The 72,089-nt window shown below is 37.1% G+C and overlaps 2 protein-coding genes across 2 annotated transcripts; one reads left to right on the top strand and one right to left on the bottom strand.

Annotated features, from left to right (window-relative positions):
- The first annotated feature begins 9,664 nt into the window (after positions 1-9,664).
- On the top strand, positions 9,665-46,105 carry LOC131152657 (probable aldo-keto reductase 1). The gene is made up of 7 exons (XM_058104440.1): positions 9,665-10,030; positions 18,938-19,105; positions 19,548-19,751; positions 19,929-20,101; positions 20,625-20,721; positions 20,878-21,031; positions 45,733-46,105. Exons 1-7 carry the CDS (start codon positions 9,971-9,973, stop codon positions 45,924-45,926), a joined length of 1,050 nt encoding a protein of 349 aa, XP_057960423.1. The 5' UTR covers positions 9,665-9,970; the 3' UTR covers positions 45,927-46,105.
- A 4,736-nt stretch (positions 46,106-50,841) lies between these two features.
- LOC131152658 (protein ECERIFERUM 2-like) lies at positions 50,842-57,113 on the bottom strand. The gene is made up of 2 exons (XM_058104441.1): positions 56,583-57,113; positions 50,842-52,256 (listed from the first exon to the last, which is right to left on the bottom strand). Exons 1-2 carry the CDS (start codon positions 57,006-57,008, stop codon positions 51,333-51,335), a joined length of 1,350 nt encoding a protein of 449 aa, XP_057960424.1. The 5' UTR covers positions 57,009-57,113; the 3' UTR covers positions 50,842-51,332.
- Between the last annotated feature and the right edge of the window lie 14,976 nt (positions 57,114-72,089).

Raw genomic sequence — 72,089 nt, forward strand, 5'->3', positions numbered from 1 at the left:
AGAGAAAGGATACAGAGAAACAAGAGAGAACGAGAAAACAGAGAAGAAAGAGTAAAGAGAAAGTTGAGAAGGGAGTTTCAGAAACCTCAGAAACCCTAGGGTTTCCGAGCTTGAGTTCACGGAGAAGAGAGAGATGAGAAAGACAAAAGAACAGAGAAGGTAGAAAAGGGGAATGAAAAAAAGAAGAAGAGAAAATAGAAATATTCGAGTTTAAGTATTTGTAGCTTTGAAACCGCAGGATCCCAGCACGTGGCATGCTTAGGACTGTCCGATTAAACGGTTATGTGGCTCCCTTATCACCGCACGATATGTGTTTTCTCCGAATGCATTAGATAACACCACATCATGGATCCAAGTGCGTGAGATCTTCCACCTTTCCATCAAGGCATCTCCACATAGCCAAGATCTATCCACATCAGCAATCCGTGTAAAAGTGCCCCTACCATTGGATCATTAATCACGATTGACAACTAAGATCCCCTATGCCAGAGCCCTTCATAAATGTCCACACGCTCTTCTACACGCCGAGCAAACACATGGTGAGTCTGTCCCCCCTACCATCAATGTTTGACCGTTGCCTCTCCACTGTCCAATCAACATCTCCCCACAACGATCGGGATGTTGCCACGTCAACAATTTGATCCGGTCCCAAGCCGCCCCTCACCGTGTGACACGTGTTGGTCTTGACTAAGACCTTAAACTAGTTGACCCATATTGGATCGGTTCTCCTCCTAATCGGTTTAGGTCCACTGAACCAATACAAAATCGATTCGGTCTTTATTCTATTTTTATATTTAAATATTTAAATAAATACCCAAAAATCCATGAAAATCACAAAAATTCATAAAAAAACACATAAAAACTCAAAAAAATTCTCAAAAAAAATTCAAAAATATCTTAAAGCTTTAAAAGTGATTTGCACTTGAAAATTTTTAAGAAAAATATAATTAAGTCCAAAAAATCTCCAAAGAGTTTTTGAAGTTAAAAAATGCTTTTGCATTCAAAAATTTCATAAAAATTTTAGAAAAATTTCCAAAAATATGTTTTGATTTTCAAATTATTTTTGCAATAAAAGTTCAACAAAAATCCTTAAAAAATTGAAAAAAAATCCTAGAAAAATTCACAAAATATTTTTGCACTTAGAAAAATCACAAAAATCATAAATAAAAAAAAAACCATAAAATATTTTTGAGGTCCCGAGAAATTGCTTTCATCCCGAATGAGTCTAAAAACCTCCCAAGGTTACAAAAAATATATTTTTCCTTACTCAGAAAAATCCTACAAATTTCTAAAAACCCGAGAGCGTATTTTTGTAAAGTATTTTCTCGATTTTCTATCTCGATGATTTAAAAGGGAGGCATGAGTTCTTCGGAGCACGATATGCCCCGGTTATGAAGGAATATTTATATTGTATTTATTTTGTGCATTTTTTATTTTTAAAAAGGAGTGATTTTCTAAGGTTTATTAAATTTATTTTCAGATAATTTTTTATTAATTAGGTACCGTTCGTAAGAACGGGCGTATACAGGGTGCTAATATCTTTCCCTCACGTAACCGAACTCCCAAACTCAACTCTGGTAATGCAAACCGATTCTACCCTTAATTGGGTAGTAATCAAGTGTTCTAACCATACTTCAAAAGGTTAGTGACGACTCCGTATACATTGTTTTCCATGAAAATCTTATTTTCAAAATCCACACACTTCATTTTTATTTTTAAGTCGTCCTAAGTTTGCGTTCGGGAACGTCGCGACAGGATACTATGATATAATCATGGTTATTATTATGCATAACCTTAAAATGAAATAAAATATTAATTAATATCATTAATAAAAATATGTAATAATAAATCTTAATGATGTTATAATTGTAGAAACCCGAAAAAAATAAAAATAAAAAATAAAAATTAATGAATTAATTAATAATGAATATTGAGTAAATAATATAATATAATAAAATGATATATTAATATAATATAATTTAATATAAGGATATAAAATTATGATCTTATGATATATATATATATATACACATATACAAATATTTTCTTATGAAATACATATATATACAAATATTTTCTTATGAAATAAAGCTCTCTCTCTCTCTCTCTCTCTCTCTCTCCCCCCCCCCCAACCCTTTTTCTCTCCTCAATTTATTCGACAAATCCTACGCCGATTGAAGAACGGAAAATACCCTTGGATTTCAAATTCAACCACCAACATTTTAACTAGAGTGAATTCGTCATTTGGACGTTGTAGACACCACTCCTAGAATAAGGTAAAAGGAATATATTATGTCAGTTTTTTATTAAATTTGAACCGAATAAACGAAAGTATAAGATTGTAAGGTAAAATAAGGGATTTTCTAAACGATTTGAACGGTTGAAATTATTAGTTTGAGTTATTAAACATGTTCTGTAAAGGATTAAAGTGAGCAGGGTTGATCATCTCCGTTCTCTTTTAAATATGAATTCTTAAGTTATTATAAACTGTGGAGATGATCATATCCTTATTTTCAGGAATAATGTATTCAAGCATATTATGGTACATTTTCTACAAGCAAAATATTAGAGTATGGTTAACGCTAAAATCGTGTGGTATGAGATTAATTCTTCATAATAAACCGGTTGTGATTACTATGGTGGATAAACTTATATGTTTTGTTAGAGATGGAGCCAGAAACATAGCTGGAGACGCGGCATTGCTGTCAGAAAACGCGTGGTGAATTTAATTTCACATGGTGGAATTTATGGTGCAATTTATCTCTTTGTTGTAACTCTCATTCTTGATTAAATTTTATCTTAATTGTAATTTAATCCGAGCCCTATAAAAGGAGGGTTGTGGAAGATGTTTTATATAGCACAATAGCTCATAACAGCACAGCACAGTGCAGAGAGAGCACAGAGAGTGCAGAGAGAGTTGTGAGGAAGAACGGAGGAAGAGAGAGAGAGAGAGAGAGAGAGAGAATTGTAACATTTTCGGCAAGTTATTGAATAGTTGGTGTGTGCTCCGTGGACGTAGGTCGTTCTTGACCGAACCACATAAATTTCTTGGTGTCACTTTCTTCTGGATGCTCACAGGGTCCTACAAGTGGTATTAGAGCCCGGTTGGAGTACAAAATCCAGATTGGAAGTGATCCTGAAATTTAGAGCTCTGTCCAGTAGATCGAAAGTGTGTTTTGAGGCCACCATCGTATTCAACTCGCCGAGACGAAGAGAAGGGTGTCTGCCGGAGCTCGAACGGAGTTCAGACAAGCCTACAGGCGCCCCCACGCGTCTCACAGCAGCAAAACGCCTCTCCACGTGCCGGCGATGCACCGCACGCGTCTTCCTCACCCGAGTGCCTTGACCTGACCCAGTTATCTACCCAACCCGACCCAAAAAACTCTCAGTCCCGGGTGAACCCGAGATCCGATCCACAAACCGAATCCGACCCGTGCCTCAGAACCGGCCACGTCAACTGACACGCCAGCGAGAGCCATGTCAGCCGAAGCCGCCACGTCAGCAGGCCACTGCCACATCATCAAGTGGGTCTTACAGCCACGTCAGTAGGTGGACCCCACTCCCACGTCAGTAGCACGTCGCAGTGCCACGTCAGCGGTTTGGCCAGGTTTGACTGAAAACTTTGACTGAGCTTTTCGGGATCATTTTGGATCCGTTTTTCGAGCCACTTGAACCATTTCTAGGGTTTTCGATCGTTTCAGATCCAACCGTACTATCCATTTGAGCTAATTCCATCTCTAGATTATTGAATCGAGATATCAAATGAAAAGAGCTCTAAAATCGAAATGTTCAACGGGAACAATTTCAGTTTCTGGAAGATGCAGATAGAAGACTATTTGTTTGGGAATGAATTGCACTTACCATTGAAGGATAAGCCAACATCCATGAACGAGAACGAGTGGGAGTTGCTTGATCAAAAGCCCTCGGAGCAATCAGAATGACGTTGTCGAAATCTGTGGTGTTCAATATCAAGCATATAACATCCACCAAGTCTCTCATGGATGTGCTATCAAATATGTATAAGCAGCCTTCAGCCGCAAACAAGGTACATCTCATGAAAAGATTATTTACGATGAACATGTCTGCAGGTGAGAGTTTCAGCAGGCATCTGAATAACTTCAATGAGTTGTCTGATAAACTCGCCTCAGTAGGGATAACGTTTGATAATGAGATTTGGGCTCTACTGATTCTTAGTCAGTTGCCTGAAAATTGGAATGGTGTCGTCACTGCCATCAGTAGCTCCGCAGAAAAATCAAAGCTTGTATACGATAAGGTTGTCAGCATGATTTTGACGGAGGAAATAAGAATGCAGCCGAACCATAGCTCCAATTCGAGTTCAGCCTTGAACATGGAGAATCGAGGCAGAGGAAACAGGCATGGACGATCAAACAACCGCTGCAGATCTAGGCCGAGAAATCCCAAATGTACTCAGGACACAGGTTCTCAGAGCACTAAAGCTATTGAGTGCTGGAACTGTGGAAAGACTGGTTATTACAGGAACCAGTGTAGGAGTCAGAAGAAAGAATTCGAGATGAGGGCAAAGACAAAAGCAAATATTGCTTCTGAGAATGATGAGATGTTGATCTGTTCTTCGAAAAGCAAGCAGGAGTCTTGGGTCATAGACTCCGAAGCCTTATTTCATCTCACATACTGTAGAGATTGCCTAGAGGAGTACACACCAGGTAATTTTGGTAAGGTGTACCTTGGCAACGATCAACCTTGCGACATAATCGGCAAGGGAGTTGTGAAGATCAATATAAACGGGTCAGTATGGAAGCTGAAGGATGTCAGGTATATTCCAGACCTAAGAAAGAATTTGATCTCAGTAGGTCAGTTGACAGATGAGGGATACACGACGAAATTCATTGGCGATGAATAAAAAGTCTCAAAGGGTGTACTAACGATTGTGCGAGGTAAGAAAAGCGGAACACTTTTTCTAACCTCCAATGCCTCCATGTCTATTTCAGTTGCTGCAGGAAATGACGACAGCAACATCTGGCACCAACGACTTGGTCACATGAGCGAGAAGGGACTCAGGGTGATGCACTCAAAGGAAAAATTGAGTGGTCTACAGTCAGTGCAGGTTGACATGTGTGAGGATTATATAGTCAGGAAACAGAAGAGGGTTAGTTTCCAGATAAACACCCATGAATGTGTTGGGACACATCAGCAGAATACCGAGAATCCTCAGGTGGAGGAACCAGTGGAGCAGATCGTCGCACCACCATCTCCTACTCCAGGTCCGGAGCTTAGGAGATCTACTCGATCCCATATGCCAAAAAGAAGGTATATTGATAACTTACTTCCTACAGATGGAAGAGTACCTGAATGCTACGATGAAGCATGTCAGGTGACAGATACGAGCAAGTGGGAGCTTGCGATGAAGGATGAGAGGAAGTCCCTCACCTCCAACAGAATGTGGAAGTTGCCCAAAGGCCTTTATAACAAGTGGGTGTACAGAATTGAAGAGGAGCATAACGGCTCCAGAAGGTACAAGCCTCAGTTGGTAGTCAAAGACTTTGAGCATAAGGAAGGGATTGACTAAACCGGCATTTTTATACCAGTTGTGAAGATGACAGCCATCAGATTAGTCCGCAGAAATCGAGCATACAAGAAGGTGGCGACTACAGAGAAGCTGAAGTTGTGTTCAACTTCAGTTGGTCTTCATGCTTGAAGACACATGTTATGAGCACATCATTTATTCATGATACTGGTTGAGGAGGTGTCTCTGTCTCCAAGTGAGAGATTGTTAGAAATGGAGCCAGAAACACAGCTGGAGACGCGGCATTGCTGAGTCAAAAAACGCGTGGTGAATTTAATTTCACGCGGTGGAATTTATGGTACAATTTATCTCTTTGTTGTAACTCTCATTCTTGATTAAATTTTATCTTAATTGTAATTTAATCCTAGCCCTATAAAAGGAGGGTTGTGGAAGATGTTTTATATAGCACAATAGCTCATAACAGCACAGCACAGTGCAGAGAGAGCTATGAGGAAGAAGGGAGGAAGAGAGAGAGAGAGAGAATTGTAACATTTTCGGCGAGTTATTGAATAGTTGGTGTGTGCTTCGTGGACGTAGGTCGTTCTTGACCGAACCACGTAAATTTCTTAGTGTCACTTTCTTCTGGATGCTCACAGGGTCCTAACATGTTTGGGTGATGTGTGGTTATTCGTGTATTTCACAATATAACGTTGACAAGTCTGAAGAGTTCGTTATATTGTCCTTGATATAAATCACAATAAAATGTTGGTAGGATATGAGGAGTTTGTTGTATTATCATTTATATAAATGGAGTAAAACGTTGGCAAGTTTAAGGAGTTCGTTTTACTGATTTACTATGAATAGATCATTGTGAAAGTGTAATAGTAGATGTCTGTTGTGAAATACGTGCTGAGAACAATGAGAAGAGATGCTCAGTACGTAGAAGGAACGATGGGGAGTGATGCCCTGAGAATCAGGGGAAGTGAAATATTTGTGCATTATCCTTTATGGGTGTGAGTACATGTATGTGAATTAAATATATTGTGATTGTGGATATGTTATGGTATTACATATAATACGTGTATGCAGATTTCTGTGGTATAATTGATGATGTATGTGTGAGTACAGTTTATGAGTGTCCTTACAGTTGTAGTTGATTAACAAACGGTTATGTTTTGTATACACTAAATCTCATGTTAGCCACACATTGGTAATAATATATTTCGTCTTACTGAGAAGTGTCTCACCACATTATACAACTTATTTTTTTCAAGACCTACTAGTGATCGAGCTTAGCCAGCTTCAGGGCAACGCTGGATAGTTTAGAATAGTGTGAGTGGTTGTAAGAACTTAAAGTATTTAAGTTTATGTTTTAAATTCCTGGTTATGTAATACGGTTAAATAGATACACCTTTTTGGATGCATAATATAGTACTGTGATATATTTTTTGAGAATGTTTAATTATTTTCCGTTACTTGAATGATATTTATGGTATTAGAGCTCTGTGAATGGAACACATAACACTCCAGGCCCCACTCTCGGGGTGTTACAATAATACATAAAAAAGAATAAAATACTATTGTGTAATAAAATATAATGATATGGTGGTTGTTTTATTATATTATTATTTTATATTAAATAATAAATAATATTATAGTGTTATAATACATGGGATTTTTATTTACATTTAATGAATTACATATTAAAAATTTATACTTATAAAATATAAGATAAAATATACTATTAATAATATATAATATGCAAATTATAATGAAGTACATAAGCTCTAGGGAGCTTGCTGAGTCTGCGGCTACAAGGTGGTGGAGCAGGGAGCAAAAGGGGGCCGCCTGTGGGGATCCTTTAGGGGCCACGCTAGACTAGATTTGGGCTACAAAATTTTTAAATCCACCAGAGTCACAGTGGACCTCAAACATAAAGTAAGCTCAAGTTGGGTTTTAAATCAAACATAGGCCCACAGTGAGCCTCCAACTCAAAATAAGCCCAAATTGGGCTTTAAATCAAACACAGGCCCATTGTGAGCCTTAAATGAAAAATAAGCTCAAGTTGGGCTTTAAATCCAGTACAGGCCCACAGTGGACCCCAAACTTAAAAGCCAAGCCCAAAATTTGGACTTCTTTGTTGGGCTATCACTAACCTCAACTTCGGTCTATTGTGTGCGCAGGTACGGGATATCTTGAAAGGTTGACCCGATTGGAACTCCGAGGACAGTTGAGATGCCCTTTTTTTTTTTTGGTTGTATTTTGTCTATAAATGCAAGTGAATGAATATAAACAAAGCAAAGGATTCTGTAATAGACGCCTAATGAAAGGATACTTACTTCAAGATGGTGAGAATGAGTGAATTGAAATACTTTTTGAGAGAGCCACCACTAGGCTAAGACCTTAGAGGATACCTTTAAATAAAAAATAAAAAAAACTAAATCACCGAGTCAGATTGAAACTTTTATCATAAAAAAAATAAAAAAATAAAATCAATGCAATTGTGCTTATTTAGGAATTTTTAAAATAAAAATAGATTAAAAAAAATACCTAAATTTTGCTATATAATTGCCAGAAAAAATGAGGTGTCTGCATAAATTATTACCTAACATACTTTTAAGTTTTGATCCATTGAGATTTGGTGTCGATGGTAGGGAAAGCTTTGCAAGATTGTTCATAAAAATATTATTCGAAAAACACAAAAGGGTAAATGATTGTAATCTTTGAAAACTTGTGGGTAATTAGCAATCAAATGCATGTGTATATGAGTGTTTTATATGCTGTTGTAATTGTAATTGTAACAACAAAAAAGAATTGTGGATATGGCTTAAAAGGGTATGACGATATAAACTAATGTAGGACGGTAGTAGAAATAGAGTAAAAGTTAAGGCGGAGAAAGGAAATATAAGCAAAGGGAAGAAAAATTAAGAGTGAATGTTATGATGATGCATCAATATAGGGAAGGTAATAGTGCGGCTGATTTTCTTGTTAATGAAGGAGAAATGGGAAATAATGTAATCTACGAAAAACAACACCTTCTACCACGTTATCTTAAAGGTATCTTTCGGATGGATAGGTGGGGTCTCGTTTTCGTTCATCGTTAGTTCAACTCTAGAGTTTCATTTGGTGTATTTCGTTTTTATTTTGGTTGTTTTTATGTTTTTATCTCCTTTGTTAGTTATGTTTAATTTTATTTGTCATAATTTGGTTGATTTGTTTTAACTTGTAACCATGGTATTCTTTTGCCAAAAGTGAGGGTATATTAATAAATAAATGGAGGTACCGCCCTATTTTAGTAAAGAAAAAAAAGAAAAAATAAAGAAAAATTAAGAAGGATTCAAAGAAATAAAAAAAAAGGAAGGGAGGAAGATAATTTTAAATTCAAATTTGATAACTGTCACAATACAAAAAACAAGAAATATTTTATATCTAAAGAAGATCACACAATAATTACAAAATATATCCGCACCTTCAAAGGTCGTTGTGATAATCTAACAGTCATCAGGAAGCTCGTTTCAAACTAATAAAAATTAGTTTGTCTTCTCACTATTCTCGGTTTACAATATGAAATCTTCACAAAGCCAATGTCAAAGGCTACTCTTCATTATTTTTTTTTTCACAACAAACTTTGTGTCCAACCCTGACAAAATTTGTGGGAGGGTATTAACAAGAGCATTACAGCTCAGCACACTCAAGATAAGTGATGCTATTGACCGTTACATCAACAGTTTGAGGTAGAAACAAACTCAGAAGGAAAACGTCGACGATTTCATCAAATCGTCAATGGTTACATTTGTCCGCTACAGATTTAAATGACAAAAATTCGAAGCATATAATCACAATAAAGACTGAGGAGCATAAAAAATCTGAAGTCAATTGTCCAATAATCATATATGTTAACAAATCAGAGCCTATTGATTCAAAATAAACATATATGTTAACAATGCAAATTTTATCTTAAATTTCATGAGATATATGATATCTCCTTTATTGTTAAATATATCTTATAAACTTATTTAAATATCCAACAAATATCCTCCTTTAGTTCAGTTATCAAAATAAAAATATATTTTAAAAAAATCTCTTATTGTCGAACTCGAAAAATAAGTTAGGGGAAGAGAGAGAGATATCATTTATTTTTATTTTTAACTATAATCCCATTTTCTTTTTCTTTTTCTAAATGTTGAACCAAAGATTCGAAATGGTGGAGTGGTTATGGACCTAATGGTCTTATGGAGTATGCAGTCTGCACGCATGTTATGCGCGGGAAGTTTGCCAAATTGACGGTCTGGATGAATTCTGCAAGGGATTGCTTGTTCAGATTCGGAGCAAATTTCAAGTCTCATTATGCCGCTTCGTTCGTGCAGCAAGTCATATACATCTAATAGTCAACCCAAAGTCCCAACAACCTTGAAAAGCAGTGTTGGCGGAAACATGAGGGGATCAAAAAAGAAAAACTGAGAAAAAGAGAGAGAGGAGCAATTGGAGATGGCAGAAGAGCAGAGAGTAGAAATTCCAAGGGTGAAACTGGGAACCCAAGGACTTGAGGTAAAACCCATTTCGATTCCTTCACTAACCATGTTGATATTTATTTCAAGATGAAGTGTTTGTGAATGGTTTGTGGTAAGATGTGAGATTATACATGCCGTCAATTTGAGTTTAGGGTGGTAAGAATCTGTCTATTTTGTGAATTAATTATAAACTTAGATGAAATGGTGATTCTCCTTTTGGTTTCTTGAACTGGTTTGATAAGAAGAAGAAGAAGAAGAAGAGAAGGAAGAAGGCCATTGTACATATTCTTAAGTTCTTTTGAAAGGACCCCTTTTGCACGAGGGCATAATGTGTGTGATTTTTTTTCTTGCTGTGCAGTAAAAAAGTTCAGTCTCCAGCATTTTGGGAGATAAATACTTGTGTTAGCGTTCGATCTTTTGAAAAATTTGACCCAAGCCTTTGGCTGCTCACCAGACGTTGGAAAGCAAAGAAAATGAATATTTTATCATATTTATGCACTATATTGGTTTCCCAAAACTTCGGAACTCGCCCAAATTGAGCCAAATGGCTTAATTAAGCTTAGCTGACCAGAGATTTATGGGGCAAATGGTACGACATCATGAATGCGTGTCATGGGCTTGGAAATTCCAACACTTCTTGTGACACTTAGACACTCTTGGAATACTTACGGTATTAAGTCAACCCTAAGCTAATTGAACCAAGCTCTCAAAGAAAAGAGTGGAAGGACTCAAGAGAGGGAAGTGAGCAAGAACATTCTCATTCCTCATTTTGCTTGGATGCTTACCAATATGGTTTTATACTACTCCACCTCCCTAACAAATGGTGGAGATTGATTCAATCCTATGGTTTACGATGGGCATCTAAAATGCTCCAAGGAAGCATTTACAACTCTTAAGATTATTGGGTGTATATTAGAAAATCTTATCATAACGAAAGATCTCTCCCCTATATCTATAATACAAGCACATAAAAATGACCACAATGCCTTACTAACTCGCACTCTAAGCCGCACTTACTAAGATAGCTTACACATGATGATAATGCTAATAGTCGATGTAACAATAACGTTCGCCCTCATTTTGGAGCATAGCCCTAAACTTGTCACGAATGAATTTAACATGAGCACCCCAAGGCCTTCGTGAATAAATCAACAACTTGGTATTCAAACTTCACATAAACGGTTGTAATGAGATTTTGCACAAGTTTCTCTCGAGCAAAGTGACGATCGACTTTCAATGTGTTTCGTTTTCTCATGGAACACTAGTATGGAGGCAATAGAATAGCAACTTGATTATCACATATCAACTTCATAGGCTGAAAAATGTGGAAAATCAAGTTCTTTCAACAAGATGTTTATCCAAACAAGCTAATTTAGTGTGGGCCATAGCCCGACACTTTGACTCAACTCTCAATTGGGCCACCGCAATATGTTTCTTACTCTTCTAGGATACCAAGTTACCACCAACAAAAACATAGTATCTGGTTGTGGATCTTCAATCAAAGATGACCTAGCCTAATATGCATTTGCATATCCTTGAGCATGAATGGGACTTGATCTTGACACAAGAGACCTCTCTCATGATACAATGATTACACCTCATTGACTTGTTCTCGTAGAATCAAGAAACTGGCTCGCAACACTTGTTACAAAAGATATATTTGGTCAAGTGATTGAAAGATGGTTCAACTTTCTAACAAGCCAATATCATCCAAGGTTAGTCAACAAATCAACTGCATCTAGCACTAATTTGCTATTAAGATCCATAACTATATTGATAGGTTTGGATCAATGGATCCCAACAATCCACTCTCATATAAAAGGTCTAGAACATACTCCCTCTATGATAAAATAATCCCTATACGAGGATTTAGATACTTTTATACCAAGAAATATTTAAATATTTGGTATAGATTTAGTTTGTAGAAAATTCTTCAAGATTTGAATACCTTGTTCATCATTACCAGTAATCACAATATCATCCACATCCACAACAAGCAAAATCTTGCCAAAGTCTAGTGATAAAATATGGAGTGATCTACTCAACACCATTGAAGACCAAACTCAAGTAGTTGGCAGTGAATTGATCAAACTTGCTCTCCAATTAACCAAACATGTTTTGGGAGATTGCTTTGGATCACACAAGGGTTTCTTGAGCCAACACACTAATCTTGTCCATCCCTCTTCCCTTGCCACGAGCAACAGGCTTAGGTGGTTGTTCCACATAGACCTCATTCTGAAGATTACCATTTAGGAAGACATTCTTCATGTCTTATTGATGAAAAGGCCGAGGACAAATGACAGTTAATCTTGACCTCCCAAGCGACAAATTCAGGTGGTTGTTCCATATAGAACTCATTTTGAAGATTACTATTGAGAATTTTACTTATGAGTGGAGGATAAGTGTTTATATAAAACTTAATAGTTGAAACTTTTTTATTTGGTGCTCACTTATACATAGGTCAAGGTTTTAAATAATGGCCAGCGTGATGGAAAATTGAGATGCCAAAACCGTTACGGACCGATATTGGGGTGGGAGAAAAATTGAAGCCCGTAACGGCTGTAAGGCTGCCTTAACGGTCCATATCCGTTACCGACCGTTACGGCAGCCAACACTTCGAATCGCCTTTTTCTCCTTCAAATCCACCCTACTTTATCACGATTCCTTGCTTTCCCCCTCTCTTAACCACTTGTCCTTGGCAGATCAACCATTCCAAAGGCTGAAATCAAGAAATTGTACCTTTGATTTGTTGTTTGAAGATGAAGAATAAGAAGGAACCCTTCGTTCTCATTCGGTCAACACTCCCCCTCCATTTCTCCAATTTCTTCGAGTTCGAAGGCAAAGATGTCCACCCCCCCCCCCCCACGAGCAGTCGAAGGCTCAAAGCCCTGTCCAAGCCTGTTCGGCAGTCGCAGGCTAGCCCTGCAGCAGCTCTGCCAGTCGCCGCTAGCCCCATCTCCGTTCTAGTCTTTGAGAGTTCCAGTATTGGAGTGGACTCTCTAAGACTCCTCTCCTCTGCCTCCTCGTCCTCCTCCAGCACATCTCTCTCTCTCTCGATTCTTGAATCTTCAGGTTCCTTTTTGTTTTTTTCTCTCTCTCTTTTGTTTCTTGTTTACTTAAACTCTTAAACTAGTATTTATTTATATATTATATTGTTTATATATTATATTAGGTTTAGCTTTAGTTATTTTAAGTAGTTATTTATATATTAATATTTTTTCTTATTAAAATGACTCTTATTTTATTAATAGATGAAATATCTAATATTTTAAAATTTTAATTATTTAAAGGTTTTAAATAAATACTAGTTATTTTACATAGGGATGCAGATTATAAAGACCCTCCACGTCATTCTTTTTGGTGATGACATGTTCTATGTTGTAAATTTGTAGTATTGCATTCATGTATTCAACTATTGGTACTAACCATTTTTCAAATTCATGTATGTGTTTATTGAGTATAGACTCATTTTTAGTAATTTTATATCTCTTATTAATTGATTCTTCATTTTTATTACATTTCTACATTTTTTACCCATTAAAGTAGTGCAAAATATTAAAAAAAAAAAAAAGACTTTTTGTAAAACAGCGCACTAAAATTAATATAAAATTCATATTGCCTATTAAAAAGCATTTGCTGGTTGAATAAAAGCAGTCAAAATTCATTAAAAATCATGTATTAATGGATTTCATGCTTATTTTTCAATTTTGGCATGGTTGTGCATGCGTGAAAAAAATTCACAACCATTACGCCCGCTTCCTGTTACGTAACACCCGCGTCTCCCACATCCCGTGACCCCCGCGACCGTTACGCAACGTTACATAAGACCGCGATTTAAAACCATGATCAAGCCTGCTCATGAAAGCTTCTCGATGCTAACTAGTCATATTAGAGCTGATGATTCGAATTGGGCTTGAGTGTCCATGGAAGAGGAGTGATGGATTCTAGTATCCTACAAATGCTAATCCCTAGATGAGTGAACTCCCCATGGTTTCAAGGCTTTCACATGGTTGAGTAATGGCTCCTAGTTGGTTACATGATCAAGAATTACTTCCATTGAAGGGGGAGTGTTTGGAGCTCACAAATGAGGAGATGATTGTTGAGAATTCTACTCATGAGTTTGTCCCACATTGGAAAATTTGAGTGGAAACCTAGTGGCTTAAGATTTTGGGTAAAGTTGGCGCTCACGAATGTATATCAAACCCTCATCTTCCCCTCAAATTTTCCAACATGGGGCTAAGTCACAAGTGGAATTCTCAAAAATTACCATGCTTTCTTCATAACTAGTTGATGAATAGGCCAATGACAAGCGTTGCCTAAGGAGCTGCACAAAGAGACAAGTTTGGAAAATTGAGGGAATGTGTTAGAATAGTCCAAGCATATATTCTTTAACAACAATGTGGGCCTTCAGCGAAGCCATATTACCATTATGATTGACTTTCACATAGCCAACGACAGGCTTATATGAGGAAGTACCAATTCCCAAGTGTCACTATTTTCAACCATTGTAGTCCTCCACCTAGAATGGGATAAGGTTGACTTAGGAGGAGCAACAATTGATATAGTACTAACAAAACAATAATATGGGAGTGACAACAAATCATACAAATGAAATTAGATGTTGGGTACAGGTGTGTTTACCTTTCTGAAATAAAAAGATTAACATCTTAGGAAGTACGATCGTTAGTCAAGGAAACTAGAGGCAGAGAAAAAGAAGCTGGAGGAAGTTTTCCTCCCTTGAATCGCTGTCGTATATACACTTGCAAATTAGGTTGATCCAAGAGATGAGAAGGACTTAAACCAGATGATGATGTAGGAGGGCTGTGTATAGATAGTTGATTAGGATCTAGAGGCTAGGCAGAGGAAGAGACTCATCAAGGTCAACAAGGCTCAAGGAATTAGAATAGTGTGGTGTAAGCTGAAAGAAGGTAATGTCAACTTAGATTAAAAAAATAGATGAAAAGTAGGCAATTGTGTACATAAATAGGCCAAAAAAATTGCATTTAATAGCACAAGGATCCAACCTATCGATTCTTGAACTTAATTGATGGTCAGAGGACACAATGAATTACACGGGGTGAGAGTGAGAACAAAGGAGCCTTTGGGAAGAGAATTAAATTAGTTATTTTGCCTTGAAGCATGGAGGATAGTAGGATTTTATGAAGGCAAGCTTTCAGTCTCATTATTTCATTTGAACCATGCCCAAAGTTTTTCTCATGAAGTTGAAGAGGTGCCATTATCTAATTAGGCCCAGGGTTTTGGTGACCTGTATTTAAAAAGTTATTATCGCATAATATGTATCGAGTGTTATCGTGTGTTTATCTCTCCACATGTTATTGCTTTGCACACTTGGGACAGTGTTAAAGCTTGATATTTATTGTTGGTCCACAACCTAACAACTGAAGCTTTTAGGTAAGGTGGTAATCTAATAATATCACTTCTAGAATCTTTGGTTGATGGTTTTGTTCTTTTAATTGGAGAGGATGTTCCTATAGGGGAGGCTTAGTTTTAAAAATTGGTGTGTAAGGGCTGTTATAGGCGTTACGTAACGGTATCGGTGGCTTCTGAGACAATTAATGGGTGATATCTCAGAGGTTCTTTGATTCACAATTGTAACAACTGTTACAAATCATTATGGTACTGTAAGGACTGCTACGGAACATTGCAGCCATTATGGACTGTTACAGTGCCAAACTAGTTGTGAATGACTAAAACTGGTTTTTGAGTCCTTTATCTTGCATTTTCCCCTTTCTTTTCCCTTTGTTGAAGCTTAGAAATTTAATTTTAAATTGGTTTGTTTAATTGGTGATTTTTTTAAAAAAATTAAAAAGAATCATTTTTGGGTTTATTTTCCTTGACATTTTCTATGCATTTTTTCTATAACAACCATTAAAATAAACCTAACTTTCTCTCTCATTAAATTACATATGTTTGCATTCTAAGTTCTTTCAATTTTATTTATTTTCTCTTTTCTTACACCTAGTTTGGAGACAAAAACATATTCTAGTGTATGCTTTTTTGTTCTTGTTTAAGATATGTACATTCTATCTTTATTTTTTGGATAACAAAATTTCCATTAAAGACAAAGAGTACAAAAGTTAACATTCTATATTTTATATTTCTTTATATTCATGACATCTTAGTTTGAATTTCACTTATAATCAATAAAGTAGTGAAAATTAGCAAAAGCGTGCTTCTTCACGCCAATAGCAACTAAAGCAACCAACATGACATCCTATATTTGTAGTATATTTTATATTTATAAAAATCATTTAAAACATTAGTATAAGGATTATGGGATCAAAACATTTGAATCTATATGTTTTTAAGAAGTTTGCTAATGCAAAAAATGAATTTATGGATGCGACTATTACCCGTTACATAATGTCCACGATGGCCGCGACTGTTACTGTTATGGGGACCATTACCATTATTTAAAACCATGAGAGGAGGGACCTTTAGTGGGCCTTCAGCGATGGATGAAAAAAAGGGGATCCTATAAAGAAATGAAATTCTTGAGAGGACGAGATTCAAGGGAATAATGCTATATTGGGGGGAAAATATATTGGTAGGGATGCAAATTCTGATAAGTTTAGGGGTCAAATGTTTTATGCTCATTGGAAGACAGTGCAACTGGGTGTTAAATGAGGTAAAGTGAAGAAAAGTGAGTTAATTTTTGTGAAATAACAAAAAATTTTAATTATAGATTCCGGAAGAAGTTTAGTGGAAGATCCAATTGATTAGAAAGATGATACTAGTGAGAGGGTAAGCATTTGCAAGGAAAATAAGAATTAGGGGGATGTTTCGGACAATGATAGTGGCCCTTGTGATTTTGACTCTGATGGGGGTTTATTTTTTGACAAGATTAGGGAACATAATTGTTAAGCTTTTGATTCTTTTGACATGTGCCACCTCCTCCACTGGAAGGATCGGAGAGGATTAGCATTTTTGAGAATGATGATTTGGATAGTGAACAAATGGGTAAGGATGGAACCTTCCCAACTCTTGTAGAGGAAATTCTTGGGAAGGACCTACAAGCTCAGCAATAGATGAATAATTGGCTTTATAGATGTCTGATAGGGTAGAAAGGAAATTAGATAGATGGTGGTAGAACTAAGACGAAGAGGAAACTAGCAAATTTGAAGTGATTTGGTGAATTATGGCAGGAATGGTTTATGGAGGGGATTTCTTGGTTAAATATTGTTAATTTATATTTTATTTTGTATTATCTTTGAGGACTTCATTTTCTCGCCTAGGTTGTAATCTCTCTCTTTCTCATAATGTATTTTTTTTTTTTAAAAAGGAATGGAATAATATGGGATTTTGATACAATTGCATATGAATATAATAATTTAGAGGAAAGCCACTTGTTCGAAAGATTGTGTTACTCCGAAAACATGGAATTGGATATGAATAGATATTCCTATGGTGAAATTCAAGTATGGTCATTCCTTCTTTATTCCATGTTATGGATCTATAAAAATTTTGAACTGCCATTTTCTTTGTCATGACAACATATCTTCATCTGTAAGCTATCAAAACCTTATATAATGATCATTCTATTGATAGGAATAGACATTTTGCGAACCCAACAAACTTTAAATATGAAACTGGCAAGATACCCTCTAGGCCTTCTGCTATGCACAGATTTAAAATGGTCGAGGAAATCACGCAGGGTACTGGGTGTGACAGGCATGTTGTCTGTAGTAGGCTTTGGAGGTATAATGCAAATTATAGTTGTTGGACCTTTCTATATTAAGAGGGGCACCCACTTGGGAATTGTGATTCCATGGTTCCTATTTAGACATTTATAATTTTTTAAAAAGCATCTCTAGACAATTGTATAACCAATGATTCTCTGAAGGCAGAGCCGTACGCCTGCAATTCTGATGATTGAACTTGGAGATGTCTAAGTTGGAGAAATCTTAAGGCAGAACCAATTAGAGAGGTTAAGTTACTGTTAAGTCTTGGTATACATTGTTGGCCTATAACACTACTGCTTAAGCTTTAGGTCAAGTAGTAGTCTTAAATGGTATAGGAGCCATGGCTGTGAGGATGTTCTGGGTTCTAGTCTCGTTGCCCATGTTTATTGAATGGTTGTCAATAATTACCTTATTTCCTAAAATAGGTTGTATTTATTGTTTGTTTATCTTGCTATGTGTAATTGGGCTTGATATGCGTTGTTGGGCTGCAACCTAACAGCATAAGCTTTCAGGTAAAGCAGTGCTTAAAAGTTAACAATATAGAGAAGTTGTTTGTATGAATAAGATTATCTATGTGTAAGATAACCTAGGTGGCATCTGCACAAGCCTGGACATGGGGACAATACTACCACACAGCACAGTCGAGGGTCATAGCTCATAGAAAATTCTAAGTCAAGGACACAGCAAGAACATGGCTGTATACATATGATAAAAGTATTAGGTTTGTAACATCTATACAACACTATATTGACAGTAATTCTCAAAATGTGACTTTTGCTGTTATAAATATTGCAAGGTTATTATGACTTTATATGATCATTATTTAGTTATTTTATGAATAAAATAAAATGGAAGTTTAATTCTTTTATGCCAGTTATTGTGTTTAAAGTCCAAAATAAAAGAGTCAGAAGTGTCTATGCCAGCGTTTGATGTGACACAAACATGGCTCCTCTGCAGTAGTGTCTGTGCTACATAGCAGACAAAAGAGGGCAGTTTAACTGCACCATTTATAAAACAGTGACAGTTTGTAACAACAAACAACATATTAAACAACAATAATAAAAACTAACAGCCATCTTACTTAACTGCATAAACTTAGATATTATTTTTCGTTGACTAGTCTTTTACAATTTCTCTTCAACAAAAGAAAGGTAGGATTTATGATATTTTATTTATTTCAAAATATAAAATTTCTGCTATTAAACTACCGTGCACAATTTCTGGTTTTGTTTAATTAATAGGTCTCAAAGTTGGGGTTTGGATGCATGGGCCTGACAGGAATCTATAATGCTCCTCTCTCTGATGAGGATGGAATTGCAATAATCCAGAATGCCTTCAATAAAGGAATTACTTTCTTTGATACGGCTGATATTTATGGTGCCAATGCTAATGAAATTCTGGTTGGAAAGGTACATGTCTCTGTTTGTCAGCTCATCAATACAGTTATATGTTCAAGCTCCAAAACTAGTGTTTATGGAGTGTGTATCCACACACATGCACTTTTGCAATTATGCGTGTTTCTTGCATTGGAGGCATGAGTGCACATGTGCCCTTACTCTTGTGAGACAGCATACTCTTTCTAAAATGAGTACATGACACTGTATTTCAGTTTTGGTAATAACTCATATTTTTCTGTGGAATTCATAGCTCCAAAGCCCATCTGGTGGAATTTATTTTTAACAAAATTTATGTATTAAACATGTGTGAAGTTGCCAGGACACAGCTTTGCCATTGTTATTGATTTTTCATTCTGCTTTATCATTGTTATTGATTTTTCATTCTGCTTTACCATTGTTATTGATTTTTCATTGTACCTTTGTAATTTTAATGGTAAAATATGATATCTTTTAGGCCTTGAAGCAGTTGCCAAGAGAGAAAATTCAATTGGCCACAAAGTTTGGTTTTGTAAAAACGGAACCTCCTAGTATGCTGGTCAAGGGTTCCCCTGAATATGTGCGCTCATGTTGTGAGGCTAGCTTGAAACGTCTCGATGTCGAGTACATTGATCTTTACTATCAACATCGTGTGGACACATTGGTACCTATAGAGGAAACTGTAAGTGATATTCTTAGGAAACTATAAGTGATATTTTTACTCTGCCAAACACCTCCCTGCAGTGATGATCTTATTAACTATTTTTATCTTTTCAAATTTCTGACTATATATTATGCCTTATGTTGTTGAGATCTTTTTTGACATGTGAGTTTGAATATTTATTTTTTCGGATTGTAGATGGGAGAACTTAAAAGACTGGTAGAAGAGGGCAAAATCAAGTATATTGGGTTGTCAGAAGCTAGCCCAAACACAATAAAACGGGCCCATGCAGTTCATCCCATCACAGCCATACAAATGGAGTGGTCCCTCTGGACTCGTGATATTGAGGAAGAGATAATTCCCCTTTGCAGGTTTTTTCAGATTCCACACCATGTTTTTGCAGAAACTCTTTCATGCCCTGGTCGCACTGCTAATGTTATCACTGAAGAATGTTCTGTGAAGTATTTATCTGTTGTCTATGTGATAATTAAATTTAGAGCTATATTCTTGTTTGCCTTCAGTGTCTATGATGCTATGTTTTTGGCTGCTCCCCTGTACTTTTGTTCCTACTTTTAATATTTATCCATTGTCTATGTGATAATTAAATTTAGAGTAATATTTATCCATTGTCTGTGAGATAATTAAATTTAGAGTTATATACTTGTTTGCCTTCAGTGTCTGGGTTTGAATTCTGAAAATATTTTGCATGGTTGATTTCAAATAGTAAATTATCCATTTTATGTTCATTGTTAAATGCTGTAGAAAAAATATAATGGGTTTGATATTCCCCTTTTGTGGCTATAATTACAAGTTTTTATTTTTGCCCCCTTTGAATTATCTTGTTCACCAGTAGTTGAGTGCTGTTGTGCTGTTTTAATGCATTTAAACTTGCAGGGAGCTTGGTATTGGAGTAGTTCCATACTGTCCTCTTGGTCGTGGTTTTTTTTGTGGCAGAGCAGTTGTGGAAAGTTTGTCTTCAAATAGCTTCTTGGTACAAATTTCATTAATATTTTCTCTATTATGAAGTCAGTAGGTTCTGTACTTATGTTTGGTACATGCTTATTAGTCAATTGAATGATTTTGAGCTCTTTCCTTTTGGTCTAAGAAAATAATTTTGGTGTACTGATGGCATGCTTCTTTTTGTAAGGCCTCACATCCTCGGTTCCAAGGTGAGAACTTGGAGAAGAATAAGATATTTTATACTCGAATAGAAAACCTTGCTAAGAAACATGGATGTACGCCCGCTCAACTAGCCCTAGCATGGGTTCTACGAAAGGGAGATGATGTGGTACCTATCCCAGGTCAGTGATTAAAGTTCAATCTTTCTTCCTCGACATTTTAGTTCCACTTGAAATGCTTTACTCATACATATTGCCCACGTGAAATTTGTGAAAACAAGAAAGGCCTTATTAAACTTGTGCTCTCACTTATTAATAATTAAATTCAATTCTGAAAACCATAAAATGAAATTTTATTTTTCTCTTTCCAAACTGGTCCACTGAAGTTCATAGATATAACAAAAACGCCGAGCCATTTAGTAAGATCATGGTACTACTAAAGATCCAATGTTGTTGAAGTAAAAGGAAATAGATTGGAGGAATCTAAAGGATTCCATGATTGTCCAAAAAGACATGCAACAATGCCTCCTATGCAAGTCAATCTGAACACTAAGCTTATTTAGAAAAAAAGATATAGACAAACATCTGACATTTCACATGCAAAAGAGGAAATTTCAAAGTACAGTTTGGCTCTCAATCTGGTGCTTGGAAGCAAATTTGGTGCTGAATTTTAAATTCTCATTTTGAAATGATAATTTCCTTCCCAAAATTATGAAAGTCAAAATTTATCCTCTTTAAATTTTTGTCTTTTGATAAGTCTAAAATTGAGACTTTGGGGAGATGATAACCACCAGAATATTGGGAAGCTCAGGGAAGAACTTGTAATCCCATAATTTAACTTCACTGGTGGAAACTGCATCTCTAGTGACTCTTTGGGAGTTCTGTGGATATGTTAAAATCCCGAGTACCTTTGTGTATAATGGGTAAATTAGGAAAGTGGGTAAATGTAGGAGATTATATATTATTTTGTAGGGGGATTATTTCCTTATTAGAATAGGTGATTGTATTATAAGATTGGGATGTACATAATGTTAATTTACACAGAGTTGAATAGAATTGAATTCAGCTAACATGGTATCAGAGCTAGGGTTTCTCAACCTTAGCTAACTATGGCCAGCGTCACCACCATCGGCACTGTCAACAGCAGAGGGTCGACCCTTGCTTAAAATATCGACAGCGACTCAAAGACCACATCTGTTGGGGATTCGAATGGGCTAGACAACACAACCTTTCCACTCGCAGTGGAAAAATTAAATGGAAAAAATTTCCGTGAGTGGGCTCAATCCATAAAATTGGTAATTGAAGGAAAAGGGAGGCTAGGTTATCTTACCGGCGAACGGAGGAAACCAGACTCCACCGAAGTTGTAGCCTTGCAAAAATGGAGTTCCGAAAACTCCATGGTCACCGCTTGGCTCGTCAACTCGATGCAGCCTTCAATCGGGAAAATCTACTTGTTCTTACCAATGGCGAAGGACGTCTGGGACGCCGTTCGTGAGACATTCCGACGTCAAAAGTTACTCGCAGGTTTTTGAGATCAAGACCCAGTTGTAGCAGATGAGGCAAGGCGAGCGAGGCGTTACTGAGTATTTCATGGAGATGACTCATCTCTGGCAGGAGCTCGACCGGAGCATCGAAGAAGAATGGGAATGCTTCTGCGACAGCGCGCGATACAAAAAACGACTCGAAAACGAACGGGTCTTCGAGTTCTTGTCCAGCCTCAACCGAGATCTGGATGACGTACGGGGACGAATTCTTGGCCGACGACCTCTGCCATCAACCCGAGAGGTGTTCGCTGAAGTAGGGAGGGAGGAGAGCCGAAGACGCGTGATGCTGAAGCCACAGCTGGATCGTGTTGGGCCTGAAAAACCAGCCCTAAATCTGGGTGGGTCGGACGTCTTGGCTCTAATTTCAAAAGGCCTGGGAGGATACGTACAAAAATCACAAAAAGGCAAATTATGGTGTGGGCACTGTCGAAAACCAAGTCATTCAAAAGAAACCTGCTGGGAGATTCATGGAAAGCCTGCAGATTGGAAGCCGAGGCAATATAAAAAAAATCGTGGGTATCAAGCTACCACTGATAGTTCAACTGAAAAATTACAAGGCGAAAAAACCAATAATGTCAGTCCAAGTAGTGCATTCAGCCCTGAGCAGTTGGATCAGCTATATAAAATGATTACCTCCATTCAAACATTGGGTCAGTCTTTCACTGGTTCTATAGCTCACCGAGGTAATTATTTATCAGCCTTAAATACTATATCCTGTCACAATCACCATGGATAATTGACTCAGGTGCATCAGATCATATGACTGGTTCTTATCAATTGTTTTCATCCTATTAACCATATGCTGGAAACTTGAGAGTCAAAATTGTAGATGGTTCACTATCACCAGTTGCCGGTAAAGGAAGTATTCGCACATCTGATTCCGTAACCTTAAAATCTGTCCTAGATGTTCCCAAGTTATGTTGCAACTTGTTATCTATCAGCCAGTTAACAAAAGACTCAAATTGCTCTACTAAATTTGTTTCATCTCATTACGTTTTTCAAGACCTATCATCGGGGAAGACGATTGGCACTGCTAAAGCGTATAAGAGACTCTACTACTTTGAGGAGGCAAGCTTGAGTGAACAATGTAATACTGTAATTTGTGATTCTGCATTTATTTCTAGAGATAGTGAACTTTTGTTATGGCATTCTAGGATGGGTCACCCAAATTTTCAATATTTAAAACGTTTGTTTCCGTCTATTTGTTCAAATAAAATGTCTTCTGAGTTTCAATGTGAAGTGTGTGAGCTTGCAAAACATCGGCGTGCTTCTTTCCCAACATCCATATACAAACCATCTCGTCTATTTACTATTTACAGTGATTTGTGGGGACCCTCAATCGCACCCATACAAAATGGTTTGTTACTTTTATTGATGACCATACTCGTCTTTGTTGGGTTTACTTGTTGAAAAATAAAACTAAAGTCCGTTCCATTTTTGTCAGTTTTCATTCCATGATTCAAACACAATTCCAGACTCACATTCAAATTTTACGTACTGATAATGGTACGGAATATTTTAATGATGTTCTGGGAACTTATCTTCAAGAAAATGGAATTGTTCATCAGAGTTCTTGTGTGGATACCCCTCAACAAAATGGGGTTGCTGAACGAAAAAACAGACATACACTTGAAGTAGCTCAGGCATTGATGTTCACTACAAACATGAGAAACTATTTTTGGGGAGATGCCATCTTAACAGCTACACATCTCATTAATCGAATGCCGAGTCGAGTACTTTCCTTTGCCACTCCCCTCTAGAAATTCCAAGAACATTTTCCTACCTCTTGACTCCCCTCCAGTATTTCGCTGAAAATTTTTGGTTGTACTGCAATTGTTCATGTTCATGCTCACCATCGCGATAAATTGGATCCTCGTGCCCTTAAATGTGTCTTCATTGGTTACTCCCCTACCCAGAAAGGCTACAAATGCTATGACCCTGTCTCAAAGAGAATGTTTGTTAGCCTTGATGTCACATTCTTTGAAACCACTCCTTATTTCCCAAAGCCCTCTCTTCAGGGGGAGCAATGGAGTGAAGATCGGTTCTTTGACTTCTTTACCATTGACTCTGTGCCATCTATTAAGTCTCCTATTACCACTGACTTTGTGCCATCTACTATTACTTCATTCCTTGACCCATCCACTAAGTCTCCTGTTGCATCACTTCCTGACCTGTCAAACACAAAAGAGCGCTTAACCTCAAGGGGAGATGCAGGAAAGCAAAACAACACAGACATACCGGTTTACTCAAGAAAGCTAAACACAGAACAAGGAGAATCTCATACTTGAGGTACCAAGAGTGTTGGAACCGATGATAGCTCTGAACAACCATGAGTCTCATGAGGTCTCTTCTGATAATCCTGTACCTGATGACATCAATTTACCTATTGCAGTCAGAAAACAAACCAGGTCATGTACTCAATATCCCTGGTCTAAATATATGTCTTATAAAAGCTTGTCTATAGGATATCGTGTTTTTGCCTCTAACCTTGACAGGATGAGAATTCTAGAGAATATTCAGGAAGCTCTGGAAATACCTAAATGGAGGGAGGCTGTCATGGAGGAAATGTGGGCTCTGGAGAAAAATGAGACTTGGGATGTAATGAATTTGCCGAGAGGGAAGAAACCAGTTGGTTGTAAATGGGTCTTCACAGTGAAATATAAATCTGATGGGACAGTTGAACGATATAAAGCCCGACTTGTTGCAAAAGGATTCACACAGACTTATGGCATTGACTATATAGAGACATTTGCACCAGTGATAAACTTGAATACAGTTCGGGTTCTTTTATCCTTGGCAGCCAACTTAGATTGGCTACTACAACAACTTGACATTAAGAATGCATTTCGAAATGATGAGTTAGAAGAAGAAGTCTGCATGACAATACCACCAGGCTTTAGCAAGAAAGGTGAAGAAAACAAAGTGTGTAAACTCAAGAAGTCCTTGTATTGACTCAAGCAATCTCCCAAGGCATGGTTCGACAGATTTTCAAAAGTAATAAAGAACCAAGGATATCGACAAGGGCAATCTGATCACACCCTGTTCTTCCAACAGTCTGAAAGAGGTAAGAGAACAATTCTAATAGTGTATGTTGACGATATAATTTTTACTGGGGATGATACAGTAGAGATGGAAAGATTGAAGAAAGTTCTAGCTACTGAATTTGAAGTTAAAGACTTGGGACAAATGCGGTACTTCTTGGGCATGGAAGTTGCTAGAACGAAAAAGGGTATTAGTGTCTCTCAGCGAAAGTATATCACTGATCTCCTAATTGAAACTGGCATGCTAGGATGCAAACCTAGTGAAACCCCGATTGAAGCAGTAAAGAGGATCGAAGACTGTGGAATATCTGTTGAAAAGGAGAGGTATCAGAGATTGGTTGGTAAGCTAATCTACTTATCACATACCAGACTAGATATTGCATTTGCAGTTAGTGTGTAAGTCAACACATGCATTCACCAAAAGAAGCTCATTTAGATGCTGTATACAAGATCCTTCGATATCTCAAGGGCTCCCTGGGCAAAGGACTCTTGTTCAAGAAATGTGAAAACAAGGAAGTAGAGATCTTTACAAATGCAAATTAGGAAGGATCAGTGGAAGATAGAAAGTCCACCACCGGTTATTGCACATTTGTCTTTGGAAATCTAGTAACTTGGAGAAGCAAAAAATAGAATGTAGTGGCTCGTTGTAGTGCCGAAGCTGAGTTCAGAGCAGTTGCTCAAGGATTATGTGAAGGACTATGGTTACGAAAACTCTTGGATGAACTACAGGTCCCGGTGAAATTTCCTATCAAACTCTATTGTGACAACGAAGCAGCCTTCAGTATCTCTCTCAATCCAATTCAACATGATAGGACTAAACATGTAGAAGTGGACCGACATTTTATCAAAGAGAAAGTTGAAGAAGGAACTATCTGTATGACCTATGTACCTACCAAGGAACAAACTGCAGATATCTTTACGAAAGAGTTGGCACGATAGAACTTTGATGATCTCATTAGCAAGTTGGAGATGATTAATATTTATGATCCAACTTGAGGGGGAGTGTTAAAATCCCGAGTACCTTTGTGTATAATGGGTAAATTAGGAAAGTGGTTAAATGTAGGAGATTATATATTATTTTGTAGGAGGATTATTTCCTTATTAGAATAGGTGATTGTATTATAAGATTGGGATGTACATTATGTTAATTTACATAGAGTTGAATAGAATTGAATTCGGCTAATAGGATACCATGGGACAACATAAATTTAGAGACAGCAAGCCCGTGACACTAACAAAAGAAGGCATATTTTAAGTTGTTGAAAGCATAAGACAGAAGCTATAATGGTTTGTTAAATATTCTGCAGAATTCAACTGCATCAATTTACTTGGGAATTTTATGAGGTAAGTGGATCACTGGAACTTCAAATTGCCCCGCAGAATTTTCAAACTTGTTGTTACTCTGTCTTAAGTTATAGACAACTTAAATCCTGGGGTAAAAAAGAAATCTGGATGAGTAGAATAGAAATTGTGATAAACGAAGTGTAGACATAATGAGGATATTGTGATGAATGAGTAACAAGTGCGAATACAAGAAAAAAGGGGAAACTAGAATAAGGAATGAATATGATTCTTAGAACCACCTATTGAGGACAAGATGTGAAAAGTTGTCTAAAATGGTTTGGTGATATTTAGCAAAGATTGACGAACATGCCAAAAGGAATCACTAATGCCTAGTTAAAGGCACTAAAATAATAAGAGGAATGCCAAAAGTAATGTGATTCAAGGCATCGAGAAAAGGTATATGGCCCTTGATTTAGTACGAGATGTGGTCTTAGGTGCAGCCAAATTGAATTATTTAAAACAAATCATGTGTCTGACCACAAGGTCAAGTTGAGTTGCAGTAGGTTCTATGACTTGTAATGTTCTATGACACTAAACACTAAGGTTATATTTGGTTTGGGATTGGGATAGAAATCTTGTAGGAATATAATAATTTACAAAATGTCAAACAAAAGTTTGTATTATTCCATCTAACATGGAATAAGATATTAATATAACATTCCCATAATGAAATTTGGGAATATTTATTCTTTGTTTATTCCATGTTATGGATTAATAGAATTTTTTGTGATGGGGATCAACATGCACCTCGAGTATCTTTCACATATATTGTGACACGTGAACGACCCCCCGAAGTCCACCATTAGATGTGAACTTTAGTTGCTGTAATTGCAGAGTTTATGCAATTGAAGACTTTAGTTGCAGCAATTACAGACTTTATGCAACTAAAGATTTAGTTGCAGCAATTACAGACTTAATGCAATTGAAAATTTTAACTACAACAATTGCAGACTTTATGCAATTGAAAACTTTAGTTGCAGCAATTAAAGACTTTATGCAATTGAAGACTTTAATTGCAACAACTGAAGACTTAGTTGCAGCAATAAAAGCTACTCTTGGAAGTTAAGAGGATGACAACTTGCAAGTCAAAGTGTCTTGCCTTCTTTATTTTACTTTTTATTTAAATTTCTTAAGAAGTGATGTGCAAGTCATGTGCATGCTCATGTAAGGCTATAAATATGCCATCACTTGTATTGTAAAGAGGAATTGCATTATCAATTAAAAAGAAGCGTTTGCTTATACTTGTGAGTCTTGTTCCTCTCCTTGTGAGTGAGTAGTGTGAGGCTATGTTCCTTCTCCCCGGAGATTGGGTGGTGAGACCACGATAACATCAACGTCATCATCAACACTACATGCCCACTCCTCTTTCAAAGCCCACAGCCACAACCTTCCTCAAGCTTCATTCTTGTCTCAAGATTCTGAAGAATCAACAAGCTTGTTCGTGGTGTGAATCGAGTACTCGTGTGTCTTGGTGTTTATCATTCCGAATATTTTGGTAAGCTCATTTCAATTCCTTGTTTGTGATCATCTAAGACAGCCCCTAAAGGTACCTTGTAAGCCTTGAAACTCTATCCAAATACTTGATTGAAAAACCTTGGTTCATTCTCTTTGAATCTTCCTAGATTTTCAGCATGAACATGCTTGCTAGTACCATGCTTAGGGATATTTGATTTGTATGCTAGGACTTGTGATCTCAGACTTTTAATATAACATCTTTTAAGTGAACTTGATTACTTGAATGAAAAGATCAACTAAGGGTTTCTAACCAAATCATATACGTTTTCAAAATCTAAACAACTTGTGATCATTAGAATATGTTTGTAATGTTCATGCTTGGTTGATTCAATTCTTCCCATAGATTGTGATATTGTGTGTGTGCTACAAAGAGGGTCAATCGTAGGACTAGGGCTACTTAGAACCGTCCTACATCATATTGGTATCAGAGCCTAGGGTAGGTTTGCATTTGACCCTACTTTGTGTGACCAAACACCATTCCAAAGGGTTCCCTTAGTGTTGGCGGAGTCCTTCCCCAATCCCTAGGATGTCTACTCGAGCTGGGAATCCTTACCGAGGTCATAGGATTGATGTTGAGAGAGATGCCTGAATAAATGAGCCTAAAGATCAAGTTCGTGACTTGAATCAAGAGCTAGTTGAGACCCGCCAAAGACTAGTTAGGTTGGAAGCCCAACTAGTCCATAAACCACCCCAAGACAATTTAGAGCCGCCCCTTGAGCGAGGCAATGATAATGAACCTAGAGAGCCACCTATGCCTCCTAGAGAAAGACCTCCTCTTCCTCCACAAAGCGAATGAATCGCCGAGATGACTTTGTTATTAGACCCCCACATCACGAGCCTAATGCCCAACATTGGGGTGATGAGGACTATGACATTGATGACTTAGGTAGGAGACCTTATCGCAGGGACCATGGTGATCCTTACGAGGATGTGATGAGGCAAGTGAAAATAGAGGCCCCCACCTATGATGGATAGATGGACCCTAAAGTCTTCCGCAATTGGTTGACTAAGATGGATTCCTATTTTGACTAGTATAGGATGATTGACCCTCATCGGGTCAAGTTTGCAAAAATGAGGTTGACGGGGCAAGCCAAGCTCCCATTGGTTGAATGTCGAGAGATCAGAGGGGAGGTTAGATCATAGGCCCATTGAGCATTGGGACCTAATGACGGATAGGTTGAGGGAGAAGTATGTACCCCTTAGCTATAGGGAGTGCCTTTTGGAAGGGTAGCATGACCGTGCCAGAATACATGAGTCAATTCGATGAGTTGTCTATAAGATGTGGTGTCTATGAGACTGTTAGTCAACAGATCTCCCGATTTCGCAAAGGATTAAAGCTTAAACTGAGGAGAGAACCGTTTCCCCATCACATTGATTCCCTTGAATAGGCCTATAATTTAGCTCATGACTTTGAGAAAATGAATAAAGGGCATGGCTTTAAATAAAGGCCATGACCGTTACATAACGCCGTCATGTAACGGCTTTTTGGGTTATTGATATTGTTACACACCGCGAAATCGGTGAGAAGAAAAATCACGGCCGTAGTGGCCGTTATGGACTGCGATTGTTACGTAAAGGCCGCTACGGCCGTTAGGTAACCGCTACAGGACTGTTACACCAAAAATTTTAATTTATTTTTTACTTTTTTTTCTCACTTTTCCCCTCTCTTTCATAAATCATTCTCAATATATCATGTGGCAAGAGGGGGAAAAGATTATAATGAGGATGACAATGGTACAAAATTTACTATTTCTTTAAATACTCACAATAGATGCATTAATTAACAATTTGAAACGACTAGTTAGGAAAATATTTTATTTTGATAATATTAGTAATGTGATATGTATGTTCTATATTTTTCAATTTCAACCATCTTTCTTTTCTAACTATTTTATATATGTATTATTTGTATGTCTTATGTGTCTAATAGACTAATAGAGTTTATAATGTATTTTGTTCTATTAATTAATTTATTAGCACACATAAGAATTTATCACATATAAGAACAATGAGAAGTATAAATGCACACATGCACGTAATTTTTCTATCAATGATGGTTTAAAACAAATGTAAACTTGTTGCCCTTGCCAAATAACTTAGTTACTCGAACTAAAGGATCCAAAATACACTAAAACTCTTTCTAAGAAGGGCTAAAAGCTTAAAACATGCAAGTACGCTAATATGCACAAGGTTGTGCATGCTTCAAAAAAATTCACGGCCGCTACATCCACTTCCCATTATGTAACATCTGCTACTCCCGCTTCCTGTTACACCCGTTACTGTTACATTACGCTACCCACAACCGTAATTTAAAACCATGATAAAGGGCCCATGGGAAAATGGTTTGGTGTCTCTTCAAATGAGCCATACTCTCGAAAGGTACAAAGTTATGACTAGTCCCAACCAGCGCAAGCAGGTCAAGTCACCTCTCGAGGGAGTAATCCCACAGTCCAGTAGCCTATGGATAAGGAAAAAGCACCCATGACTGGATCCTCTCGCCATAGTTTTGGCAATGCAGTGCGTTTCAGGTGCCATAAACAAGGACACTTTGCCAAACAATGTCCTACCAGGAACTTGACACTTGACAGGGAAGATGGTGAGGATGAGCCTGAGGAGGATCAAGTATATGTTGCTGAAGTTGTACCTAGTGAGGATGAGTTGTAAAGTGAGCTAGTTGAGAGTGCCCATTTGAGTGTGATGAGACGCTTTATGATCATTCCCAAGGATCAGGAGGACTGGTGTCACACTTCTATTTTTCATACTTACATCAAGTGTGGGAGTAAAAGTTGCAAGATGATCATAGATGGTGGTAGTTGTATGAATGTTGTGTCTAAATCCGCAACTAAGAAGTTTGGATTGAAAGTTGAGCCACACCCACAACCATATAAGGTAGCTTGGGTTGATACCACTACCATGCTCGTCAGCCATAGATGCCTAGTCTCCATTAATATTTGTAATTATGAGGACGAGATTTGGTGTGATGCCCTTCCCATGGACATTGCCCATATTCTGTTAGGATGACCTTGGTTGTATGATTTGGATGTCTCACATAATGGGCGTGCCAACACCTATTCCTTTAGGTGTAATGGCAAGAGAATTGTTTTGAGTCTACTAGAGTTGAAAGGTAAGAAAAAGAAGAAGGAAAAGACAAAAACTAGTGAAAAATCATTGAATATCATGAATAAAAGGCAGTTTGAGCAAGAGAGTCAAGATACACAGGTAGTGTATGTGGTTGTTACTAGGAAGACTAAGGTGCCCCTTCCTGAGCATGAAACACCACTGGAAGTATCACCCATACTTTCCGAGTTTGAGGATGTCATCTCTGAGCCACCTAGTGAGTTACCTCCCATGAGAGACATTCAACATGTCATTGACCTTGTTCCTAGTTCATCTCTACCTAATTTACCACATTATAGAATGAACCCGAGAGAACATGAGGAGTTGATGAAACAAGTGAATGAACTGAGGGAAAATGGTTTTATTCAGGAGAGCGTGGGTCCATGTGCTTGCCCTGCTCTCCTCACTCCCAAGAAAGATGGCACTTAGAGGATGTGCATCGATAGTAGAGCAATCAACAAGATCACCGTCAAGTATAGGTTTCCCATACCTAGACTAGATGATATGCTTAATTAGATGGTAGGATCCAAGATTTTTTCAAAGATAGACCTTAAAAGCGGATACCATCAGATTAGGATTAGACCAAGAGATGAGTGGAAAACAGCCTTCAAGACGAAGGATGTGTTATATGAATGGTTAGTCATGCCATTTGGGCTAACTAATGCACCGAGCACTTTCATAAGAGTTATGACTCAAATATTAAGGCCCTTCATTGGACACTTCCTTGTAGTTTACTTTGATGATATATTGATCTATAGTCAGACTAGGAAGGAGCACCTTGTCCATTTAAGGAGAGTGTTTGAGTTTTTGAGGGAGCAAAAATTGTATGCCAATTTAAAGAACTGTACTTTCATGATTACACATGTCATCTTCCTTGGTTTTTTTGTGTCTGAGCATGGCGTTTCTGTTGACCCTGATAAGGTTAAAGCCATTAGAGATTGGCCTACTACCTGGAACATACATGACGCGAGGAGTTTTCATGGGTTAGCCACATTCTATAGGAGGTTCATTAAGAACTTTAGCACCATCATGGCCCCCATTACAAACTGCCTCAAGAAAAGAGAATTTACATGGTCGAAATCTGCGACAAAAGCCTTTCTTGATATAAAAGATTTGATGCCTAAGGCACCATTGCTACACCTCCCTGATTTCCAGAAATTATTTGAGGTTGCATGTGATGCCTCAGGTGTAGGCATTAGAGGAGTACTTAGTCAGGAGGGACACCCCATAGCCTTCTTTAGTGAGAAGTTGAATGAGGCAAAACAACGGGATTCTACCTATGACAAGGAATTTTATGCTGTAGTACAGTCATTGCGACACTGGAGACACTACCTCCTTCCTCAGGGGTTTGTCTTGTATTCAGACCACCAGGCCCTTAGGTATTTACATACTCAAAAGAAGCTAGGGCATAGACATATGAAATGGGTCGAATACATACAGCAGTACACCTTTGTACTCGAACACTGAGCTAGTGTTGAGAACAAGGCTGTTGATGCTTTAAGCCAAGTTGTAGCCACCATATAAACTCTTCAAGTGAAAGTTGTTGGCTTCGATAACATCAAGCAACAGTACTCCTAGTGTAAAGACTTCTGTGATATCTTTTCTAATTTGCTACAGGAAGTTCCCAGACCTCACCTAGACTTCGTGATTCATGATGGATTTCTTTTTAGAGGAGCTAGACTATGTATCCCATCCACATCTCTACGCGACCAGCTGATTTGGGAATTACATGCTGGAGGTGTTGTGGGTCACTTCAGTAGAGATAATACTATAATTATGATTGAGGATAGGTTCTATTGGCCTAGTCTGAAGAGAGATGTTGCTAGGATTGTTTCACAATGTCGTACTTGTTAGACAACAAAGGGTAGGAAACAAAACTTGGGATTGTATACCCCTTTGCCCGTGCCACACATCCCATGGTAGGATATCAATATGGACTTTGTGTTAGGTCTTCCTAGGAATGACAGGGGAAATGATTCAGTGTTTGTAGTTGTGGACAGGTTTTCAAAAATGTCACATTTTATTCCCTGCAATAAAACACATGATGCCTACAAGATTGTCACTATATTTTTTAGTGAAATAGTGAGACTTCATGGTCTTCCCAAAACCATTGTTTCTGATAGGGATGTGAAATTTGTGAGCTACTTCTAGAAAACCTTATGAGCATTACTAGGTACCAAGCTCAAAATTTCTAGTGCATATCACCCACAAACTGATGGGCAGACTGAAGTGGTACATAGGAGCCTTGGGGACCTATTGAAATTTTTTTAGGTGAGAACATCATAGCTTAGGACTTATGCCTTCTTATGGTTGAGTTTGCATTCAATAGTTCAGTGAATGGGATCACAGGACTTAGCCCATTTTAGGTTGTTACAGGATATAGTCCTAGGAAGCCTGTGGATCTCATTCCATTACCCCCTGAGTCTAGAGTGAGTGAGCAAGATGATAGATTTGCAAAGCATATACATGATTTACACTCTTAGATAAGAATGAAAATTAATTTAAGCAATGAGCATTATAAATCTATTGCTGATGTACATCGTAGGTTGCAGGAATTTTTAGAAGGTGATATGGTTATGGTTCGAATTCGCCCTGAACAGATTCCTTCAGGATAGGTAAGAAAGCTTCATGTCAAAAAGACGGGGCCATTCAAAGTTCTCAAGAAAATAAGTTCTAATGCTTACATGTTAGATATTCCTGATGATTTCGGTATAAGCAATGTACTAAATGTTGAAGGTCTATCGCCTTTTCTCGAAGCTAATTCTTTTGCAGAACCTAGCCCTTCTAATCCTATAGATGAACCCACTCCATTCATAACTCAGGTTGCACCAGAAAAGCCAAATTTACCTTTACCACCACCATTAGTCCCACCAAAGAAACTCGAACAAATTGAAGATATTCTGGATGTTAAGACACACGAACTGGAATGTACCAAAAGTTTTTGGTCAAATGGAAAGGGAAGCCACTATCAAATGCAACTGGATTCTTAAAGATGATGTCCTTCGTCTCAACCCGGAGCTATATACCGAGTACTTTCGACATTATTCTCCGGAGGATAATTCGTTTCGGTCGGGGAGAGTTGATGGGGATCAACATGCACCTTGAGTATCTTTCATGGATATTGTGACATGTGGACGACCACCTGAAATCCACCATTCAATGTGAGCTTTAGTTGTTGCAATTGCAAAGTTTATGCAATTGAAGACTTTGGTTGCATTAATTACAAACTTTATGCAATTGAAGATTTAGTTGCAGCAATTGCAGACCTTATGCAATTGAAGACTTTAGTTGCAGCAATTAAAGATTTTATGCAATTGAAGACTTTAATTGCAACAATTGAAGACTTAGTTGAAGCAATTGAAGCTACTCTTGGAAGTTAAGAGGATAAGAATTTGCAAGTCAAAGTGTCTTGCCTTCTTTATTTTACTTTTTATTTAAATCTCTTTAGAAGTCATGTGCAAGTCATGTGCATGCTCATGTAAGACTATAAATATGTCATTACTTGTATTGTAAAGAGGAATTGCATTATCAGTTAAAAAAAGCCTTTGCTTAGACTTGTGAGTCTTGTTCCTTTGCTTGTGAGTGAGTAGTGTGAGGCTACGTTCCGTCTCCCTAGAGATTGGGTGGTGAGAGACCACGATAACATCAACGTCATCATCAACACTACACGCCCACTCCTCTTTCATAGCCCACAGCCACAACCTTCCTCAAGCTTCATTCTTGTCTCAAGATTCTTAAGAATCAACAAGCTTATTCGTGGTGTGAATCGAGTACTCGTGTGTCTTGGTGTTTGTCATTCCGGATCTTTTGGTAAGCTCGTTTCAATTCCTTGTTTGTGACCATCTAAGACAACCCCTAAAGGTTCCTTGTAAGCCTTGAAACTCTATCCAAATACTTGATTGAAAAACCTTGTTCATTCTCTTTGAATCTTCCTAGATTTTCAGCATGAACATGCTTACTAGTACCATGCTTAGGGATATTTGATTTGTATGCAAGGACTTGTGATCTCAGACTTTTAATATAACATCTTTTAAGTGAACTTGATTACTTGAATGAAATGATCAACTAAGGGCTTCTAACCAAATCATACACATTTTCAAAATATCAACAACTTGTGATCATTAGAATATGTTTGTGATATTCATGCTTGGTTGATTCAATTCTTCCCATAGATTGTGATATTGTGTGTGTTACAAAGAGGGTCAATAGTAGGACTAGGGCTACTTAGAACCATCCTACATCATTTTGTATTTGTGTTTGCTTTATAATGACAACACATTTTCTTTTGTTTATATCCCTATTCTATGCCCATTCCATTCCTTGTCTATTCCATCTTGCAAACTAAACATAACCTTTGTGCAATGTTTATTCTTAGGAATAGAATGGAATAACCGAATAAGATAGGAATGTAATTAAAAAATGTAAAGTAATATAATAATTTAGGCAAAAGCCACTAATACAAATTTGTTTATTTCACTAAACATGGAATAGGATAGAAATATGCATTCCCTTGGTGAAATTTGGAATAGTCATTCCTTGTCTATTCCATGCTATGAATCATAGAAAATTTTCCATTGTCATTTGCTTGCTTTTTGATAACAACACATCTTCTTTTTTTAAGCTATCAAACATTTATATTATGACTACTCTATTATTAGGATTAGACATTTTGCAAACCAAATGCAGTTTCAAAATTTAAGAAACAAAATTTTTGTCACTAAAATGTGTGTGTGTAATAGTATTTAAAATCAAAGTTACAAGTAGATTGTTCATAAAATAAGGAAAGATAGAATTATGAATAAAGCGTTTGTGATGAGGTTGACGTAGTATCAACAAGAGAAAAACACTGTCATTTTCTCATTATGATGTGTAAGAGAAAATTGATAAGAAATGCATGAATATAAGCTCAACCATAGAAATTTTTTTCTTTAGTTCAATGCTTAGTGCATTGTATGTGCATCAAACACTTCTAATAGGTTCTTTACTTTTTAATCTTCAAAAATTGCTGCCACTGCAATGAAATGTCTTCTTTGATACAGAAGCACCCTCCTCCATCACACACCTCCTCCATTTTGCCTCCTTCCCAGTTGAATTTTGTCCAAAAATACAATTGTTCCTTGAGCTATTGGTAAACCATTAAGTCTATGGCTAAAGATTTCAAGGGAAAGAATTCCTCATTGGATTCCATATTGTGCATTCTTGTAACGGTCTTGTGCCCAACTCCAGTGAGGTATTGTTCGCTTTGACCCACTAGCCGCACAGGTTTGTCATATAAAAGGAACCTCCCTTGATTGGAATAAAAATCCTCCTTATAAGCCCAAGATCTCCCTAGAACACATCCGATGTGGGATCGTGATAGGTTCATTCGTTCAATTTCTAACGTCCTTGTTAGCATGATTTTCATAGTGCACATCCGATGTGAGACCATGACAAGCTCTCCGATCCGATTTTTGATGTCCTCGTCAGCGTGATCTCCCTAATACCCATCTGATGTGAGACCGTGACAGACTCTCTTTTCCAATCTTTGACGTTCTTGTCAAAATAACTTACACCTTTATGTGAGATCCACTCATATGATAGTACCCTCGGGGCGAATCCACTCACATGATAGTACCCCTAGGGTGGCTTTGATACCAAATGTAATGGTCCTGGGCCCAACTTCGGTAAAATATTTTCCGCTTTGGCCCACTTGCCACACGGGTTTGGCCTATAAAAATGCCTCCCTTATTTAGAACCCAAACCCTCGTTATAAGCCCAAGATCTCCCTAGAACACATTTGATGTGGGATCATGATAAGTTCACCCGTCCAATTTTTGATGTCCTTGTTAGCGTGATTTTCACAGTACACATTCGATGTGAGACCATGACAGGCTCTCCGATCTGATTTTTGATGTCCTCGTCAACATGATCTCCATAATACACATCTGATGTGAGATTGTGACAGACTCTCGTCCTTCTTGTCAAAGTGGCTTACATTTCTGTATAAGATTCACTCACATGATAGTGCCCTCAGGGTGGATCCACTCACCTGATTGTACCCCCAAGGTGGCTTTGATTATTTTCCGCTTTGGCCCACTTTCCGCATGAGTTTGTCCTATAAAAGATGCCTCCCTTAGTTGGAACTCAAACCCTCCTTATAAGCCCAAGATCTTCCTAGTACACATCTAATGTGGGGTCATGACAATTCCTTTGCTAAAGTATCTTGGAGTTCAAGTGGTCTTAAGCACAAAAATTACATTTTCCCTACCCGGCTCATCTACTGTTGAATCCTTGCGTCCCTAGACAAGCAATTGTATAAAACTCTTTTGCGAACTCCCATTCAGAATCCCTTACCACCCATTATTATTTTAGATATTCATTAAAGAAAATGTGACAAAAATTCTATTTGTGGAGAACAAAACATCCTCTAGCTATCCAATACCTTTGGAGGTTGAGCTATAAAATCCTCCAAAGAATATGCCCAAAAAGAAGGGAGGAAAACAAGTTTATCCCATAAAAGTGGAAAGAAGTGTTGGCATTGAAAGTCCTTGCATTTCCCTTGAGCCACAAAGTCCAAGAATAGCATGCACTATAGAAGTCCACAAGACGTCCCCTTTTTACTTATCCCAAAACCCCAAAACTACACCAGCAATAAGTCATCCACATTTTGTGACACTACCCACCCTTCACAAAGTACAGGATTGGGAAGTTCAAAATTGTCTTGCCACCTGACAATGTAGAAAGAGATGCACATTGATCTCATTAGACCCTAGGCACAACTTGCACATCATGCAATATTCGGGTTGATGGCCTTCTAAGGTCTTCTTACGTCTAACTTGCCATTTTTATTTATCATGTTAGGATTTCAACTCCAGACAAATGCCATGGTATTAATAGGAATCTTAGCCTTGCTGTTAATTGTCCCACTTGGGAGTATATAGAGTCCAAGAGGGGGAGGGGGGTGAATGGAATCTTTTCGCGTATTTGGGCTTTCTCTACAAAATAAAACTCTTGGCAAGATTGCAAGTAATTATATCACAATATATATAATGTAAATCAAGCACAAGATATAAATTAAAGAGTATAGGGAGAGAAAGCTTAACACTAGAGTTTTAACGTGGTTCGGCACCAAGCCTACGTCCACGCCTTAGCACCAAGCCAAGGATTCCACAATCCACTAAGGAACTCCTTCACCGGCGGAAAAGCCTTACAACTCGGGAACAAATCCTTACCCGCTCACTAAGAGCCTTCAGTTTTCCAAGAACCTTCAACAAATGGTTCACAAAGAACCTACAACAAGGAGATGATTTACACAAGATGCTCGTCAAATGAGCTGATTGTAAATGCAAAACAAACCTCACACTTAATCTCTCAAGTAATGATTCACACAAGATTGGAGAGCAAGAGAGAATGAGCACTTGAAATGAATAACTAAATGCAAAGTGCTTAGGTTTTGTAATCAAAGATGTTTTTCACTAAGAATGATCAAAAACCATCCTAAACAAGTATATGGGCTTGTATTTATAGCCAAACACCCTTACTGACCGTTATTGGACCGTTGGGAGCAATTTCCAAAAGAAACTAGCTGTTATTGCTTTGTTCACAATGCGTCTCGTCGACTAGTGACCCCCACTTGTCGACTAGTGGCACTCTTCCGCAATCGTAAACATTTTGCCTGGACTCGTCGACGAGTTGCACCCAATCGTCGATGAGTGCCCTGAATTAGAAAAAGTCATCAACATGAAAGTTGTGAGATTTTTTTTTAACTTTCTAGGGACACCAAGATCGTCCTTTTTGGACTTTTCTAGCAAAAAATATGCCCCAAATACCAAAGGGTGTTCAAGACTCAAGGCTGCACTACGTTAGTCGACGATTGCTCTATTTTTCCTTGTTAAAAAGTCTTTTAATGACTTAAAACATTCTTGGACAAAAGTATATGAAATATATGAAGTCTAATAAAGATTAAAACTTGTCCAAGTGAGTTTCCCTTTGAATATAAGATCTTGTTAATCGTCCCACCCGAGAGTATATGGAGTCCAAGATGGGGGGTGAATGGACTCTTTTCGCGTATTTAGGCTTTCTCTACAAAATAAAACTCTTGCAAAGATTGCAAGCAATTTTATCACAATATATATAATGTAAATCATACACAAGACATAAATTAAAGAGTATAGGGAGAGAAAACTAAACACCGGAGTTTTAACGTGGTTAGGCACCAAGCCTACGTCCACGCCTTAGCACCAAGCCAAGGATTCCACAATCCACTAAGGAACTCGTTTACCGGCAGAGAAGCCTTACAACTTGGGAACAAATCCCTACACTCGGGAACAAATCCCTACCTACTCACCAAGATCCTTCAGTTCACCAAGAACTTCAACAAATGGTTCACAAAGAACCTTTACAATAAGAAGATGATTTACACAAGATGCTCCTCAAATGAGCTGATTGTAAATACAAAACAAACCTCACACTTAATCTTTCAAGTAATGATTCACACAAGATTGGAGAGCAGGAGAGAATGAGCACTTGAAATGAATAACTAAATGCAAAGTGCTTAGATTTTGTAATCAAAGATGTTTTTCACTAAGAATGATCAAAAACCATCCTAAACAAGTATATAGACCTGTATTTATAGCCAAAAACCATTACTAGCCTTTATTGGACCGTTGGGAACAATTTCCAAAAGAAACTAGCCGATTTCTAGCTGTTATTGCGCTGTTCACGATGCGTCTCGTCGACTAGTGACCCCCACTTGTTGACTAGTGGCACTCTTGCAGCAATCGTAAACATTCTGCCTGGACTCATTGACGAGTTGCACCTAATCGTCGATGAGTGCCTTGAATCAGAAAAAGTCATCAACATGAAAGTTGTGAGATATTTTCTTAGCTTTCTAGGGACACCAAGATTGTCCTTTTTGGACTTTTCTAACAAAAGATATGCCCCCAATACCTAAGGGTGTTCAAGACTCGAGGCTGCACTACGTTAGTCGACAATTGCTCTGTTTTTCCTTGTCAAAAAGCCTTTTAATGACTTAAAACATTCTTGGACAAAAGTATATGAAATATATTAAGTCTAATGAAGATTAAAATTTGTCCAAATGAGTTTCCTTTTGAATATAAGATCTTGTTAATTGTCCCATTGACGGGGGGTGAATGGACTCTTTTTGCATATTTGGGCTTTCTCTACAAAATAAAACTCTTGGCAAGATAGCAAACAATTATATCACAATATATATAATGTAAATCAAGCACAAGACATAAATTAAAGAATATAGGGAGAGAAAACTTAACACCAGAGTTTTAACATGGTTCGGCACCAAACCTACGTCCACGCCTTAGCACCAAACCATGGATTCCACAATCCACTAAGGAACTCCTTCACTGGTGGAGAAGCCTTACAAGTTGGGAATAAATCCCTACCCGCTCACCAAGAGCCTTCGGTTCACCAAGAACCTTCAACAAATAGTTCACAAAGAACCTTTACAACAAGAAGATGATTTACACAAGATGCTCCTCAAATGAGCTGATTGTAAATACAAAACAAACCTCACACTTAATCTCTCAAGTAATGATTCACACAAGATTGGAGAGCAAGAGAGAATGAGCACTTGAAATGAATAACTAAATGCAAAGTGCTTAGGTTTTGTAATCAAAGATGTTTTTCACTAAGAATGATAAAAAATCATCCTAAACAAGATTTTGGACTTGTATTTATAGCCAAAAACCCTTACTAGCCGTTATGGACCATTGGGAGCAATTCCCAAAAGAAACTAGCCATTTTCTAGCTGTTATTGTGCTGTTCACGATGCATCTCGTCGACTAGTGACCCCCACTCGTCGACTAGTGGCACTCTGCCAGCAATCGTAAACATTTTTCCTGGACTCGTCGACAAGTTGCACCCAATCGTTGACGAGTGTCCTGAATTAGAAAAAGTCATGAACATGAAAGTTGTGGGATTTTTTCTTAGCTTTCCAGGGACACTAAGATCGTCCTTTTTGGACTTTTCTAGCAAAAGATATGCCCCAAATACGAAAGGGTGTTTAGGACTCGAGGTTGCACTACATTAGTCGACGATTGCTCGGTTTTTTCTTGTCAAAAAGCCTTTTAATGACTTAAAACACTCTTGAACAAAAGTAAATGATACATATTAAGTCTAATGAAGATTAAAATTTGTCCATGTGAGTTTCCCTTTGAATATAAGATATCTTGATTAATAAAATACATTTGAAAGCTTATTTTGATATCTTAGATACTATGTCCTTTATAAAAGTATTCTTGATTTTCTTGAGTGTTTAGGACATAAAGCTCGTTTTGAAAAAATCAGGACTAAGTGCAAAAATGTTTTATAAAATCAAGATGTTAAAAACTTGTCCCTTATGAAAACATATTTGAGTTTACTATTCGTTTGACAAACTTTTTGATTTTAACTTTAAAAACTATTAAAGTTGAGTTTGTGACTTCAGGTGAAATCCAATTTACTCATGTGTCCTAGTATGCATGCATTTGCTCAACTCTTACTCAAAAATCATGCAAGAAACACATCCGAGTCCTTTCCGAGTGAGTGTCCATTTGATCTTTTCTACTTGACGTCTACTCGGTCCGATCCTTTGCCTTTGATCCTGTACTTCATGTATTCGTCACTGGAACCTGTACTAAACATGATCTGCAAAGATAGGAAATATTAGGAACAACATGTAGGTTAATATCATCAAAACATATAAACCATCATTACGTAACTCCCAGGACTAACACTTCCAAATGACATTTTCCAAAGGAAAAGAGCAAGAGGCTGAAGGTTTCAATGAAGGAAGGAAGACTTAGAAGAAAAAGAACCAGATGAATCCCCTAGCCAAACCCTTGAATCACTACTTGTTTTGGGAGCAAAAGAATCCAAAAAACTCAGAAAAGTAATAATGGCTGAGAATCTTTTGGACAGTAGGAATGCCAGTGGTTTGAAGAATGTGGGCAATGATAGAGGAGGGGGGGGGGGGGGGGGAAGGTGGGGGCTGATGTAGGCAAAAATTCTGAGACTGTGTTATCTGGTGAGGGTCGGATCAGTCTTGTTCAGAGAGCTGAGGCAAAGGTGAAGTCTGGATGTTTACAGGAATTAGTCACTCTACACCGGGGTATGATGACCTTGTTCTGAGTCCTTTGAAAAATCCACAATTCTAAATTCTGGTCCTTGTCTTGGAGACAACGATTTTGGAAATAGCATTTTGAAGCGCAGGCAAACATTGAAAATTCTGAAGGTAGCTCTTCCATTCCTATGTTATTCCATTCAAACTTTGAATCACCAAAATGCATAAGGAGTTAGAATCTAAAACAATCTTCCTACTTCTGACCTTGGGATGAGATAAGGATGCCCAGGAACTCCTTGATGATTTGGATCATAGCATGGTGATACCTAACGAAGATGATATTAGGCTTAGAAAGGAAAATATAAGGGAGACAAAAAAGATTTACAAATTGAGTAGGGGATTGGTCAGATTAGCTTCTTCAGTCAATATGATAAAGGGGGTAGGTTTTCAGGGGATAATAGTGAGATTAAATGAGGCTCCTTTCTTGGAATGTGAGAGGTTATTTGGGGGAGGTGGAGTGTTGATCATAGTAGAGGTGTTGTTTAATAGAGTTAATCAGGATTTTTATTCTTTCAGGAGTCTAAAATAAGAGAGATAGATGTCTTATTTTTCAGCAGTAGGGATTTTAGATTCAAAAGCGGGTGGCTTTCCTTTCTTCAGGAGCTTTGGGGGATCAAATAGTAGCTTGGGATACCAGAGTTGCTGTGTTTAGAGATCCTATTATTGGGTCTTATTCTTTCTGTCCAGTTAGAGTTTAGGGGTTTCAGGGTGGTGGTTCAAATCTTCCTATTGTCCTACACATTTTTCTCAATGTAATTTTTTTTTTCCTTCATGAATTGGATAGTTTGTTTGGACTTTGGACTCCGTAGTCCATGCAAGCGGTGGGGGCTTATTTTATTAGAAACTCTAGGAAAAAGTTTGGGGGCTTGAAGGTGACTAGTAGCATGAGGGAATTTTTTTTTTCTTTTTTAATTCAGGATGGCGGCATAGGGATGTAGTGATCTTCGAATAATGGTTGTTTCACTTGGGCGGTTTCTTGAAATAGACAGGCCTCTTCTCGCATTGATAAAATTCTGATTACCAACGTCCAAAGAAATAAAAGCCTCATACAAAGAATAGAACAAAGAAACTGGGGCATTATGAAGGTATGGTACCATGTGAAGCCAAAGAAAAGAGAGGAAAAAGGAAGAAGCATCACCACCTGGATGTCCCCCAGCAACAAATAGATGAACCGTCCCTAACTCTATTGGAAGTAGGAGGAAAAAAAGTGGGAAACATGAGAGATGAACTTTCAATGGCTTGCTCGAGTAAGCATAAACTGCTCCTATTGCTCCCACCCATTCAAATGTGACCCCTACTTACTCCTAATCACCCTCTGCCATAATGAGTTTGAAATTTGCTGCTCCAAGATGTCGCATTGAGGTTGGATTGTGGCAAGGGCAAGAAGCAGAAAAGGAAAAGAGAGTTGGACAATTGGAATGCTCCATTAATTATGGAGGGAAAAGCTTCTGCAAATATTTTTTAAATAAGCTACCTTAGCTTAGTGATTTTATTTTATGATATTTTCTTTCCTTTTTCTTCCTCGTAGATGTGAGGACTTCTTGTCCTTCGTTAGTTTGTACTTTGTATTCTTCTACCTCAACAGATTTTCTTTTGCTATCTGAACAAAGGGAAGAAAAGAAAAAACATATTGTCCTGTGTTTAAACAGAAAATGAATCTTATGAGTTAGAATGTGCTTAAACAGTACTGAATTTTAAAACTCTTCACGTTCAACCAGGCTGCATGTGTGGGGGAGTGTTAAGGCTTGACATACATGGTTGGTCTGTGACCGTTAGCTTAACCTTTTAGGTAAAGTGGTAATTTAACTTGCTTAGAATCACATGTTGTGTAGCACATGTTAAAGCAATAAATTTTGTGGAAGACTTAAAATTTTCAAGGAATGAAAGATCTTGATTCTGCAAAGTCAGGTTGAAGAGGTCAGTAATGCATGGCAGGTAATCCCTTTTGTGGTTCTTGATAGAATGCCCACACCTGAGCTGGTTTATGGTTTTGTTGATCTGAACAAGGGGAATATAAAAGATTGCAGACAATTAACTGGAAGCACTTGCACTTATTTCAGAAGCAGCATGGGTGTTTTTGTTAGCTGCTAAGTGGGGCTTCAATCCATCACCTTGGATCTTTCTATTTTAGATGAATCTATGCAGTTCATTCAGTTCCCCAAGCAAGGTTTGCCCAAGAATTACTATATATATCTTATTCGTTTATAATATCTTGATTAATCAAATTGGCATATTGAATCAAGATCTACCTCTCCCAGTCATTTTAGGATGAACAATTGCCGGCCTTAGTTTGTGTTTGTAATACTTCATTTATAATGGGCTCACTGCACCAAAGACAAGAAACAAGAAATAGGGAAAACAGTTTTTTTTTTTAATGCCTTTTCTTCTCTTTACTCTTTTTCTGGGCACTGTTGCTTTTATCATTGAATGCATTTTTTGCAACTCAAAATCTCTTTATTTCAGCAATTTCTAAATCTAAGTTGGAATGAAGTTATAGAATCTAGTGTTCAATGTAGAGTTGTTTTCAATTAGCAATATTTAAAAGATGACGGCCGTTAGGCGTTTAAACCCTTAAAAAAAAATAAGGATAAAGCAAGGCATAAACCTTAAGGCATTAGGGCAAAAGCCTCTTGGGAGTTTTATTTTTTAAATAAATTAATTAACACATTGCACACACACACAGACATCTGTATTTGTGTATTTAAACATAAGAAAAAATAGGAAAAAAATTAAATTTTGAAAAAAAAATTCTAAACTACTTCTTGGCCAATCAAAGCATATTACATTAAAAATTATTCAAGTAAACTATGCTTAGAGATATTCATGACATTACAAAGTCAAAACCATGCTTAGATTAGAGCATTCCGGGGAACTTTATTGCATGCATATGATTATACACTGGTAGCCTGGTTGGAAGACAAATTTGACTTTAAATACCCAAAGCCAAAATGCATAAGCCTACCAAAAAGTGCAAAAGGCACGCCCTCTGTAAATGCACAAGCCTTATTCCATTGTGCGTTTGCTTTCTGTAAGTTTTTGCGTTTGCTTTCTGTAAGTTTTTCATATTTTAGGCTATGCCTTGAGAGGTGAGTCTCAAGGTGAATCCTGGTTGCACTTTTTTAAAACATTGAAAATTAGAAGTTTTTTCTTTTTGGGTAATGGGGTTAGCTGAAATATTGTTGTGTTTATTTGCTCTGATATGGGTAGGGACAACTAAAGTTAAGAACCTGGTTGACAATATTGGCTCCTTGAGAGTAGAACTCACGGAGGAGAATCTGAAGGAAATTTCTGATGCTGTGCCAATTGATGAGGTTGCTGGTGCCATAAGTTACAAAAGCATGAGCCATTTGTCATGGAAATTTGCAGATACACCAGCGAAACATTGCAATGTCTCAACCTAAGACATGTAAGGTTGCATTTGTTTTCACTTGGTTGATGTAATGCTATATGAAATTGAGGTAATATAAATGGTTAAGTTTTTATGTTGATATGCTATGTACTCTCTAGTCAGTCACTCATCTTGTTGACATGAATATTGTTTAGCAATCTGAATGTAAAATTATTGGAGCTGATTGTGTGAGATCATCCTATGTTACATTTTACAGATTCATGTAAGATACTAATCAAATCTACCCAAATTTCAAGTTTTCACCTTCTCTGTTGCCTGCCCATGGTATTGAGGATTCCCATACAATTCTTTTTTGCCATTTCCTTTGTTGGTTAATGGAAATACGTGGTGGCATAGCCAAGGTCTTAAATTTCGATTTTGACTCAAATTTCGAAATTCCAAAAGTATGGAAATTTTGATTTGAAAAAAATAATAGAAATAAGTAGTAAAACATGGAATTATTTTATAAAGCTTTTGAAATGATTAGTAGACATAACAATGTAAGTTTTAGGACTAATATATTACAAGTAAATACGTCTATGATGTGTATGAGGTGGAGAAGTTGTGATATAATATGTGCATCAAACATAATGTCCATTAAACATATTTAGTGAACCGTTTAATACAAATAAAGTTCATAAATCATTTAAATATTATTTATTTTACAAATAATGATAATTTAGACATGAATGGTTAAATAAAATGTTATTGTAAATTTACTATTTCATAAATTTCAAAAGCACTTGTAATAATCTTTTGTTTCGATAAAAATAAATAAAATAAAGTTAGAGAGAAATTTCACTTTACTCCTAAATCTCTCATTTGCATTTTGGGGAAATTTCATTGCATACTTCAAATTTCAACAAGTTTTGCTAAAATTTCGAGATTTTGATAAATTTCGGATGATTCGTTGAAATTTCGACAGAAATTGTGTAAGACGGAAATTGATTGCCATTTTGATTTCGAGGGTGACGAAAACCAAAAATTTTGAAGGAAATTTCAACAATTTCGTGAAAATTTAAGACCATGGCATAGTGTCATGGTTCGACTATTTTCACACCCTTGTGAAGGGTCATGCGGCGCTAGCTAAAGCACTCTTATTTTAACTAGCCAGCCTATCGTTTACCAATATTCATCCACAAAGCACTTTCATTAATATTCATTCAAAGAGTAGTGGAAACAATAAGCATTCATGAAAGCCGTGGCAAGCAAGCAATAAACATTGAAGCAAACGTAATTCATTAACAACACCTCCGTTGACATTGTATGTTTAGTGAGGGAGGCAAGTAGGCTAAACACATTGACAATAGTTAGTGAATTTTACAATGACTGATGAACACTCACCCTCCCCTAAAGAGGTTTTTTTGTAATTATCATCCTGGTACTAGGAAACATCAAAGTGACCGAGAAGTAATACTGCCTTATTTGGCATACAAAGACTCTACTAGCAGAAAATAATTCTACACTAGTATTTACATGATGGAAACACATCCCAAGCACACGAGATAAGTGGTCACAAGCAAGCATAATGCCCTAAACAAGCTTAACTCGTGACATTCTCCCCCACTTATGCGGTCGACATCCTTATAGACTTTGGCGGTAGGTACTCTTGAACTTTGTCCATAAATGGTTGCGTATCTTTCGCTAAAATCCAGCTGATTTCTTTGTCATCAAGGCATTTCCACTTCATTAGGAACTTTTGCCACTTCTTCCTTGAGGATATGAACTTTCTGTCAGCAAGGATCTCTTTAATGTCATGTCTGTTAGGTTGCACTGTCTTCAACTATACTCTGTTGGACTGACTTCTGCACAAGTTATTGGGGTTGGCGTTAAACGGCTTGAGCCAGCTAACATGAAACTGTGGTCTTCTCCCCTGATCTGCCAACTTCTTCATTTGCTTAGAAGCTTTCTCTAGATAGGCTCGGGCAAACTCTGCATTTTGTCTCCATTCTCTGGTGAAGATGTACGTCCTGGGACTCTTTCGTCTGTACGAATCGCCCACTGTGTGAGGTAATAGCGGCAGCTGGCCTGTAACAAGCTCAAAAGTGCTCTTGTGGGTTGTTGAGCTCCTTTGGGCATTAGCACAAAATGGAGCCACATTAAGTAGTTACATGCCATTCTTTTGGTTGTCGTTGACAAAATGACGCAAGTATTCATCTAGCAACTCTCTGAATCTCTTCATCTGTCCGTCTGTTTGTCAGTGATAACTTGAAGAGATGTCAAGATGTGACCTAAATATCTTGAAAAATTCTGTCAAGAAGTTGTCAATGAACATTAAATCTCGGTCACAAATAATAACTTAGGGAACACGCCAATGTTTCACAACAGTCACAAGGAACAATTGTGTTGTCTCCTCTGCCGAATAGTACTTTGGTGCGGCCTTGAAAGTATCATACTTCTTCCACTCCCCCTTGTCTTGTTGGCAAGTGAGACAAATTTTGGTATAATCAACCACATCATCCCGCGTCTGCGGCCAATAATACCTCCCCAATAGTCTTGTCATTGGAGTCATTCTCCGCGAATACCTCTCAACGAACTTCCTGCAAAATCTAGTAAGGCCGAGAAAGGAATGCAACTCCTTCACCGTTGTGGGGATCTTCCGTTCTTGAATCATCCTTACCTTTTCCATACCCCTTCGGTTACGACCTTGTTCAGCCACATGACCAAGGAATTTTTTTCTCTGCTGAGCGAAAGAGCACTTCTCTTTCTTTACATCTAGATTGTTTCCCCTCAGCCTGTTGAACACCTTCCGTAGATGCTCTTCATGTTTCCTCTAAAACAACACTGATGCTCCCAACGGTGTTTTGGAAAGGCGAACACATCCTGCTTCCAATTCATCAAGTTGTTCCCCCAACTCTACTATCACTCGAGGCGCAATCTGACATGACCCTTTAGTAGGTGGTTTCACTCTTGATAACAACTCGATCTTATGCTCCACAGTACGCCGTGAAGGCAAATTGTGAGGCAGCTTATCCGGCAACACCTTCTTGTACTCATCCAACATCGCTTGGATGGTCGTAGGCTCCAACTCTTGGCCTACTTCTTTGTCTACCACCACCAAGGCTAGATGTGTCTGCTTATCCTGACCCAATTTGTCATTGAGTTGTATGGCTGAAAGGGACTTCCCGTCATCTCCTTTCATCGCAACGACTTGCTGCATGCACGAGTGATCTCCCATCAGACATAGGGAACCAGCCGAAGGCATCAACACTGCCCTTGTCCCCCTTAGGAACTCCATTCCTAGAATGACTAGAAAGTCATCCAATGGCACCGCTTTGAAATTCGCATGACCTTCCCACTATAAGCTTTACAGTCACTTGCTTGGCTACTCCCAGAGTAGGCTGGGTTACAAAGTTAACTGCTTTCATGCGTCCTGTATCCTTCTTTAAGGATAAGTTGAGTCTCCATGCTTCTAACTACGAAACAAAGTTATGAGTAGCCCCTGTATCCACCATAGTGCGGGTACTTTTCCCATTTATCCTTAAGTTCACAAACATTAACCCTTTTTCTCGTGTAACTTTCGGTGTTTTTTCCTACTTTTCTAATGCGCTCACCAGCCGCACTGAACCCACCCTCGGGGCATGATCCTCTTCCTCCTCGCTTTCTACCCCTTTTCCTGAAGTAGAAGCTTGTAAGGCATTGAGTAATCCCTTGTGTTGACGCTCACTCACTCTGTGAGATCCACCACATAAGTAACACAAAATTTTACTCTTCCCCTTTCCATTGGGTGTGCTGAACCCTTGAGACGATGAAGCTTCCTTCAAGGTTGATGATTTAGAGTCGGCTCCCCCACTCTTGGGTTTGCCTTTCTTGAAAGACTTTCCACTGTTTCTCTCTCCGCCCAACTGTTTTGACGAAGTGGTATCATCGCCAGCGTAGTCAATCAAGTGTTTTGCAACAGCTTGTGCAGTTGACAAGTCTTGAATCTTTTGCCTATGAAGTTGAGTTCTTGCCCACGGTTTCATCCCCTCTAGAAAATAGAACAACTTGTCCTTCTCCGACATATCCCGAATACCCAACATTAAAGCAAAAAATTGTTTCACATATTCCCTGATTGACCCCGTATGCTTGAGATCTCTCAATTTTCTCCTTGCATTATACTCAACATTTTCAGGAAAGAATTGGGCCTTGAGCTCTCTCTTCAAGTCTGCCCAATTATCGATTACACAACTTCCATTTTCAATTTCTCTGTACTTGGTACGCCACCACAGTTTAGCATCACCAACCAAGTACATGGTCGCAATATCTACCTTTGCTTGTTCTGAGGCCATCATCACAGCGCGAGGTACTACTTCACATCAAACAAGAAGTTCTCTAACTCCTTGGCATCTCAGGCAGCCCCATACGTCATAAGTTTTGGCACCTTGGTCTTGCTAACTCCCTGAGTGTTGGAGTTCCCCATAGCAAGAACCATTAGATTCACCTTTGCATTCAGATCAGCCATTCGCGACTGCAAAGTTTCAACTGTGTGGCGAAAGTCCTCTAACATGTCGCCTATCAAACCTGCTTGATGTTTTTCTGATCCCATCACTTTATCAATAAGTTCTCTCATCTGGACCATCTCTGCGGCCATAGTGTTGGTTGTTGTCTCAACCTGTGCTTCCAGCACGTTGATCTTCTCAGCATTGTTTGGTTCCATGGTCACTTACCAAAGCTTTCCAAATCCCACAATGAAGGCAATTGAATTCACGTAGCAACTCAACCTTGGGCTCTGACCAAGTTTCACGAACTTAGCTCTGATACCAAGTGTCACGGTTCGACTATTTTCACACCCTTGTGAAGGGTCATGCGGCGCTAGTTAAATCACTTTTATTTTAACTAGCCAACCTATCGTTTACCAACATTCATCCGCGAAACACTTTCATTAACATTCATTCAGATAACAGCGAAAACAATAAACATTTATGAAAGTCGTGGCAAGTAAGTAGTAAACATTGAAGCAAACGTAATTCATTAACAACACCTCCGTTGACATTGTATGTTTAGCGAGGGAGGCAAGTAAGCTAAACACATTGACAATAGCTAGTGAATTTTATAATGACTGATGAACACTCACCCTCTCCTAAAGAGGTTTTTCTGTAATTATCATCCTGGTACTAGAAAACATCAAAGTAACCGAGGAGTCATATTGTCTTATTTGGCATACAAAGACTTTACTGGCAGAAAATAACCTTATACTAGTATTTACATGATGGAAACTCATCCTAAACACACGAGATAAATGGTCACAGGCAAGTATGCCCTGAACAAGCTTAGCTCATGACACATAACTATGTATTATAATGGATATGCATTTATAGGAAGGTGAAAAAGAGTCAAAAGCAGCACTTATTTCCATTTACGTTGAATCCACCTTAATAATTCTGCATATAAGCCATGAAATGGTAAGACATTCCACATCAAAGCTCACAAAATGATCTCAGCATCTCCCGCTGACCAGCATTGTTGGCTCAAGGTGCCTGATGGCTTGGTCCTCACACAGCTTGGCCATTTGCTGCTCAGGTAAAGTCACCATTACCGTTCGCCCGAGCCCCTCCTCTGGTGAAGGCATCACAAGAATCAATCCTTCGCCTTCCACATTCCCCACATGGCACGCCACATGGACCGGTTTCTCACCCTTCTCAAATGTTGACCCAGAAACCATATGTTCCATGTCAATGCATGTTAGTTCAGGGCCATACATCCTGAATGGCGGTGCATACTCGCCACTCTTTCCCTTCCTTGATTCAAGCCAATCCATCAGAGACTGAACCTCCTCTTCTCTGAGACCAGACACATGGCGATGCACCAGCCCCGCCACATGTCCTAATCCCGCATTCTCCAATTCATCTGCGTCCAGTGAGAGCAGGGAGAAATGGAGTGCATTGCCGAAGTACCCGTGAGTGGGGTTTTTTCCATGCCCCAGCTTCCTGGAGTCCATGCAAATAGAGAGGGTCTGTGTGTGATCATGACCAGGTGCATGTGCCTTCAAGCTTGCTACGCGTGTCCAGAAGAGCGCTGCTAGCAAATCAAAAGGAGTGGCATTAGGGCAGCTCTGATGAACCTCTGAGGACAGGCACTGTTTGATCCTTGAGCTGGAAAACCTGAATGTGACCGTGGCCATTTTCACCGAGGGAGGTTTTGCCTGGGACTTGGTTGTGTAGTAGCTGGTTGAGTTTGTGTCTGTGTTGGGAACTGCCGGGCGGTGTAAACCAGATGGGTAGAAGGAGGGCTTGATCGCAATGGCTTCGCCGCAATGAGAGTCAGTCCATGATTTGAAGAGTAGGGCTGCAGATGTTAGGTCTGCAAACAGGTGGGTGCAGCTTAGTCCAATGGCTACTCCCCCTCCTTCAAAATCATTTATCTGAAACAAAAATTGAAAACATTTTAGTACCATTCAGCAAAATATAATTCTGTTATTGCAAAGAAGAAAAAAAAAAGTAAATCAATTGAAGAGCTACATGCATGATGACTTGTAGAATGACATTTTTTTTTTGGGGGGTGGGGAAGTACCTGTAGGTTAGTTATAGATGTGGACCACATTTACGGGTTATGCTCTTCTCATTTAAAAGGAGAAAGCTAAGGCTTTTCAACACGACGGTAAAATTTGGTTTGTTGCAGAATAGAATAGCGTGAAAATGGAACTACATATGATCACCTATGATCTCTCTCTCTCTCTCTCTCCATAGTCCATAGTGATGCTACATACATTAGGTTAATTTTGTCGATTGTTTGCCTTATAATGATGCCATTTTTATTTTATAAACCATTATATTTTAAAATAATTTTATTCTTATCCTATTCTATAATGCAAACCAAGCGTAGTGAAAATAATCATGTATGACAGATGCACCTTAAAGAAGATTAGGCAATGAAAGCCAAATGCCATGTGACATTCTTATAATATTATGTATTCTTTTCGTTTTTACAAAAGCTAAACTAACTAAATAGCATGCAAGATTCTTTCAATTCTTATACTCCTTTGGAACTTGAAAAATATTAGAAAAATGAAAGAAAAATATTGAGAAAAAAAATAAAAATAAAATAAAAAATATATCAAATTCACAACAAAATTTTATTTTTACACATCATTAATATTTTATTTTTCTCAATTTTTAATCATATAAAAATAAACTTTTATTTTTATTATAATTTAATATAAAAAAATAAAATAGAAAATGAGTTTCCACCTTATTTTTCTTTTCTTTCATTTTTCCAAACAATATCCTTGACCCAAACAGACCATTAGGATCCATTTGGATCAAGAATTTTGGTAGGATTAGAAAAATGAGAAGGAAACTTATTTTTTAATGTATTTTTCTCTTTGTATCAAATACTAATAAAAATAAAAGTTAGTTTTAATATGATTGAAAATTAAAGAAAATTAAATATGAATGGTATATAAAACTAATTTTTTGTTTATTTATTAGATATATTTTTTATTTTCTTTTTCAATTTTTTGATAACCAAAGGTAAGAAATTTGTTTCCTTTATATTTTCTTTTCCTTTCTCTGATATTTTTCAAGTTCCAAACGGGGCATTATGATATGTTCGGATCAAAGATTTTGATGGAGAAAGGGAAAAGAAAGGAAAGTCAAATACGAAAAAGTGGATTCCTTCATATTTTCCTTCTCATTTTTCAAGTTGCCTTAATTGAATGAGTATTCCTTTAGGTATTCCTCACTTTGTCATGTCATGTGCATCTTGGGTGCTCCAAGGTCATTCAATTCCTCCCACCTATCTTATTGAAGCTCTGCGCCATTTTGTTGCGTTGGTCCATATATGTGGTGGGACCTAACTAATATACATAATAAAATAAAATAAAAATAGAAAATAGAAAATAAAGGAGTTGAAAGTTGAATAATATTGCATGAGACATAAATTTGTACTTGTCAAGCCAAAATCATTTCAAGGCTAGTTAATTAGTCTTGTTAGTGGGTGCATGTCTTTTCAAAATAAGCCCGATTGATTTTTTGTAGCTCAAAGTTTTCTTTTTTGAAGACTGCTTGTGGGATGATGTGAAAACTGAACTTTTCAAGCATACAAATTTCAAAGTTATGTTCTAACTTTGAGGACAATTGTCTAAACAGTTGTGGCAACTTTCTATAGGATTTCTTGTGTTTCTTTTATTTCTTGCAATTTTGTTGTATCTTTACCACATGTAGTGCAGGGGTGGCCCGACATAGTAGTATAGAGCTGCAGTTTTCATTGCTTGAAGGAAAAAGATGAATAAAGGTGCCAAAGTCTTGGATTGCTTGAATGTTTTCATTGACATTTTGGAGAGAAAGATGATGACAAAGAAATGATTTAGCTTTGTAGGTTGTTGGATAGTTACAATGATCGTCTTGAACTTCAATTAATCCAAAGAAAATCTCAAATTGGATGATGATGTGACGATTGCATTGTTGGCCAATGAACTTTGGAGGAGTGCAACCATAGAAAGTTCTGGGTTTTGGGAAAAACGAAACTCTTGTTACGAGAGGATGGTTAAATGAACATAGGCTATCATCATGGAGCCATTCAAAAAGTTGCAATGGTAGACTTGTTTGTTGGAATCGTAGAAAAAAAGGTATGTGAAGAAAGATTGTGGAAATAGAAAGAATCAAAAGGGGGGGGGGGGGGGTTTGAAACTAATAAAGTAGAAGAGTCCATTGTCATTAGTGACGGCGAAGTGTACATTGTGGTAAGGATTCTATTACTCATGAAAAATGGATTCTCAATAGTGGTGTAATTTATCATATGTGCTTACATGGATCATGGTTTTATTCTTACGATATATATGAGGATAGTCATGTGACAATGGAGAGCAACTCAAAATCAAAGACGATGAGAATTGTTTGTGTCAAGCTTAAAATGTATGATAGTGTTGTGAGAACTTTGAAATGTTATGCACGTACCAAACTTGAAAGAAAACTTGATTTCTCTCCTGGAATCAAAGTATATTAAAATCTCGAGAAGGAAATTTGTACAAGTTAATATTCTTCCAAGGAAGTGAAAGGTGGTAAGGCCAACAAACCAAAAATCCACTTTGTGAGAAAAAAATAATGGTATTTTCAATAGAGAAGAGTAAGCCACAGGGGTCTTCTTTATATTTCAAGCCAAGATAAGTTTGGTGGTTGGTCAACCGACAAGTGAAGATTTTATCAAGGTGGAGGATATGAACTTAATGATGGTACCACATGTGCATGTGAGGTGGAGATTTTTGTTAGCTTGGTCTCACACATATGGTGGGACCCAACTTATACAAATAATAAAAATAAATAAATAAATAAATAAATAATAGAGGAAGTAGGGTGTTGGAAGTTGATTAATTTGCATGGGACATAAATGCTTGGTTGTAATCTCAAGCTTCTTCCAAGACTAATTAATTAGCCTTGGTTAGTGGGTGCTTATCTTTTCAAGTTAAGCTTGATCGACTTTTTGCAACTTGATGCTTTCATTTTTGAAGACTCCTTATAGGATGGTGCGAATATTTAACTCTTCAAACTTGCAAGTTTCAAAGTTATATTTTGATTTTGAGGAAAATCGCCTAGGCAATTATAGCATAAATTTTTATTGGGCGATTAAACATTATTTGCATGTTGGATTTTTATATAAGGAGTGGGTCTCATTGTCATCTGAGTGAGCGAGTGAAAGTGAGAGTTCAAGCTTAAAGAGTGAGCTGTAAAAAGGATTCACCTTGGGTTCTTCCTCCTACACAAATTTCTTTTCTTGGATTAGAAAAATGTTATGAGTTAGTAAAATTGTGAGGGGAAGAGAGTCTTGTTCTATCTTCGCTATACCTTGATAGTAATTAATTAAGTTCTTGTCGAATTGTCATTAGATTAGACATAAGCCTAGTGCCAAACCATATAAATTTTTTGTATTTCTTTTTTTCCTTATAATTTCATTATATCTATACGATCTCTGAGGCCCAACATATGTTAATATATAATTCATATGTCATCAATGAAAAAAAATATTGACAAATATTTTCAAAAGATATGTATTTTTTGTTCATATATATATATATATATATTCTCGTTGTAAGGGGGACCAGAGCCCACAACCGCATTTTCTTATAAGCATATATGTAAAAGTATTCATTAATAAACTTGTTAAATTAGTTTTTTTTTTACTAAGTTATATAATACTTTTTAGCTTCGATTTATGACAAAATTTTTAGAAATTTAATTTTTGAAATGATGAATATTACAATTTGCAAATTTATAAAAATCTTATGTAGTAGTCTTGAAGCCAGAAGGTGATTTAAAAACATATGCATTCAATAATCACTATTCCCCGTAGATGCTCTTGAGCTAATATAAGGATTTAAAAGGGACTAAACTATTTTTACCTTTCTTGTCAGAAAAATAATAATATTATAATTACTTCATTATTTTTTTATATTATTATTATTATTATTATTTAACAATAATAGTGATAATTATTATGATTATTATAAAATTAAAATTTTATTTTAGTTGTTCCTTATTAGTTTTTATATCTTAAAATGTTAAATTTTTGTATTTAAAAAAAAAGGAGTTAGGTAATTGTGTATTAATTATGAGTTAATTATGAATAATTATGTATTAAGTATAAATAATTACAAATTAATTACACGACAGGAAATATCTTAAACATTGTTTTTTGTTTTCATATGACCAATATTTTTTTCAAAAATATTTTAAAAATAGAAACTAGGTGCTACCTGGATCCGAAAGGGAGACCAAATATAGGGATCTTCGGGCATGTCCTCCCAGACCGTCAGATCTCTCTCCTGAGACCAATCAGCGGATCTCAGCCATTCATCGAGGGTGGCCGCCACCTTAGCCTGTAAAACCCTCACTCCGGCGTCGTTGCATTTCACCTGCCAGTTACCGTCGTCGGGCCGCCGGGTGAGCCGACCCGTGACGGGCGGGTACAGCGAGAGAGCCTCCGACAGGGAGCGTCTGAGGGGGTTCAAATGGAAAGTTCCGGCGGCGATGTTCTTGTAGTAGTAGACGAAGTGGAGGGTGTGGAGACCCATGGAGTGATCCAGGGCGGAGAGCGGGTGGGTCTTGCCCGGCCCGATTGAAACGGAGGACACCACCGTGAGCTTAGACTGGAGGGTCACACTGCTTTTGCGGTCTGTCATTCTTTCCCAAAGGGCAGATTTTTGAGTGCAAGCAACAAAGATACGAGGGTGTCTTTATGTTGAATGAGAGAGAGAGAGAGAGAGAGAGAGAGTAATGGACATGTTGGGTAGACAGTTGGGGCTGGTGTTAGTTAAGCTATGAATGCTCTTGTTAATTTCATTAATGGAGGGCATATTTGGTAGAGTAATACGTTAGTGTTTCCTCTTTAACCAAAAAATGGATTACAAAAGTGTGTTTATTTATATATTAATTTTTTTATTTTTATTATTAATTTTTAGTTATTTATGAACAAATTAAAAATTAGATTTTATAATTTTCAATCATTTTGAAAATATATTGATAGAAATTTTAATATCTAGAAATAATTTTTTAATTAAATAATTCATTTTATATATTTTTAAATTAAGTTAAAATAAAATAGTTATATGAAAATTTAAGTATAATTAAAACAAAAATGTACATAAATTTCCGAAAAATATTTATAAAGTAGATTAGAAAATATTTTTACTATTTTTCAATTGTCATGTCCAATAATATTTTTATTGTAAAGTAAATTTTGAAAGTATAACAATTAAGTAAAATAATTATAATAATTTTTATTTTTGTTGTAGTATTTTTCTAATGTGTATTATTTGTAATTTTATAAATTTAATCATATTTTTATAATATTATTTGATTTAAAGATGAAAATGGGTATTTTTAAAATTATTTTAAATATTTATTAGTTTTACAAATGTTAACCAAACACATTGCTGGTTTTTAGTTTTTAATTTCTATTTCTAATTTTTTTTTTTCATTTCTATAGTTTTTGACAATAATACCAAAAGTTAATACTTTGGAGTCCTCTCTCTCTCTCTCTCTCTCTCTCTCTCTCTCTCTCTCTCTCTCTCTCTCTCTCTCTCTCTCTCTCTCTCTCGTGTTTGATTGGACGCTCTCACATTAGACTGTCAATAAGAAATAGTCTATTTTTCATTCGACATCCTTTCTTATTTCTTTTTAAATTCAATATGGAAGTTTCACATTTTAATCATTGAAATGCATGCTAGAAAGACGCAATCCTTTTTCTTTTCTTTTTTTTTTCTTTTTATATAAAAAATAAAAATATATTTATGTTATATTGAGTTAAGAGGAAGTGGTTGGGTCATTATCTCCACATCATTTTCATAACTCCTATTTTTCCTTGAGAAAAAGTAAGCTAGTTTGGAGGTATATGGAGCACGAGTTGTGTGGCTGTGTATAAAATGTGAGGTTGAGGTTGTAAGTCATATGATTTTTGTATTTTCAGTCATTATTGTAACATTATATAAGTCCACTATACTATCATATCTATTTCATGTTTTTCACATTTTTGGAGGGAGGGGGAGTGCCCTCGTTACAAAGTACTTGTTCATAGCATAAATGCCACGAAAGTTTCAAATGCTTCTTTGGATTTGAAAGAAAAAATTTCAACTAGACTCTAAAATATTTTTCTAGCTTGTACATCTTGGCCAACTTTTTGGTAATAAATATGTGTAAAACTAAATTTAATTGACTCGAGTTGTTATGTTAGGTGTAGTAAAGTTGAAAATATTTGGCATCTTCTTTGGGATTGTCTGAAGGCTAAGGAAACTTGATTTTGTTCTCATTTTTACGCCCCTCCATTGACACCTCTTCATTCAAGGTCTCAATGTCTTGATTAAGGAAAATCTTCTTACACCTCTACAGGGAGAATTTCCTATACTAAAATAAGAGCCCTCATAATTATTACTGGTTAGTTAATTTGGAGGGCTCAAAATAATGAAGTTATAAAAAGGACACTATTAGCCTTAGGGGCTACATAATCATGTTTTATATTTTTTGATGATGTTAATTTATTTGTTGTTCTTAGTGCATTCCATCTTTGCAAATCATGTTTAGTATAGGTTCAAGAGATGAATACATGGAGTACTAGATCAAAGGAAAAGATCCAACTGAGTTGACATCGAGAAGGAAAGATCAAAAGGACACTCACTTGGAAAGGACTCAAGCTCACCAAAGAAATCTCAATTGTTAAATTATATGTAATAAGGGTTGTGTGTTTGAAGTAGTATACTATGTAACTCTTTGCAATTTTATTTTTGCATGATTTTTGAGCAAGAGTTGAACAAATGCATGCATATTAGGACACATGAGTTTATAAGATTGCACTAAAGTCACAAACTCAACTTTCATAGTTTTCAAAGTTAAATTTAAGAGTTTGTCGAATGAATCCTAAACTCAAATATGTTTTCACAATGGACAAGTTTTTAACATCTTGGTTTTATGAAAATTTACATACTTTGTCTTGGTTTTGTCAAAACATGTTTTATGTCCTAAAGTCTCAAGAAAGTCAAGTATACTTTTATAAAGGACATACTTAGCATATAAGATATCAAAATGAGCTTTCAAATATGTTTTCATAAATAAGATATCTTTTATTCAAAATAAATTTCATAAGGACAAGTTTTAAATTATATTAGTGTTATAATCTTTTACAAACTTGGTCATGGTTGGGTTTAAAACCTCAGTTATGCACCTATCAAATTTTCTAAATACCTTTCGGTATTTGGGGCATAACTTTTACTAAAAAAATCCAAAAAGGACGGTCTTGGTATCCATGAAAAGTTAAGAAAAAATTTCACAACTTTCATGTTAATAACTTGTTTTGATTCGGGGCACTAGTCGACTAGTGGGTAGCACTTGCCAACTAGAAAATCTTGTAGCTAATCTAGTCTCGCACCCTAGGCGACTAATCGATTAGTAAAGGGCACTAGTTGACTAGTGGGTGGGACTAGTCGACTAGTGTGGGACTAGTTTATAAGTGGCCTCAAGCTCAGCACAATAATGGCTAGTTTCTTTTGGAAATTGCTCCCAACAGTCCATAACGGCTAGCAATGGTTTTTGGCTATAAATACAAGTCCATATACTTGTTTAGTATGGTTTTGATTATTATTATTACAAGCTTATAATAAAAATATCTTTGAATACAAAACCTAGGCACTTTGCATCTTTGTTCATTCATTCACAAGTGCTCAAGTTCTCTCTTGCTTATTTATCTTATTTGATTCAATCCTTGAGAGAGTTGTGTGAGGTTTGGTTTTTATTTGTTATCAGCTCAAATTAAAGGAGCATCTCTTTGTAAATCATCTTCTTGGTTGTAAAGGTTCTTGGTGAACCGCTTGGTGAAGGTTCTTGGTAAATCGAAGGCTCTTGGTGAGCGTGATAGGGATTTGTTCCTGAGTATAGGGTTTAGTACTCGAGTTGTAAGGCTTACTCCGCCGGTGAAGGAGTATTCATAGTTGATTGTGGAATCCTTGGTTTGGTTCTAAAGCGTGGACATAGGCTTGGTGCCAAACCACGTTAAATACCGATGTTAAGCTTCTCTCTCCCTACTCTTTGTAATTTGTCTTGTGCTTGATTTACTTTATATATATTGTGATATTATTGCTTGCAATCTTTCCAAGAGTTTTATTCTGTAAAGAAAATCAAAATACACAAAAAGAGTCCATTCACTCCCCTCCAACTCTATATATTCCCGGGTGGGACGTTACAAGTGGTATCAGAGCGAGGTACTTGCATTTTTAGAAGTAAATTCTAGAGCATAAAGATCAAATGGAGTATTTGGTGGGCACCACTTCACAAGGACAATTTGTGACCAAGCCACCATTATTCAATGACTTAAACTACTCGGCTTGAAAAAATCGAATGACCGTCTTCATCTAAGCACACAATGTCAAAATGTGGCAGGTCATCACTAAGGGAGATTATGAGTTCGAAAATGCCAAAGGTAAACCTAAACAACTTGAGGAGTTGTCGGACACTGAAATAAGGTTAGTTGAGCTTAACTTCCGAACCAAAATTTTCTTTATTATGCTTTAAGTGATAATGGATATAATAGGATTTGTGGTTGTGAAGCCAACAAAGAAATTTGGGACAAACTTGAAGTTACATATGAAGGTATTTCTCAAGTTAAGAAGTCCAAATATATATACATATATATATATATATATATATATATATATATATATATATGCTAGTTAATGAATATGAAATCTTTAAAATGGATAAGGGATAATCCATCACATCCATGTTCACTTGGTTCACTCACATCACAAATGGGTTAAAAGCACTTGGTAAAATTTATTCTATGGAGGATAATGTTCAAAAAGTTCTCCTATCTTTATCCGAGTCATGACATGCAAACCGAGTCATGACATGCAAAATCAACCACCATTGAGAAAGAACTTGCTATGGTTAAACTAAGGGAATTCTCATTAAAAGAGGAAAATGATTCATTAGAAAATAAGTTTTCAAAATGCGAAGGAAAGGAACCTTGTCTTTATTCCTCCTTGAAAGATGAAATTGCTTTCCTTAGAAAAAAAAAAAATGAGGAGCTTATCGAAAAAGCTCAAAAAGACCATGAACTTTTTCAAGAAGAAGTAGGAAATTTGAAAAATCAAATTGCAAATGTTTTGAAAGAAAACACACTCCTGAAAAAGAAAGATGAAGTTCATGGTAAAGCCACAAGAGGAAAAGAAAACTCAAATAAATTCTTGGGAGTTAAAAGAAATAACTTTTCCAAAAAGAATTTGAAATTCTCTTATAAATCACACGGTTATACCTCAATGAGTAAAAATAATGCAAATAAGTCAAAACCCTCACATACAGACAAAATTTGTTTATATTGTGAAAGAAAGGGTCATATACCGTATTTTTGCACTTATAGAGGAGATATAGGCAAAGAAAGGAAATTGGAATGAGTTGTTAAGAAAAAACCCTTTGGCACCCAAGGAAGAATGGGTACCAAAAGGAAACACATGAATTTTGTTATTGAGTCCTTAGAACCTAGGATTGGGAAATAGGTTTTAGGTAGATTTGACTACACCTAGGTAAAAATGAAAAGGGATTTTGATGTGCTTAAAGTATTAAAATTCCAGATTATGCATCTTAAATTGTTTAATTACTTTGCTGGGAATTTTTAGAAGTTCATGCCAATGTTTATGAAGTTCAAAATTAAACCAATATGATGCTTTAATTATATATTTCCTTATTTGATTGCTTTATTTCTTTTCGAAATTTTAGTTATTGTTTATGGGATGAAGTAGCATGCAAAGCTTGACAAATGGAAAAACCTTGTTTTTGTCATGTGAATTACTAAGGTTTTGAATATAAAGTTCAAAAGCATGCTATGATAAGTTAGTAATATAATCTTTTTTGATGATACATGCTTAAACTTGAATACTTAGTAATAATGCCTAAGCATAGTAAAACCTATCCCATACATTAAGTTGGGTTTAGGTGATCATAACAACAATTTGGAAAATTCACATTGAATGATTGATCCAAACTAATTAACCTTAGAAATCATCATTCATGAGTTAGTTAGAAAGCCAATTTAGGCTTTTCATATGTTATGGTGTAGCACCAACAATTGGCATATGTGTTTAGCATGTACTCACCTCACCACCATGGAAACTAATTTTAAGGGGGAGAAAATATTTTAGCTAAATGATTAGCACCTCTCTTTTTTATGATGATCAAAGGGGGAGAAGTTTTATAGTGTTATGTGTAGAGACCCAGAAAATTGTAAGTAATGAAATAATAAAGGAAAGGAGAAAAATTAGTTTGGCACAAGCCAAACCGTCGACGGTTTTGAGTTACCGTGATCAGGTAAGGGTAAAACGGTAGAAATGGTTTGGTTAAAAGGCTAAATCCTCAACGATTTACCTTGCACCTGCAAGCCTATATAAAGGTTTTAAGTTCATTTTTTGTTAGAAAAATAAAACTCTCTCTCTCTTTCTTAGGGCTGCAGCCATCACTCACTCTCTCTCTTTCTCTCTCTCTTTCTCTCTCTCTCTCTCTCTCTCCTCTCTCTCTCTCTCTCTCTCTCTCTCTCTCTCTCTCTCTCTCTCTCTCTCTAATTTTTCTCCTAAAACAAGCCCGAATAAGCTAATAAACATCATTTCTGGATCCTTGCCAAGATTCTCCGCTGTTTAAGTGGAGCAATTTTGCTGTTCAAGCTTCCCAGGAACCACTCCAAAACTAAGGTAGGAAGTTGTTTTTCCAATTTAATTAGTTATTGGAATATGTGGGCCTTGGGAATGTTAAAATGATAAATATTATAGGGTTGAGTTGATTAAATTAGGATTTATGGATGTAGGGTTTGTGCGAGCGCCATAGACACAGTTTTGGGAACCCTGCAGGCATAGCTCCAGGAAACAGGTAAGGGGAATAGATTATGTCAGACATTTTATTAAGTTAACTGATTAAATTATAGTATGTGTCTTCAGAAATGATATATGAGTTTCATGGGTATACAGACATTTGGAAATGGAAATTTTGGGAAATGATATATATATGTTTTGAGAAAGTTGGGTTCTTGGGTTGAGTAAAACCCTAGAGATAGTCACGACAATATTTTCAGCAGAAAAGTATAGTATAAAGTATCACTCAATCTGTGTGACATGAGTTTGAATGTATGTATAAATAAATTTGTCAGTTTTTATGGAAAAGTATATATATATATATATATATATATATGATTTTATACAGTACAATTTTTATACTTAATTTTAGCTTCCTATAAAGGACTACAACGTTCTATATAGAACTACAGTACAATTTTTATACAGAGTTATAGCATCCTATAAAAGACTACAACGTTTTATATAGAACTATAGTACAATTTTTATATAGAGTTGCAGCATCCTATTAAGGACTACATTATTGAAATTTTACAGCATGACATCGTCCTATTAAGGACTACAGTACATTATTTTATATAGAATTACAGTATTTTCAATTATTCTGTACAAATTTATAATATGACAGATTATATTGATTTGTGAACTGAAATCATGTTATTATATTGTTTTAGAAATCACATTATATGGTTTTAGAACCCTGATGGACCACAGTTAAGCACGATACTGTAGCTTCACAGATACCAGTGATGCCACACTTCTCAAATAGAGTGTTGGTAGTTTACAGTCGATTTTGCCATAGAAGTGTAGAGTTGCCTCCTGGAGTCCGGACCAACTGGGTAGGCCAATCATACTCATAGTTACAGATACAGATATAGTTGACTTAGCTTGGTTAGGCCAACCATGGATAGGTCCAGCCTACAGGCCGCACAACCCAGATCATGCTGGGTTAATATATGACGTTATTGTTTATCCATCTAAGGCAGTTCTTCTATGCATATATGCGTATTTGCTTATACAGAGTTATTGTTTTATACAGAGTATGATAAGAAAGGAAAGTATGTAATTTTAAAGTATATTTGTATATACGTGTTTACAATTTTACATGTATTCACAGTAAGAAAAGGTAAATAATGGTTGTATATTTGGAATACTGAAACTCGTATTGCCACACACTGATAATAACATATTCCCACTTACTGAGAGGTGTCTCACTCCAAGAATTCAAACATTTTAGGAAATTCAGGCAGATAGGTGGAGCGAGCTCCAAGGTAGAGGATTGTGGTACTGCCCTAGTTTCAGGGTAAGTTTTTGAGTTGGGAGTTATGTTTTATATAATCCCTATGACATATGATGACTTTTGGGGATATATGTATAGTTATGTGTTAATGGATGATTAGAACTCTAGTATTGTTGTTGGATGTATGTAAATATATAGATGCTTCCGCTGAGTAGTATTTTATGTTTGAGGAATGTTGTACCTGGTGCCACTTTGGGCATTATAGGGTACTATAGTGTATCTTATACAGAGATTGTATAGAGTATTACACAAGGTAATACAGTTTGGTATCAGAGTAGATTATTTTATTTTATATATAATATATATAGCAAAATTTTCAGGTCGTGACAATTTGGTATCAGAGCCTAGGTTACTAGGTTTTGTAGACTTTAGTGTACGGCAAAAAGCAATACTAAAGTATAGGAATGGATCTTGATAAGGATAGGAAATGGGTAGATCATATTTTTAGTAAGTCATTGTTGGAGGTTAGGATGAGGATTTAGGGTTTTATCTCACAGCCTGGAGGCAGGAATTCCGTGATGGTTTTTGTGATTTTCTTAGAAGGACGATTTCAAGAAAGTCATGGTAAACTATCATCGGTCTTTGTTTCTGAGTGGTAAGACTGAACCTTAAATTAGTGATAAGGATGTTAAGTTGATTGGTGGTAAAAGGATATTTTATGGTTCATAGTTAGATTAATGTATGAGTTGTGTTATGAAGTTAGGATTCTTAGACTATGTTGTTCTATTTTTAGGATGGACCCTGGGAACGACAATACGAATGCTGGTGGTGGTAATGATGTGGGGCCTTCTAGTATGGGTAGTGATGATTCTAATGTGGTATTACGTAGCATTGCCCAGCAAGTGATGGCAGAGATAGCAAGAAATTTAGGAGAGCATGGCTCCTCACCAGCTTATCAGGGTTGCATGATTGAGTAGTTAACTCGAATGAATCCCCCGTCATTTTCAGGATGAGCCGACTCGTTTGTAGCACATAACAGGGTCTAGGAGATTAAGGGAACGTTGTCAGTTCTCTTTTGCATTGAGGAGTAGAGAGTATCATTCACTACTTTTAAGTTGACAGGGGAGGCTAAACGCTGGTGGAGGTCAGTGAAGTTACTGGAGGAGCAGAGGTCGGTGCCTATAGCTTTGACTTGGAGCAGCTTCAAGGAGATATTCTTCGAGCAGTATTTCCCCACTACTACTAGAAATTTAAAGCGACGAAATTTTTGAATTTGACTTAGAGGCACCTGACAGTTCAGCGTATGCAACCAGATTCGTTGAGTTATCCCATTTTGCCCGTATATGATGCAGGATAAGGAGAAGAAGGCGAGGATATTTGAAGAGGGCCCGAGACAGAGTATTTATGAGTAGGTCATAGCATTCTAGGTGCAGACTTATTCAGAGTTAGTGGATAAGCCATAGTGATAGAGACCAGCCTGCAGAGAGGTGCGGGAGTATAGAGTTAGAGGAAAAGGCCTATGCCTCATGATTTCCAAGCAGGCACTAGTCAAGGTCAGTGAAGAAGATATGATGGGAGCCACCAGCAGGTAGTGGGATGCCGAGCCCCTTAGGGTGATCCAGCACCCCCTATTTGTACTAGATGCGGTCAGAGGCATTGGGGGGATTGCTGAATCAGATCGAATGCCTGCTATCAATGTGGTCGGCCTAGCCATATTGTGAGAGACTGTCGAGCACCACAAGCTAATGCACTTGTTCCTAATTGTTATCGGGGAAACAACCAAGCACCCTGACGCAACCTGAGACGACCTGCTTAATTTTCATATATATTTTTTTTCATAATACCAATATAACATATATCTAGCAGATTATAATCCACTTGGGCCTGTGGGTACCAGGGATACCCCAAAACATATAACGGAAGCCTAAGCAGGAGGAAACATACAATCATAATATCATAAATACAAAACCATCCATCATAATACCATAGTCATTACATCCACTGTATTTAAGTATATACATCCTAAAAGAAAATTCTAGGGACATTTCCACAAAATCCAACCATCCCTACCAAAACTTACCCTTCAGAGAGGGCAGATCAACAATACTAAGTCAGCGATGCTTTATCCGCTCTTCTATCAAGGGCTCCTGAAATGTTTATAAAATTTTGGGATGAGACACCTCTCAGTAAGGAAATAAACTAATACTAGTGTGTGGAACCATGAGCATTTCCTTGATATATATATAATCATTTACATAAACATAACCAGTAAAACTATATATCTCATTTCTGGAAAAACATGTTTACTCATTTCAAAACAGAACATAATGGATTTCTATAAGCATAATTTATCTCATATCATAACAATAATACAAAAACAACCCTGGTAGGTTAGCTAGCTATTGTCATGTATTACCCCCATATGACTGGGTTGTGTGGCCCGAAGGCGAGACCTGACAATGGTTGGCTGACCACTGCCAAATCAAAAGTATAGTCTGTAAGTCCGATGGGTCTGCCAGACTTGGTTCGTACACCAGGGGCGCTCACACTCCTTAAAACCACATCAACCATCCAATCTCACGCCACTTTGTACAATAACGTTAACACAATATCACGTTCATGATGATCATGGACACATAGCAATGGTACCGTGCAAGTGCTAGCCTAAATCAAGCCAACCAGGTTCCGATAACATATAGCATATACTAAAACTATGATACATGGATATTTCATACCATTAACTATCAAATCAATCATCTCATTTTGTATGTATACGTATATCATGAAAATCATCGGCCCATACGCCGGTATTTCACATTTTACCATAGCTCGGCTCGTACGCTGGCAAATCATATCCATAGCTTAGCCCATACGCTGGCAAATCATATCCATAGCTCAGCCCGCACGCTGGAAAATCATATCCATAACTCGGCCCGTACACCGGCAAATCATATACATAGCTCAGCCTGTGCGTTAGCAAATCATATACATAGCTCGGCCCATACGCTGAAAAATATATAAAAATCTCGGCTCATACGCCATTTTTCCATTATAAAAATCCATATCTTTATCATATTCCAAAAAAAAAAAAAAATTTCATAATAATTTCTACTTATGCCACACAAAGTAGGTTTTTCGTATATTTAACATACCATCATTTTCAGCAGTATTTCCCAAATATAAAACATATATAAATATATTTATTTTCCTGAAGTCAAATGCTGTAATAATATATATATATTTTTCATAAAATACTAGATTAGTTTATCCCTTTACCTGAGTCCTGAGAAGCCCCTAAAATAAACAGCCCCGCACCCGCAGGGTTCCCTATTCAACACCTTGAAAATGACATTTCCCAGAACTAAAGTTCTATATTACTACACGTACTATGCTTTATACAATTGTTAAATAGGCAAATACTGAATAGAAAGTCTTACCCTGGATTTGGGATGGTTTCCAACTCAGCCCCACCGACGATTCGCTCCGGCAGACTTATAGAGAACTTTCCCAAGAGCGTCGTGGTGGCCTCAGATCGTCGATCTGGCGACTAATGAGGCCGAAATCGAATAGAGAGAAGGGAGAGACTATAAAGAGAGAAAATAAAGGGTTTCGGTGAATTTACTGCGGGATTCGTCGACGAGCCATGTCACCTCGTTGATGAGTCCTGCAGAAAGTTCGTCGACGAACCTAAACCCTCGTCGACGAATTTTAGACTTCCAAATATTCTCTCTTGGTATCTTCTCATCGACGAGACAGAACTTCGTCGACAAGATCATAAAGAATCCTTGTCGACGAGGCTTGGAAAATTTCTTGGGATTATCCCATCCAAAATGCGTTCGTCGACGAAGTCAGCTGCCTCCTTCTATTCCTGTTTCCATTTTCCTTTATTTTTATTATTTAATACCATTATTCTTCTGGTAATTACACAACCAATAGAGGAACACCACCCCTGTGCAAATTTATACATTGACATCGGGGGATATAGAGGCAGTCAGCGATGTTGTGATAGGTATCATTTCTATATCTTCAAATAAAGTTTCTATTTTGTTTGATTCATGTGCCACCCACTCTTTGATATCTTTGGGATACATCAAGCTATGTGGGATAGAAACTCAAATGTTAGACACCGAACTATTAGTAGCCACACTGACCGGATTAGTAGTGATATGTAGAAGGGTGCTTAAAGATTGTCTAGTGGATATTCAGGGGAAAATAAAATCAGCCAATCTTGTAGTATTTGACATGTATAGATTTGATATGATTTTGGGAATGGATTGTCTAGTCGCCAACTATGCCAGCATCAGCTTTCATAAGAAAGAAGTGGTATTCATACCTCTTGGGGAGCAAGAGTACAGACTTGTGGGGTCGTTTGTGCGCTCCTCACCACAGTTATTGTTGGCTATGCAAGTGAGAAGAGTACTACTGGATGGGCTCCAGGGATACTTAGCTTGTATAAAGGAAGCGCTAGGAGGGAAATTGAAACTTACAGATATTCTAGTAGTAAGGGAGTTCTTAGATGTCTTCTCAGAAGATTTACCAAGATTGCCTCCCGACCGTGAGATTGAATTTTTCATTGATCTACTTCTAAGGACAGTGTTGATATCTAAAACTCCCTATAGAATGGCTCCAGCAGAGTTGAGAGAGTTAAAAGAACAATTGCAAGAAATACTAGATAAGGGGTTTATCAGGCCCAGTGTGTCACCTTGGGGAGCACCAGTTCTGTTTGTGAAGAAGAAAGATGGGATAATGAGGCTGTGTATCGATTTCAAAGAGAATAAAGTGATAGTTAAGAACAAGTATCCTCTTTCCCGTATTGATGATTTATTCAATCAGCTCCAGGGAACATGGGTCTACTGAAAGATTGATCTTCGATCTGGGTACCATCAAGTGAAGGTCAAGACAGAGGATGTTCCAAAGACAACGTTCTGAACTTGGTATGACCATTATGAGTTTTTGGTTATGCCATTCAAACTAACGAATGCTCCTACATCATTTATGGATCTGATGAATAGGGTCTTCCATCAGTATCAAGACCAATTTATAATGGTTTTCATTGATGATATTCTAGTCTATTCGAAGAGTTCTTAGGATAATGAAGATTATTTGAGGATGGTACTACAGGTGTTGAGAGAAATAAAGTTGTACGCTAAATTTAAGAAATGTGAATTCTAGCTGAAGGAAGTTATATTCCTTAGACATATGATCTCTAGGGATGGTATTTCAGAAGATCCAAGTAAGATAGAAGCAATAGTGGATTGGGCGAGACCGAAGAATGTTTCAGAGATGAGGAGTTTCTTGGGTATGAAAGGTTACTATCAACGGTTTGTGGAGGGTTTTTCCAAACTATCTGGTCCGCTGACATAGTTAACGAGGGAAAATGTGAAGTTTGAATGGACCGATGATTGTGAGCAGAGTTTTGAGGAATTGAAGTAACGACTCATCATTGCACCGCTTTTGTCTATTCCATCAGGAGATGGTGGATTTGTGATACATAGTGGCGCATCTCAGAAGGGACTCAGGTGTGTCTTGATGCAGTAGGGGAAGGTCATTGCATACGTTTCTTAGCAACTTAAGGAGTATGAGAAGAACTACCCAACGCATGATTTGAAATTAGTTGCAATGGTGTACGCATTGAAAATATGGAGACATTATCTGCATGGTGGAAAATGTGAAATATTTACAGGTCATAAAAGTTTAAAATATTTCTTCATATAGAAGGAGTTAAATATGAGGCAAAGGAGATGACTGTAATTGATAAAGGATTACGACTGCACCATCAGTTACCACCCAAGAAAGGCTAATTTGGTAGTTGATACTTTGAGTCGAAAGTCAGGAAGTGCCTCAGTATCAGCAGTGGTGGCGCAACATCAGATTAAAATGGATCTAGAAAGACTTGGTGTGGAGCTGGTAGAGTGTAATCACTAGACATTTATTGCTAATCTGGTACTTCAAGTCTTCAACCTACTTTATTGGAGAGGATTAAGAATGCACAGATGTAAGATGCAGAATTGGTAAGGATTAGGGATAAAGTGCAGAGTGGATAGGGAGCTGATTTTAATACCTTAGATGATGGTGCTTTGAGGTTTCGTACCAAACTGTGTGTTCCAGATGATGTTGAAATTAAAAGGACCATTTTAGAAGAAGTGCATCATTTCTTGTATACGGTACATCTAGGAAGCACGAAAATGTATAGAGATTTACGGAAATTCTTTTGGTGGAGCATTATGAAGAGAGAAATTGCTCAATATGTAAAGCAATGTTTGACCTGTCAGTATGTGATGGTTGAAACATCAGAGATCGGCAGGATCCTTGCAACCACTTCATATTCCTAAATGGAAGTGGAAACACATTTCTATGGATTTTGTCACAGGGTTTCCACCTGCACTTTATGGGTAGGATGCCATCTAGGTAGTCGTTGACCGATTGATGAAGACTGCCCATTTTCTTCCCATTAGAGTTAACTACTCCATGGGTAGATTGGCAGAGCTGTATATATAGGAGATAGTCAGACTGCATGGTGTGCTAGTGTTAGTCAGACTGCATAGTGTGCCAGTGTCTATCGTTTCTGACTGGGACCCATGGTTCACATCTCAATTCTAGAGGAGTTTACAATGAGCCTTGGGGTCTCGGTTGACATTCAGTACAACGTTTCATCCTTAGACCGATGGACAGACAGAGAGGACCATACAGATACTAAAAGATATGCTACGGGCTTGTGTGTTAGATTTTGGAGGCAGCTGGATTTAGTATTTGCAACTGGTGGAGTTTGCTTACAATAATAGCTATTAGACCAGTATTGAAATGGCACCGTATGAAGCATTATATGGTTGGAGGTTCCGAACTCCACTATATTGGGATGAAGTGGGTGAAAGACAGATTTTGGAGTTGTAGATTGTACAATATACTTTTGAGAAAATCAAGCTAATCTGGGAAAGAATTAAAACAGTTAAGAGTCGTCAAAAAAGCTATGCAGACACCTGTTAACGAGCACTGTAATTTGGTGTAGGAGATAACGTATTTTTGAAAATTGCACCAATGAAAGGAGTGATGAGATTTGGGAAGAAGGGTAAGCTAAGCCCTAGGTACATTGGGTTGTTTGAGATACTGGAAAGAATTGGTCCAGTTGCCTACAGTTTAGCATTACCCCTAGCGTTATTTAAGAATCCATGACATATTTTATGTGTCTATGTTCAAGAAATACATCCCAAATCCATCACACGTAATAAGTTATGAGGCATTGGAGCGTGAGGATACTTTATCATATGAAGAAGTGTCAATTCAGATCTTAGATCATAAAGAATGGGAATTACACACTAAGAAAATTCTACTAGTAAAATTATTATGGAGAAACTATGTAGTTGAGGAAACCTTATGGGAGCTAGAGGAGGAAATACGCCGGAGGTTCCCACATTTGTTCAGTGGGACTCAGAGTTAGAAAGATTTCATAATAGTCCAGGTAAGAAATCAAAGGTATGTAAGTATGCTTTGTGTAAATTCAGGTGTGTTTAATGATAGATTTTCATGTAATAGTTTTGTATTTTGAATGGGTTTTGGGAGAGTTTTGATTTGGTTTATTGTAATCTCCTAGAGATGTATAGTAACCTAAGTATTCCTCCGCCATAAGTGAGGGTGATTAATAA

Source organism: Malania oleifera, chromosome 4, assembly GCF_029873635.1.
Source record: "Malania oleifera isolate guangnan ecotype guangnan chromosome 4, ASM2987363v1, whole genome shotgun sequence".
NCBI classification, from domain to species: domain Eukaryota; kingdom Viridiplantae; phylum Streptophyta; class Magnoliopsida; order Santalales; family Ximeniaceae; genus Malania; species Malania oleifera.

Excerpts from the sequence above, each read along its gene's own strand:
- LOC131152657 (XM_058104440.1), top strand. The coding sequence starts at position 9,971 with ATGGCAGAAGAGCAGAGAGTAGAAATTCCAAGGGTGAAACTGGGAACC. Across the intron at positions 10,031-18,937 it reads TGGGAACCCAAGGACTTGAG|GTCTCAAAGTTGGGGTTTGG; the intron begins GTAAAACCCATT and ends TTTAATTAATAG. Across the intron at positions 20,722-20,877 it reads TGTCTTCAAATAGCTTCTTG|GCCTCACATCCTCGGTTCCA; the intron begins GTACAAATTTCA and ends TCTTTTTGTAAG.
- LOC131152658 (XM_058104441.1), bottom strand. The coding sequence starts at position 57,008 with ATGACAGACCGCAAAAGCAGTGTGACCCTCCAGTCTAAGCTCACGGTG. Across the intron at positions 52,257-56,582 it reads GGTCTCCCTTTCGGATCCAG|ATAAATGATTTTGAAGGAGG; the intron begins GTAGCACCTAGT and ends TTTTTGTTTCAG.